General features: G+C 41.4%; 4 protein-coding genes across 5 annotated transcripts; 3 read left to right on the top strand and 1 right to left on the bottom strand.

The window, feature by feature from the left end:
* Positions 1–18627: 18627 nt before the first annotated feature.
* Positions 18628–30033, bottom strand: FBXO45 (F-box protein 45). The gene is made up of 3 exons (XM_089509342.1): positions 29553–30033; positions 19943–20299; positions 18628–19441 (listed from the first exon to the last, which is right to left on the bottom strand). Exons 1-3 carry the CDS (start codon positions 29895–29897, stop codon positions 19256–19258), a joined length of 888 nt encoding a protein of 295 aa, XP_089365468.1. The 5' UTR covers positions 29898–30033; the 3' UTR covers positions 18628–19255.
* On the top strand, positions 29372–35105 carry WDR53 (WD repeat domain 53). The gene is made up of 3 exons (XM_089509341.1): positions 29372–30424; positions 30898–31391; positions 34377–35105. Exons 2-3 carry the CDS (start codon positions 30912–30914, stop codon positions 34947–34949), a joined length of 1053 nt encoding a protein of 350 aa, XP_089365467.1. The 5' UTR covers positions 29372–30424; positions 30898–30911; the 3' UTR covers positions 34950–35105.
* A 2367-nt stretch (positions 35106–37472) lies between these two features.
* On the top strand, positions 37473–42797 carry SMCO1 (single-pass membrane protein with coiled-coil domains 1). The gene is made up of 3 exons (XM_089509340.1): positions 37473–37721; positions 40501–40650; positions 42084–42797. The coding sequence occupies exons 1-3, from the start codon at positions 37672–37674 to the stop codon at positions 42466–42468; spliced, it is 585 nt and encodes a 194-aa protein (XP_089365466.1). The 5' UTR covers positions 37473–37671; the 3' UTR covers positions 42469–42797.
* On the top strand, positions 40565–59998 carry RNF168 (ring finger protein 168). Of its 2 annotated transcripts, none has more exons than XM_089509339.1 (7): positions 40565–40650; positions 49741–50049; positions 50664–50740; positions 50983–51159; positions 52285–52391; positions 57356–57440; positions 58336–59998. In XM_089509339.1, the coding sequence occupies exons 2-7, from the start codon at positions 49749–49751 to the stop codon at positions 59392–59394; spliced, it is 1806 nt and encodes a 601-aa protein (XP_089365465.1). In that variant the 5' UTR covers positions 40565–40650; positions 49741–49748; the 3' UTR covers positions 59395–59998. The 2 variants fall into 2 exon arrangements, with proteins under 2 accessions (XP_089365465.1, XP_089365464.1); XM_089509338.1 differs by lacking the exon at positions 40565–40650 and adding an exon at positions 49136–49381.
* The last annotated feature ends 803 nt before the right edge of the window (positions 59999–60801 follow it).

Here is a 60801-nt window from a genome sequence, read left to right as displayed (position 1 = left end):
CCAGTTCTCTAGTCTATCAAGGTCATTCTGAATTCTAACCCTGTTCTCTAAATAATCTTCAAACTCATACATTCTATTCCCCACTTGCTGCATTCCTGGTTTGCAAGCAAACCATCGTTTGCTGTTATATCTAAATAGAGAAACTATGGTTTAGTCTCCCTGTACAAATGGATTGTGATGCAGGAATTGCACTTCTAATTTGTTTTAGTTAGGGATGCCATAACCCGGCGCCCCCCGTGACAATCACGCTTTTGGGGGGCCCCTCACGGTCACGGCCCGGTTTGGGGGCCCCCCACGCCTTGTTCCCGGTTCGGGGTCCGCTCCTCCTGCGGCCATAGCCGCTGCCGCTAATGCGGCTGGCTGCTGCGCCAACCCACCTCCTCCTCCTCCTCCTCTTCGTGGTGGGCTGGGCAGCGCCAACCCACCTCCGGCTCCGCCTTCCTCCTCCTCCTTGGCGGCAGAAGTGCCGCCGTCACCTCGTCAGGGCTTGCCCGCGCGCGCACACGGGGCTCCAAAACAGGAGCTCATCCCTTGCTTTGGCCAACCAGCCATTGGCCAGCTGGCCAAAGAGGATGGGCTCCTCGGCGCGCGCCGCCCAGGCCTCAGCAGGGACCAGCGGCAGCGCGCGCGCCTGCCCAGCTTCCCTCCCCCCGCGCGCGCGCCAGCCATCCTAAGGAGGAGGAGGAGGGGAGGAGAGGAGGAGGAGGAAGGAGCCGGAGGAAGGGTGCCTTGAAGGAGCCAGGGCAGAATTGGGGCGAAGGAGGAGGAGGAGGAAGGAGCCAGGGGAAGGAAGGGTGCCTTGAAGGGGCCAGGGCAGAATTGGGGCGAAGGAGGAGGAGGAAAGCTGAGTCAGTGGCCATTAGGTCTGCCTTGGTTTTTTGGGGTTTTTAAATTATTTTTAAAAATATAAAATGCTTATTTTATTTCATTAATTTTTATTATTGCTTGTTTTTATTTCATTAATTTTTATTATTGCTTGTTTTTATTTCATTAATTTTTATTATTGCTTGTTTTATTTCATTTCATTAATTTTTATTATTGCTTGTTTTATTTTATTTCATTAATTTTTATTATTGCTTGTTTTATTTTATTACATTAATTTTTTATGAAATATATACACCCCTGCCTTGTTTTTTATTTTTTCCCCATTATTTTTTATTATTAAATATATGCAAGTGCATTTTCTGTGTATTTATGGTGATTTGAATGCTAACAAGTCTGCCTTTCTTGGACAATTATAGTGATGATGATGATGATGATGGTGGTGATATTGATATCAACAAGCCTCTGAGGCACGGCCAATGTAACTTGCTGTGATTTTTACAAACTCATGCGCAGTGAAGAAAAACCACCATCCCTTGACCAAGTACACACTTCTGAGAAGTACAATTGAACCCGAGGGCAAATACATTTCTGCCATCTGTCTAGGAATAATGCCAAAATGTCCTCCATTTTGATCATGCTTTAAAAACATGCATTTATATTAACATTTTTAAAAAATCCTCAATTTTTTTGCACGTCCTCCATTAAAAAAATGTGTCCTACATTTGAAAATGTTGCCCTACATTTGTCCTACATTTGTCCCGGTTTGGAGCTCCTGACTTATGGCAACCCTAGTTTTAGTAGAACGAGGGTGAACTGCTGATGCAAAAAACACACACACCCTGACTTCTTAGCTGCACCTATTCTCTTTCTCAGCCATTTCCAGTGGCCGTCAGAACTAAGAACGGAGAAACAGAATAGTTCCCAATCAGCAATGGGGTCAGGCAAGGCTGAATACTATCATCCTATCTACCCAACTTGTATGCAGAAAACACTATTTAGGCCAAGTTTAGATTCAGAGGAAGGAGTGAAGATTGGAAGAACATTAAAGACCTAAGGTATGCAGATAACACAATACCACTGGCATCACTAGGGGCTGCAAGAGGTATGGACCGCACCAGGTGACATTTTAAGGGGGGTGACACCACTGCTCCTCAAACACCTACTTTTGGCTGAAACAGGCTGTGGCATTCATCTACTTCCCTTTAAAATGCTTTAAGAGATGGTGGGCGTGGGCTGAAGCTCAATGAGAGGGAAAAGGAGAGGCCCCAGAATTTTTTTAAATTAAAATTTCCAATTTCAAATATTTTAAATTTTATTTCCAGGAATGCCTAGATGCCCCAGAAAAGAAGAAAAAGAAACACTGGTAGGGTAGAGAAAATCTTAGGGTGATAGAGGAAGCAGCAGATTGAGGAAGGACTTTTGGTTTTTTGCCTATGTGGCGCACATTAAATGTTTTGCTTTGGTGTGATATGTGTATGAGTAAGGGTGCAGTATAGTTGAGTGGCTTGCTTGCATATCTGTATATGCGCACATTTGCATGTATATTTATATTTCTTTTGAGCATTATAAGTTCGTTTTTTTATGAACTAGGCATTTTACTATGCTCTTGGGTGGCAAATACATTATTTGACATTTCCTACTTGGGTCCTGGTTCTGTTTCTATGCAGTTTCTTGACTACCTTACATCCTTTCGAGTTAATTCCATTGGCCTTCTATGAAATGATTACCTTAACACAGAACCTTCTGTGTTGTACTTAATTTCTTGGGTCTGTTAAGTTCTTCTATTTTCACATTATTTCCCTTCCAGGAAATGGGTGTTTTGTGACTAGCCATGTCCACATGGGAGACATTTTGTGAACAGACAATCTCCCATCAACAGAGCTATTCTGAAAGTTTGTTGACAACATGCTCTTAACATTTCAAAATGTGCCCACTATTCCTAAAATATTGGGGATCTTTTCATAGGCTTTCATAGAAGATTCTGTATGTATATGCACAAAACCAGTGTGCTCAACTGAAAATTAGCCTAGAACTCTGCTCCTCATCATACATGTAGGAATGGAGTACAATCCAACAATAGATGCACTGTGAAAATCTTACAGAGCTTGGCCCTAAAGACTGTGAACAGGGGAGGAGACAAATGGTAATGTGTCCTCCTTCAGCAGTTAATACATATATTACTGGTAACAGCAATCTCATGTAATTCCAGTGCACAAATCGTCTCCTCCCTAAATTGCTTAGCAATGTCTTTCTCCACAACAGTTCTCTTCAACCACTTTTTCCATAGTAGGGGTTGGAAAGGGAAGTAAAACAAAACAAAGATGTACAGTATCTGTGCATTTGACTAGGACCCACACTGGCTAGTTTTAGAACAGGACACATCCATACCAAAAAGGTTTTTTCTCTATCCTGTTTCTGAACATAATTGACAATCCAGTGATATAAGCAGGGCAAAACATATAGCAGCTGCACATACATCTGAATCATCCACCTATACTCCTACACGTAACTTAACTTTAGAAAATTAGCTCAGCTAAGATTAGCAGAAGTGAAAATATATGAATAGCCCCACAGACCCAGCTGCATTCCAGCGAAGCCACATTCTCTGCCCAAGATGACCAATCATGTGTTATATGGTGTATACCCAGCCTTTCACAATGGGTGCCCTGCCTCCAGATATTTTGGACTTCAGCTGCAATCATCCCCAGCCTATTATCAGGAATCATCAGGAATCAGGGGAGCTGTAGTCAAAAATACCTGGATGGTATTAGATTGGATAAGGATGGTGTATACTAACTTTGAGCAGTAACCTATTCTAAACCTAGTGTGTGCAAGATGAAGCAAGGTGCTGCCTCTGCCCCCACACCAACAGGGGGAAAATGGCAAAAAGTAAAACTTTCAAGAGCAGCCATTTACATTTTAAATAGGTTGCAGGGTCTCCTTGCACTGCTTTACACTTTTAAACACTTTTCTAAACTGCAATCCCAGCGCATAAATCATCTGCTCCCTAAATTGCTTAGCAATGCCTTTCTCCTCAACAGTATTTCTGTTCGTCTGGTTTATTTTTTTTAGTTTTTGCATAAGAGGTGTTTCATGTTTCCCATATTCTTGGACCTTTTCCCCAGATCTCTGACTTTGTCCTACAACTTATATTTTCCATCTACTAAAAAGTCTGCATGTTTAAGGAAGGAGATTGTTCTGAGTAAAATGGAGCCCATGTTTTTTGGTCTATTTCTTCTTCCTAGAGACTCTTTGGAGTCTCCAGTGGAACTTAAAACCATCTTGAGATACATTACATAAAGCCTAATTTAAATGACTGCAGCCTCCTAACATTTCCCATCTCCACCTAAATGTAGAGTCTATAGCTTGAAAATCACCCCCACATAAGAAAAAAAGATGGAAGTAATGGTAGGAGAAACAAAGGTGGGCTATCAATGGAGGGAAACATCATGAAAATAAGGCACTTAAGACACTCCAAAGCTGCTTTGGCAGTCAGGTCAACCCATTCTGCCAGTTAGCACCATTGTGTTTGTAGAGGGAACCTTATCCAGTTAAAATCCACATGTATGCATGACACGATAGTTTCATATGGTAACACTACAGAATGCAAAAGTATTAACAGTCTGGAATGGCAATTGCCATCTTGTATGCTCAGATAAGCTCATACCTGAAAGTTGGCCCAAGTCTTATGATGTTTCTTTCACTTCTGCCACCCTCACAACCTCATTCAGTGAGGACATGAGAGAGAGCTTTTTCACTGGCAGCTTGTAGGCTATGGAACGACATCCTGAGGGAGGGTTGGTGAGCCCCCTCTCTGCTCTCTTTTTTGGCAGGCACAATCCTCATTTGAAGAAATCTTCTCAATTTTTAACTAGTTCGGCAGAAGGATGGCCAATTAGTATGCTGCATTTTATAATATATATTCTATTATGCTGAATATTTCTTTAATTGTCTTAAATTAATGTTTTAATTGGTTACTTCATGCTTTGTTAATGTTTGTACTACAAATTGTTTTAGCTGTTTTCTTTTAACTTACATTGTAAACTGTGGAAGGAAGAAAAAGAAAGAGAAAACAAGCAATCATTTTCAGGCCACTGCTTTAGGTGAAGCACTTGGGCCAATCTTCATCATCATTCAGTCACCCTGTTCCTGTAAGGAAGGACACAAGATAACAAAATTAAAAACAAAAATAAACAAAACCAAAAAAGTTAGAAGTGCCACATGAAGGCTGCACAAATAATATGGGTGGTGCATACCGCATGCAGAGGCTTTCATCAATAACAGAGGTAGGCAAAATGGTGCTTAGTGGCAGCAAACAGCTCCCTAAAACTGATGGTCCTTGACCCATCCCACAACTCACCAAGGTACACTTTTCCTGGTCAAAATGGAATTAATTGCCTAACCTAAAAGCTTCTGGTGCCTTCAAGTCGTCTGTCAACCTATGGCAACCACATGAATTTCATTGGGTTTTCTTAGGCAAGGAATACTCAGATGTTTTGCCAATTCCTTTATCTGAAATATAGCCTATAGCATCTGGTATTCATTGGCAGTCTCCCATCCAAGCACAAAACAGGAATGACCCTACTTAGCTTTAGTATATTTAGTGCCTTTAGGGTACTTAGGCATCCATGCTAATCTATTTGTTGGTCTTAGAAGTAACAAAGGAAATGGACTCAAAGAAGAAAGGCAAAGACATGGCATGAATTTCAGGAACCCTGTGCAGTTGCTACGAAGTGCCATGTGCTTTGAACACTGGAAGTTCCATGAGACTAGGCACACCTCTACCTCTTAGAGCACACACAGAGCAGTATCTGCAACCACATGTTTAATACCTTATAGCATTCATCAACATTAATTGAATTTGCAGAGATTCCAAATCTCCTATTTCCTAAAACATGTGATGACGGCTATAGTGCAAGGACTGTAGGATTCATGGACCTGGTTTAGCTGACATGACGAGCCAGGAAACCACTGGAATTCTGGCTTCTTGTACATTAACAGTGTAAAAAACAGAGAATTAAATTTTCAGTTTGTTGGGAGACAATCAAACCAGAGAGGAAACTGTACTTGCATTTAGACAGCATGAACAAATCAAGGCACAGAGCTGCAAGCAGAAGCAATCAGCTATCAGGTATTGCTTGTACATAAGCCAGCGTTCCTGATGTTCTCTGGCTTGCTGTGCTGTCAAAACCTGTCTACTGTCAGTCTGATCAAACACCACAAGTACCTATAATCACTTCTGTGTTTGTCAGTAAGAACAACAATGCGGGCTTAATTTGTTGCCGTCTCTGCTGGATACCTCCTATAGCAGTTGTCTAGCAAAGTTATTTTGTATGTTCTCTTCTCCTTCTTTTTATTATTATTGTTAGAATTAATAGTGCTATAGTGCACCAGCGAGATAGCACTTTTGCACTACCATTATTACTCTAAATTTAAAAAACAAACAGAGCTTAAAATTTGCCCTTCCAATCATAGCACCACCTCAGCACACCACATCCTGGGTTTGTGTTTTTAAACCTTTAGAAGAGCCTTAGTGTAGATCCAAGAAATTGCTAGAGTACCAAAAAAAATGCAAGAATTGATATGAAGGCAATAACAATCAGCAAAACCCAAGGAGCTCTACTGGGAAAATACACACTTCTTTAGAGCAGTCTGGTTGAATCTTAGGCGGGATACAAACCGCCGCTTTGCGGCGCTTCCCCGCCGCCGCCGTTTGCTCCCCGCGGGAGCTGCAGCAGTCAAACCGCGCGGCTCCCGCGCGGAGCAAAAAAGAAGCTCCATTTCGGAGCTTCTTCTTGCGGCGCCTCTATGACGTCGCGAGGCGCCTGGCGCGGACTCACGACGTCATAGGCGCCGCGACACGTCTGGACGCTATGCGTCCAGTACGTAAAGATGGCGGCGCTCATGTAGAAGGGGCGCCGCCATCTTGTACGTATAGGATACGTACTAGGGTTAGGGGGGTGCGGAAGCACCGCCCCTTCCTAACCCTAGTACATATCCTATACGTACTATATGGCGGTTTGTATCCCGCCATAGAATCATAGAATCGTAGAGTTGGAAGAGACCACAAGGGTCATCCAGTCCAACCCCCTGCCATGCAGGAAATCACAATCAAAGCATCCCCGACAGATGGCCATCCAACCTCTGTTTGAAGACCTCTAAGGAAGGAGACTCCACTACACTTCGAGGGAGTGTGTTCCACTGTCGGACAGCCCTTACTGTCAGGAAGTTCCTCCTAATGTTGAGCTGGAATCTCTTTTCCTGCCGCTTGCATCCATTGCTCCAGGTCCTAGTCTCTAGAGCAGCAGAAAACAAGCCTGCTCCCTCCTCAATATGACAACCCTTCAAATATTTACAGGGCTATCATATCACCTCTCAACCTTCTCTTCTCCAGGCTAAACATCCCCAGCTCCCTAAGTCGTTCCTCATAGGGCATGGTTTCCAGACCCTTCACCATTTTTGTCGCCCTCCTTTGGACACGTTCCAGTTTCTCAATGTCCTTTTTGAATTGTGGTGCCCAGAACTGGACACAATATTCCAGGTGGGGCCTGACCAGAGCAGAATAGAGTGGCACTATGACTTCCCTTGATCTAGACACTGTACTTCTATTGATGCAGCCTAAAATCGCATTGGCCTTGTTAGCTGCCACATCACACTGTTGACTCGTGTTCAACTTGTGGTCTACTTGGACTCCTAGATACCTTTGGTATAATTATGGTCTCCTCCTTTGCCAGCTCTATGGACTGGGAGTTGCGGATACAGCTGTACAGCAGTTCCCTCCATACTTACAGGACTGAGCACAGAATGTAGCACTAAGTGATTGTACCACAAACCCTTGGCTATCTAGAGAGAAATTGGCAGGTGATCAGGAAGAAAAAGAGATCCAGAGGGCACATTTGGCTACACCTTGCAATAAATTTTACAGTACAGAGTCTTGTAACTTTCTGTAATGTTATATTTTAGCATACTCTACTGCTTTGTTATATCAAAGGTGGACAGCACCTTTGACAAGATCAAGCCACCTATGCATTTTGTACTTTCTTTTTATTCCTATGGATCAACATGAGCTCATTCTTTTTTTTTTTTTTTAATATGCTCTTTTATAACTAATTCTAAACTTCTTCAAACTTTTAAAGTGGGAAAGAGAATGTGTATATGCATATATGTTAAATAAATACATTGATTTTCTTTACTCAAGATTTATTTATGGCTCCAAAAGCAAAATTAGTACATTTTGCTTTGTTTTCCCTTTGCAATAAGACATCCCATAAAAGGGTGTAGAGAGCTGTAACAGGCAGTGCATGCCAAAAGGGAGATTATTTAAGGGGTTACTTCACTACCACTTATTTTCAGATTCCCATTCTAAATGTGTTTATTAAGTCGTATTGAAAACTTCAGGCAGCACATTCTAACCAGAGCTTGGATGTAACAATTTACAAGAAATGTAGTTACTTGCAATTATTATTACAATTATTATTCATGCTTATTTATAAAGCACCATAAATCTACATGGCGCTTTACAGACATCATAATGATTTACTTTTTTCGTTAGCAAGCTTATAATGAAGTAGCAATTCAAAAGTGCTTTAAAAATACTTAAAAGTGCTTAAACAAGGCATTCTAATGGAATTTTTCTATACCATACTTTTATCAATTTTATGATTCTTCCCTTAGGAAATAAGTAAAGAAAGAAACAAGCAATGGAGCAAGTAACATAAGTTACTTGGAAAGAGTTTAACAAATAACAGCAATGAGCCATTCTAACACAATAAGTACTGGAACAAAATATATTTTAGCATATTTTATTTAAATATATTTTAAAATTTCCAGACTCTAATTCTAATGTTAGAATCATGAACGGGTGCACAAAACATATGAAATTCTAAGCTTGATACCTATAACCATTTTTGTTTTTTCAAACATGTAATCACTGTGTATTAGAAATGTGATATCAGCTAATTCTATTAGGCTGTCTCTGATAAACTGCTGTCCCCTGCTGTTAGAAAAATAAATGGTTCTCCCACTTCCCTAATTCACAGATGAAAAACAACAAACTGTTAGACAGATAACTTGCCTGTAATCCTTTTTTAAAAATGATCATTTATTCAAAAAGACATATGGTTTGATTCAGAACCTTCCAAATTAGAGACATTTGTTGGCAAACCCTGCCACTTTTCCGGAATGTGCATGTTTGGGTGCATGTTGGTTCAGTATAGGCCATCACAAATTAGTGAGAAAAACAACATATACTGATATGCTGATGAAGAAGGCTGATTTTGTGAATATACTGATTATTCCCCTGAAGAACAACCATTTGTGACACGAAACCCTGATTTAGAAGACCTAGTGTTCAGGTAAGTAATCAGTTGACTCATGGGTGATGCCAACAACAACCCCATGTTTATATAAAGGAAAATCATTAACTTCACATCACCGTGGGTTTTTTAAAAATTTTATTGATAAAGACAAACATAACACATAACATAACACCTACAAAACATCCATCTAGGCTTCGTATCTATTATCCAAAATGACAAAATTACATTATATACATTAAAAACATAACTAAAATTATTCCATATATTTTTCCTAATATGCTTTTGAATCTTCCCTTTTCAAGCGAGTTCACCTTTTCTTATTACTTATAACATTTAATTCTATTTTCCTTTATCTTTGCTCCTGTTCATAAAGTATAGTTCCCATATTTTCTACTTGCTCTTACTGTATTACCAAAATCGAAAGGGCTATATGTATTTTCCCAAATATCACATTACCATGTTGACAAACTTCTGCTATCAGTGCTAGCATACATTTAATAAATACAATGACTACTGTGGATAAATTAAAGAGCAACACTCCAAACTGAAGAACTCTCTAATAGGGAGGATGAATGCTAACATGAAATTAAGAATATTTCAGAGTGATAGTTGGAAATAAATCTTTTTTTCCCCCAAGAAGTGAGAGGATATTGACTAGTGTAACTATTTTAAAATGACTTCGCAGAACTAATTTACATTCCTTAAATCCAGAATGGGTTGTAAGCCATTGTCACTCTTGGAAGGGTATGAAGTACCATCAATAACCCCCAAATATACTGAAGGTGGGAAATACTCCATTACTGCAGCTTTGAAAAAAAGCTTATCGATATTGTCCAAGCGAAGTTGTACATTGTAACACATCTCGGTTCTAACACATCTCAGCAATAAGAGAAGAGCTGGTAGAAACTACAAACAGTGGGGTTTGCCCACTCTGTGGTACTATCAATTTTGGAGGGAACTTCAGAAACTGAGTGCTCAAAAGAAATGTTTGTTGAGAAGTGGCTTGACAGAAATGTCAAAGTAAGTGAGGCTGAAGCTAGAGGGTGGTAGACGTCAGGGAGCAGACACAAGTCATTCAGTGCAAACTGTGAAACTGCAGTTGTTTGTGCTGCAAAGATAACTCAGTATTAAGGAAGACATCCAAACAAACCTGAAGGACAGAGAAAATACTGTTGGTGTCCATGAAGTCAGTATTGTGGCTATTGGTTGTAAAGTAAAAGCTACTTCCACTGCAGTTGATATTATCTCCAGTGTAAGTTTCTTTGGGCCTCTATAGACAGGACAAAATAAAGCTGCTTCAGGTTACTTTGGACATATGCTGTTTAAATGATGCATGCATCCTAAGAGTCTGGAAGCCATGCCAAAGCCATGCTCCAGTTCTAAGGACTGGAATGTGGCTTTGGTGTGGCTTCCGGACTCTTAGGATGCATGCATCATTTAAACAGCATATGTCCAAAGTGACTCAAAGCAGCTTTATTTTGGCCTGTCTGTATGGGGCCAATGACACTATAAATGTTGACTAAGTTGAGACACAGGAAGAAAGGCTGAATAAATCACAGAAGATTATCCAAGGAAATTATTCCAGTGGACCTCTATGGGCAATTTGAATAGGCCAGGGGAAACTGGCTGTGTAGAGTAGGTATGGGTTATTTCTGTGCGCATAAAGTCATTGTGGGTGCAAGAAGTCTGGCCAACAATGGAAATATGGAAAGTAACAATAATACAAAGGATTACAGAATCTTCAGTATCAGTCATAATGTGCAAGTAATTATGATACATTTGTGAACTATGATCAAAACTATGTGATGGATTATAAACCTCCCCTCTAGAAAAATTAAGTCAATTTGAAGTGAGATTGGCAGTCTTGATATAATACATTCCACTCCTTTCTGAATCCTTTGAAGAACAGGAAGATGATATTAGCCTCAGATGGCAAAGAGGTCACCTAATGCAGCCCAAACCCAGACGCAAAAGGAGCGGGTTCTTACTATTTCTTTTCACGGCCTGATCAGGACCGCGACATCTGGTTCCCTTGGGATCACAACATCCCACAGCAATTGGGGCAGGCATTTAGCCACTCGTTCCGCCCTGTCTACTTCACACCATCGTCTTTCATGATCTCTGTTGATATTCATATCGCATGAATATTTGATTTCTAATTCCTAATGGAGCTGTAAATCTGACATAAAGCTGTTCTCAGACTGGTGGCCTGTAGTAAACTCCTGTTGTTGGTTTATGTTCAATTGAATTTCTTTTATATAATGTTACTCCTCCTCCTTTTCTTCCCTGTCTATTCATTTTGAACAGATTATATCCTGCCATTGTTTCCTACTTTATAAAATTGTGCTGGCATAACATTATGCCATGCCAGCTCTCAACAGGATCATAGCCACAATCATGACTAATATGTTCCACTGGTTTCAGACAATAGTGTATTATTAGTTAAAAGATTAATATTCTCCATGTAGTTTTTTGCATTCCTCAATTTAAAAGCTCTAAAAACAGCCTTTATTGTTTGATTTTCTTTCATAAGAGAGATCACTGGAGCATTTTGATATTTTTATAACATTCATTTTATTTATAAATATGTAACTTGTAAATGTCTGGAACTAAGCAAGCACTCCTATAAGCAAAACAACCTGATCATTAAAGCCAAAGTGCTCAACCTGAAACAAAGGCGGGTTACACACCGCCAAAAAGTACGTGCTCAGCATGTACTAGGGTTAGGAAGGGGCGTTGCACGTACAAAATGGCGGTGCCCATTCTACATGGGCGCCGCCATTTTGACGTATCGGATGCTTAGCGTCTGCACGTCGCAGTGTGGAAATGATGCCGCAAGTGTGCCATTGGCGCCTTGCAGCATCATTTCCGCACTGCAAAAAGAACCCGCTTTTTGCAGGTTCTTTTTGCTGCGCCGGGGAACTGCGCGGTTTGTCCGCTGCGGTTCCCTGGAGCAGCAAACACGGGGGCCGGCAGAGCACCGTTTTTGGGCACTCTGTAAAGCACCAAAGTTTTTTTTTTCACCCAGCTCACAGTTCTCTGGTTCTCTCAAGTGAAAATGCTTCAAAGTGTTTCTCACGCTCCTCTCACTAATTGGAGGGTAACAAAGGGCAGGGTATTACATTGCAGGAGGAGGAAACATTCCAAAAGAAGAGTATTACATCCCAAAAACAAGAAAAATATCTCCAGTCATAAGTTCACATTAATGCAACACATATTGATTACCTAAGACAGTAGCTGGAGAAAGGATATTCACTCTGTACCTGTAATAATAAATCAGTGAGTCAGATATTAAAAGGCAATAAAAAGGATTCATACATAGACATAAGACAGCCTTTTAGCACTCACATCAAAGTGTATTTTCTCTTGTACTGATGGTAAAGAGGAATGGCAAAAAATTATATCCAATGCCTGCTCACATTTCTGTTGGTAGAAAAGATAAGCTCCATAGGAACAAGGACTTTCCGCTATGGATGTGAACTGTGTCCCAAAAGGAGGGTTATAAAGAATAGAATGGAACAAAACAGATCAGAAAAGTGATAGTAATCCTGAACTAGTTCCTCCTGTTATTTTCTTGTTTTCTTGCTCCTCTATATAGCTATTCTGTAAGGTATAAGACAAATTAAATGGACTTGAGCAGTCATTAACCTCAAGTTGATAAAGCAGAATCCTTTGAATTTACCCATTTCAGTAGGCATGGTTGAAACCCAGACCCAATGCCTGCTGACATTCTCTGCTTAAAGACACAGAGCAGTTACAATTATTTTCCCAAGGGCTGGCTCCCAATCTCCTCTGGATTTCACACTCACCTCAGTAAAACGCAACCTGCAAGTCTCTGGGTGGTTTTATGGAAGCAAGACTTTGTATTAGTTCATATCAGATTGTTTTGCATTCCAGATATGGCAAAACACAGACATTATTGTTTTGGGCCAATTCTTAACTACTTGTAAAGAAGTCTCAACTTATAATTGCCATACATATCACAACACGTGTTGGAGTTAAAGCTTTCTTTACTGCTCTTTTCATTATTGTGACCACCTACACCCACCTGGAAATGAGAACCACCTGAAATATGCAACTGTGTTAAGAAAACAATACAAATTATCTGTAAAAGGGGGATATTCATGAGTCTTCCACTGAATGGAAAAGGCTGTATCAAAATTTTATGAACACAGATAGCAGGCTGGAGTTGTGCATCTTCATATTATAACATAAAAAGGTTTAAAAGAAGAGTGATGTTAATATTTCTCCAATCTGGTTAACATATATTTTCAGATATTTTTATAAGAGCAAGAGTCCAGGTTTCTTACTGGCGCATCAGTAAAGAGGCATATGCCATTGCCGATAATGAAAGGGGAGAGTCCAGCAGCTATAAATATAAATATAATAGATAGATGCAACTGTAACTGCCTTATGCTCTTATAATTGCATCACAAGAAAGCTTGTTAAAATTAAATACAAGCACGTCCTTTCAACCGGAGCCATTCCCTAGCTTTTATATTAATATCGTGCAATAACATCTCTTATTTTCACCCACCGTTTTGTAGCCTCAATCAGTGTTCTCTTCAGGGATTCTCCTGATCCACTCTCCTCCTCTAGTAGATAGTATTCAGATTGCTGTCCTAAAGTAATTCATTTCAGAAGTGTCAAGAACAGCAGTTTGCTTTTGATTCCCAGGCTCATGCCACTATCAGGACCATTGTGCTTCAAAAAAAATATGGGTTGGCCTTGAAGCATCTGAGTCTTCAAGGATGACTTTTCATATTATGCTTTCTAGACACATTGCTAGGATACGTGTATTTACCTATGTAAAAATTTAACATATGATTGCATTTGATATTCAAGTACTGTTTGTCCAGTTGTACACAATACATAAGAATACAGACATGCAAATATAGTTGCTGCTGCCAGTAGGTATTTCCTGAATGGTTTTAGCAAACTACAGCTTGTTTTTTTGTAATATGTGAAATGCCCCTTCTTATAAGTCTATGTGCCATTTCTGAATTCTAATGATGCAAAGGTGAACCTGTCACCGGGTTTTCTTGACAAGATTTTTCAGATGGTGTTTGCCCTTACCCTCCTTGAAAACCATAACTTGCTCAAGGACACCCAGTCAGTTTCCAGGGCCCTCTGTTCTGGTAGTCAAGGTTTGCTGTCTCAGCCCAGGATTTTCTCTGCCCCGTCCTTGATTCGTCCCTTTTCACTTGCTGCCCCTCACTCCTGGAACCTCCTTCCCCCACGAACATGGCTCATCAGTTCTTTAACTAGTTTCAAAACTGAGTTGAAGACCATCCTGTTCAGAGAAGAGTTCCCAGGCTTTGCATTACTATTATTTGCTATTCTATGTTTTTAATTTGTTGCCTGTTTTATTGAACCCTTTCCTGTATTGCTATTATTTATATGTATTGTGCTATTATTTCTTAGACTGTACGCCACGGGCAGGTTTACTCTTATCTATTTTATTGTTTCTGTGTACCGCACTGTGCAAATCTACAGCACTATATAAATAAGGCATAATAATAATAATAATAATAATAGTAACAATAATAATGTAGGAACTTGAAACCTAGTCTCTCAGAATCCTAGTCCAATACTTAAACGACTGTACCACACTGGTTCTTGAAATGGCCTTGAACACATATAAATAATACCTTAGACTTCATAATTGAGAGAAAGCAAGCTTTGATCCCACATATCAGGCAGAGGAGTTGGACTACTGGCTTATGCATATCTGAATTACTATTTGTTCTTCCTTGAGAATTATTTCCCTAAAAGGTAGGTAAAAATCTTCTAATGAACTCATAAATGCTTAAAAATGTATATTCAGCAAGTATTATTAACTAATAAATATAATTCCAGATCTTCCTATACACACATACACTTTTAGATCGAGAACATACTAAGTATATTCTCAACCTACTTTGAGAATAAGAACAAACATCCTGTGCTGACATAAATTTTAGTTTATATGTATGATGGAGTAAGACACACCACTATGGATTTTTACCACACACAACTGTAGTAAGCAAATGTTATTTATACACTTGTCCCTCCCTTTTCGCAAACCTGGAGCCCGCAGTCTTGCTCTTTGTGGGAGGGACAAGTGGGGAGGGATAAAATGGCAACGCACACCAATGCACAGCCTCTGCATGCGCACCACTGCTTTCAATGGGACTCAAATGTTCGCTGGGGGGGGGGGGTCCAGAATGGATCGCCTGAAAATTGGGAGGGGCTACTATATAATCTCTTAGTGCTTTTCTCAAACTGACATTTTATCTTAATGTAAGTAAATGGTGAACAACCTACAGGACAGCAGAGTCAAGGTTTTGCATTATACACAAATTTGCAGTTGATATCAGCTAGTCATAGGAATACTGTAAAAATTCTATGTGCTTAATTTAAACAAAAATTGTGACAAAGCTCATAGCCCAAACCATCCAATGCCATTCACACTTACTCTCTCTATAAAAACACAATATTACAAAGTTATATTTTTATATCTGAGCAATTTATTTCTTATTTTTACAGCTTGCAGTTGGTCTTCAGGTAATAAGTTATAAGAGCCTTATATACATAAATCTGTCCCTTGTGCCCCAAAGGATCATGGACAAATTGGCAAAACCAGAACGCTGTGCCACATAGATAAGGAAAGAAGACATCCCATTTAAATGGAAGTAAAGACTAAATGGAACCAAAGAATTCCCTGGTGTAGCCTTTAGGACTAGCTCTCGCTACATAAAAAACTGTAGAAGCTATCTAGCCAAGGCTGTGCAGGGAGACTAGATTAATCTAACAAAATTTGTTTCTTTACTTTTTTCAGTTCATGCCATAAGATTCATAGTAGTGATATATGTTATATTATACTGTATAGCTGAATATTATTTCTGGAAATCATAAATCTTTCCCAGTTCACTCACTACTTCTTAGTACCATATGTTGAAAGGCATTTATTTGTTTCATTCTGACTTTTTTTTAGAAACAGACCAAGGATGAAAATGTTCTGTTGAGCAATATGCTTCACACAGAACATATATTTTAAAACTTCAGTTCACACATGCAACCCTCAGATACAGTTCTGCAGTATCTGAGTACAGAAGAAAACTAAAGTGATCAAGAGTAAAGCCTGAATGGCTGAGTACATACAAACTCTTAGTAAAGCCACTCCTCTTATTTTCAGTAGCTCTGAAGAAAGTCACTGTTTACAAAATCTGATGCTCCACAGCTATCAGCGCCATGGAGCAAATGTTTGTTGGCAGAAGTTGGCAGATTCAAAGCCTCAACCCAGCAGTCAATCATAGCTTCCTTCTTCGGCTATTATAAGGATACAACAGCAAAACTTTGGAAAGATTAAAGCTGGATTTGTTAATGTGCCAAGATGCTACAACAGATGACAAGCTAGTTAAGCCTATAGCAAGGGTGGGCAATGTGCAGCACATGTGTTCTTTTCATTGGTCATTGTCACTAAAGATTCTACTGCCTTAAAAGTTTCCTAGTGATTCTATTTGCAAACAATCCATATGGGGCGTGTGTACTTGTTTTTCAGCAGAATCCTACTTCCAACAGACTGCTGGGAATATATTTCTGCTAGGAAACAAGATGCATGTTTGTCACACATCATGCTTCCCAGCGCACTCACTGAATCTTTTGCAGCAGCAGTTGTTCTTACTAGCAGCAGCAGAGACTGGCATCCCCCCTGAGTTCTAGAAATGCCCCCCAATCCGAGGAAGTTGTCCATTTTGCCATTTAATAGGAGGGCTAAGGTTGCTGGGAAGAGCACCGCATAATCGCTGTAATTGTTTACTGAAGATCAGTGGCATTACCAAAAATTCTGGCTTAAAAATTCTCATCTTAAAGCTTTCATTCAGTTAAAAGTGTACTCCCCAGTTGTAGGCTAAACAACTATTATGAAAAAAAAATACAGACCTATTTAGCAGCATCCACAAAACTAAGCCACCCTTCTACAGCTTAAACGAGAATGAAAATAATTAGAAAATTGTTCCCCTTTAGGCATTTTTATACTTGTTGAAGGAGTTATCAGATAACTTGCAGAACTGCAAAACTTTACTATGTAGCAAAGAATGTAAACAACATCACCTTTTCTCCCAAAGCCACAATCCTATATATACTTCTTTGGGAGTAAGCCCCACTAACAGCAGTGGAAATTGCTTCAAAAGAAATATGCATAGGGTTGCCCTGAAAGTGTTTTACTACTCGCTCTCAAATAAATATATTTATACGGTAGAACAAAATAACACTTTAGTACCAAAAGCTGGCATTTGGACTTAACAAGGATAAGACATACAAGCTATACAGGATATTGGTGCCAGAGAATGACAGAGATATAAAACAAGACAAGGAAAAACTGCCTTGGGAAAAGGTAGTTGCTTCATCAGATTCAAGTCCTTCCACTTTATACCATTTATTGGCCACATATCACAATAAACCTGAAGTTTAAAGAATTCTGGCTTATTGTGAATAAGCCAATGTTCTTGGATATGCTGCTTCAATGTTCCTGCTTGGCTCGTCTGGCAACTGAGAGCAGCTAAACATACTGAGGGTCTTAAACAGTTTATTAATTTATAAAGTACAAACTGTTTCTTCTCTAACAAGCCAGAGTCTAATAAAAAAAAAACCCATGACCTATGACTGTCAAAAAGAGGCATACTAGAACTCTTGATTCATACACAACACTGAATAAACCACAATCAGAATAGCCACGGTTTGTTTATCACTGGAAGTAAGTAGGCAACAAACAAGGGGCTTGTAAATGAAAAAGCAAGGTTCCCTTGGAACTCAGACTTACCATTTCCTCTGAACTGGCCCATTACCTTTGCAGGAAGCCTTTTCAGCCTCTAGACTAACTTTTAATACTTGTGAAATAGACCATGGGCTTAAAATTTGAGTGTAATTTAAATTTCAAATTATTGAAACTAATGGTTTAAATATTTTGTAATAATTTTGTAAGAAATTATTCAGAAAATAATTTTCCTAAAATATCCTAAACAGATATTTTGGTAGCAATTTGCAAACCTAATTTTTAAAACCCTCACAGTTAGAATGGACTTTCCCTTTACACATATGAACACACACACTGTTCTAGCTATCAAATCTTAGCCATTTAACAATAGTCATATTGTCACAAGAGATGTACAACAAAACAAAAGAATTGCACTTATATATGTTATCCATCTCTTCAACAAAAGATGATATTTGCCGTGTAGTGGTCTTTGCTTTCAAGAAATTAAGACCTGTTACAGACAGCCAAAATAAAGCTGCTTCGAGTCACAGTGGAGGTATGGTGTTTCAATGATGCATGCGTCCTAAGAGTCCAGAAGCCACACCAAAGCCACGCTCCAGTCCTTAGGGCTGGAGCATGGCTTTGGTGCGACTTCTGGACTCTTAGGAAGCATGCATCATTGAAACACCATACCTCCACTGTGACTCGAAGCAGCTTTATTTTGGCTGTCTGTAACAGGCCTATATCTCATTTAGAGCAAAAGCAACTTGGTTTTGCAACAATTGTTAAAGTGTTCTGTATAAACAGTCTTTAAAATACACATCAGTGTAGCTGGCAGCTGCACAATATTTAGACCTGGAGAAGTGTAGCCCAAAGACCACATTTCTAAAGTACATTTCAAATATATTAAATAAAACCTAACCCATTACCTTTGGTAAAACACACCAAATCAAAGGCAGGAAGAAACAAATACTGGTAGTTCTAAAATTGAAACCTTTTCCACAACACACAATACTTACACATCTTGGGTAACAGCCTCAACCACACCTATTAAACATTTCCTTAAATATATATGGGATTCCACATTGCTGCCTTGGCAGCAACATTTTATGCAGCATGCATGCAGTTAACTGCCCATTCATCCCATTGCAACTCCCTGAGGAATTTTCTGGTCTGGCAGAAAAAGGAAACGTTTATGCACTCTTGTTCCATGAAGCTGGTCTTCTAGACGACACATTCTGGATCTCGTGGATGTTTCTTGGACATATATCCAAACATTTCATTCATGCTTCCTTATTAACCAATGTGTAAGTTTCTCCATACTGTCAACTTGATTTTCATGTCCCAGTTTAAAAAACACAAACAAACAAGAATATCATCCATCTAAGGGTTTTCCCAAATAAACTAACGTCACCTCAGTATTTCCATACACAGCAGACACTGCTGGATACAGACATGTCTTTGGCAGTCCTCGGAATGCAACTCCTAAGAACTCATACCCTCGTTCAAAAGCCAGTGTTTTATCTTCCATATCGAGGATGACACGAATTCTCTCACCTATCTATAAGCAAAATCAGAAAAGGTTGGGGGAAATGGACAAGACAAAGATGGAAATTTATGTTAGAGACAAAGCAATTCATGGAGAATTGTTTCAATTCAAAAGGTGGTTTGCTAGTCAAAACAATTCAAATACTATTTGCACAAGGGATTTGAAATACCTACAGTCTTAACTTCAGATAGATTTCAGACTTATGCACATTTACCTAGGAGTATGTCCTACTGATCACAGAGGAATATTTCCAAGTAAATCTGCATATAATGAAGCCTGAAATAAAACATACTGGCCTAAATCCAATTTGTAGTCTCTGCAAGAGTAGATTCAATGAAGAAAGTACTGAATAATTAAGTTCAAATTTATGTAAATCCTGTTGATTCAATGAGTCAACTCTAACTGGGACTTGCAACTGGATCATACCCATCATAACCTGCTAGGTAAAATTATTAAAGACACAAGTGTTCACAACTCTAGCAGAACTTTGGAAATACACCAAGATGAACTCACCTGATATTTTGGGGCATTGTTGCACTGTGGAAAGCTACCATTTACTTCACCATTATGCAACAAGTTATTGTCCACCAAATTCCAGCCCCAGCTCTGGTCATCACTGCCCAGGAGGGCCACATAGCCTTGACACTGCATGGGAGCTCGTTTTGTTGCAATTCCAATTACTGCCACTGTACCAAGGGGACCTTCCCACCAGACTTCCCAGGCATGACGACCTTCACTGAAGCCAATCTTGGTCCTTGCTCCATCTGTACTTTGAGCGATGGGATTCCGGTGCAAAGTAAATCCATTCTTCTTAATGTAGACATTCCTAGAACAATCATTGGTGCTGAAAGCATGCTGAAAGGCACGTACCTTGGGTTGGGAGAGGGGAGGAATTGAAAAAAAGTAAAGAACTTGAGATAAAATTGTCAACCTACGCAAAGCCTATAAGTAATGCTAATGTTTAAATTTATTCTCTTCATAGTTAGTACAATTTCCTCCTTTAAATCTTAAAACATAATCTGTTTACTTCCCAGTCTACCTGAGCAATACCTCCTTCTCATTCTCTCTTTTGGCAGCATTACAGTTAAAACTAAGACCTTAAGCCTAAAGATTTGAGGTACAAGTAAGATATAGCAAAAAGAAAAAAGAATCAACCTTAAAGTGATCAAATTGAGATGGAAAATGAAGAAATGGGACTATGTGTGCAACACCACCACAAAGAATAGGTATGTTAGGGAAAATATTCTCTTCTTGTTAACAACAGCTCATGTGGTGTTGATGACATGTCATACTAGCCTAGACAACTTGAGAGATACAAACAGCCCTCCTAAAAGGGCATCTTAAACATCATGCAGTTTTGAAATACAAGAAAGCTGGCAGGTTAACTTGAGGGAAAATAGTATATAGAAAGATTTTGTAACACCTTTGAGATTAACTGAAACAAAGAAATTGGCAGCATGAATTTTTGTAGACTTCAGTCTACTTCCTCAGATGCATTAGTAAGTGAAAACTCATCAACACCAGGTCTAAATGTAAAATATTTTGAATGAGACATGGACAATTAAAAAACGTGTTTTATTTTGTGAGCAGTCAAGTTATGTGAAAAGAACACCAGTTGAAAATATCAGAAACAAAGAACCACAGACTTCATCATTGGCAGAATGGGATCAGTAGTGCCAATGACCCAAGACATAAGTCTGCCAAGCCCTTCCAGAAAAACAGAAACTTTTCAGACCAACGAAGCGCTTTTAAATGAGCTCTTTCTCAAGCCTGCTGGGAAGAAGGAACCTCCATTTGAGTCCAGTTTCTTAAATTATTTTATTTTCAATTGTGTTTGCTTATTTAATTCATTCAAAGCAGTTCTACAGTGCTTTTCTGCATAAAAACTTCCCAGAGTGGCTAATAATTTTTTAAATAGTACAGTAGTCCTTGTATTCAGTCTTATAATATAAGGGACAGCACACAAAAGGAGGAAAAATGAACGTTGGGTACTTACCGTGACACGTTCATTTCCTGCAGAGAAGGATCCTGGCATCCTGTAATCTGGGTTTAGCTCCTCCTATTTGCTCCTGTAGGCAGGGACAATAAACAAAAGACCGGCCCCTATATAGGGAGGAGCTAGCCCCCCTGAGCCTCAGTGAATAACAAGCCAAGCGACTAGTAAGGTAATCAAGGAACTGAACTTTAGTAACATCAGCTAAGGGTTAACTAGAACACCTTAGAAAAAACTAGTCCAAGAACAAACAAGAACTCAGAAAAACCAATCCAGCAACAAGAAGAAGAACAAGGCAGGTCCACCAACAGGCAGGCAGGCAGGGTCGGAGGCCGCAGGCAGCACCCGGGTGGGCAGGATGCCAGGATCCTTCTCTGCAGGAAATGAACGTGTCACGGTAAGTACCCAACGTTCCTTTTCCCAGCAGAGAGGGTCCTGTCCTCCTGTAATCTGGGATTTACAAAAGCCCTCTCGAACTGGGAGGGAGGTGCTGCTAGGAGACTGTGGCCCCCGACACAATCTGTTGGAGGAACCTCCTTTCAAATGACGCCTCTGCGGACTGAGACACGTCCAGTTTGTAATGTCTTATGAAAGTCGAAGGCGACTTCCATGTGGCCACCTTGCAAATATCTGACAGGGAGGCGCTAGTGGTCAAGGCCGCAGAGGTAGATGCACTCCTGGTTGAGTGCACCATCAACCCCTCGGGTGGAGTGAGATCAAGAGTTCAGTAGCTCTTTTGAATACAAGACCTGATTCACCTACTCAGAGTCGAGACTGGTACCTTGCACCCCAAAGAGCCCAGGCGAAAGGAAAAGAACATCTCAGATGACCTTAAGGTTGAAGTGCTCTTGATGTAGATTTTGAGGGCTCTGCACACATCCAATGTGTGCCAGGTCTTTTCCAAGTCCTTCTTAGGATCAGGGCAGAATGAAGGCAGGAGAATGTCCTGTGACACCTGAAAGGCTGAGTTGACCCTAGGCACGAAGGTAGGGTCTGGACGAAGGCACACTGAGACTGGCCTAAAAATATACAAGTCTTTATATACCGACAGGGCCCCAGCTCTGACACCCATCTGGCGGAAGGAATGGCCGTGAGGAAGATGACCTAGAGGGAGAGGTGTTTGAGGAAGGCCTCCCAAAGGGACTTGATCGGTCCAACCGTCAGAGCCTTTAAGACCGTGTTCACATCCCAAGATGGAAAACGATGTCTGGTGGGCAGGCCCTGATGGAAACTCCCCTCAACAGCCTCTTAATGTGAGGGTGGCTGCCATTCTAGATGCTCTCGTATGGAGCAGAAACGACGTGATGGCAGACACCTGCCTTATAACCATGTTGGGTCAAGTCCCTTCTTAATGTCAACTTGGATGGACTATAGCAGGTCAGCCACTGAAAACCTGAAGCAGTTGATGAGAACTTGCCTAAGCAGTGGATTATGTGATCAATCAGAATAGAACCTTGCAAACATCTGTGAACCTGTGTAAAATAAGACTAATCCCATGGTTAGGCAAAGAAGACACTGGATTAACCTTTATCTCGCAGACATTGGTGAGTCCATGCAGAAGCATAGATGCACTGTGTTAACAGGGCATGTGGTCAGAATTAAGTCTGATTTCTTTTGAGGATGAACTTGTCTAGAGACTTCAAAAATCACCCCAACTCCATGTAGCAGACTATCATCAACCTGTATGAAGGCTGAGGGGTCTCGCGGCTAAATGAACTGCTGATTAAGGAGTCATGAAATGGGAACAGGGGGCTTGGCAAGGATAGCCCCCTGGTATCTAATTTCGAGGAGAGAATTTTCTCCACAAAAGGGATCTGTCAAAGGAACACAAACCTAAATTTAAAATAGTATAGTGGGCCCTCAATATGGAGTTGGATTTAGGACTTTGCATGGATACCAAATCCATGGAAGCTCAAGGCACATAAAATATAATCGCATAGTAAAATGGAGTCTCCTATATAAAATAGTAAAATCATAGTTTGCTGTGTTGTATTTTTGTTTTTTGGAATATATATATATATATAAGCTGTGGGTATATAGGTGGCTGGTGTAAGTCTGTATATGGAGCTGTATGGTATATTAAATCTGAGCATTTTTGCTAGCAGAAAACAAGGCATAGGCACTAGGAAGTCCGTTTTTCTAGCCCCAAAAGGTAGTAAACAATGATGTTGTTTGGACCAGACCATGCCATGAAAACCCAATCAGGGATAAGACACTCACCCACACAGCAGCTAACCTTATAACCATAAAATCATAGAATCATGGAGTTGGATGAGACCACAAGGGCCATCAAGTCCAACCCCTGCCATGCAGGAAATCACAATCAAAGCATGCCCAATAATATTCAAAGGAATCTTGTAGCACCCTGAGACCACTAAAGAAAAGAGATTAGCAGCATGAACCTTCATGGCCTTGAGCCCAATTCATCATATGTATGATAGATCCTGTTACAATAGGCTTTCCAAGCCAGGCAGCAGTTGAATGGCAAGCCCATCAGCAGGCATTCTTACTTAAAATTTAACAATCTAGACAAGGTAAGAGGTAATTGTGATTTTTGTGGCAGACCCCTCAGGGCTCTGTAGGATGTCTGAATGGGATTTGAAGCAACCCCTTAGTAGAGAAACCTGATTATATTGTTTTAAAACACTCATGGAGGAAGGGGAGTTTCTCCCCCCATGGAGAAGAGTCTGTCTGTTTTTGATAAGAATTTTTCTTAACCCCCTGTATTAGTGAGAACCATCTCATGGAAGAAACTGTGTTGTTGTTGTTGTTTTTTAGTTTCTTCCCTTTAACAGACATCTCTCCAAGAAAGAAGGGAAGGCAAGGGGAGCCACATCTTTTGAGGCTAGCTGACTGAGGTCCACTGTGTTTTATAACAGGAACATAATCCTTTTGCCACTAAAATGGAGTTTGGTTGGTCACTTTAATCCAATATATCTATTACCTCATATGAGATGTTTTTACCAAAGATCTTCAATGTATGTAAGCATTAGAGGTCTGCTGAGTCCAGTCCAACCCCATTCTGCCATGCAGGAACTCTCAATCAAAGCATTCCCGATAGATGGCCCTACAGCCTCTGTTTAGAAGTGGGTGGCAGAGGCCATGCTCTCTCTGGGGTGGACATGAAGCCATTTTATGCTTTTTTGTGGGATGATCTGTGGCAGCCAAAAAAGACCATTTTAGAGTTGGAAGCTTCAGCTCCTGCTGAGCCAAGTCCAGCTTCCTTTACAGCCATGTGTCTGTGCAACACAGAGGAGGAATCCTCTGCCTCCTTACACACCATCTCATTATAAGAATTCAAAAGGAATGTGCAGGAGCCCTGGCAACACCACCATGTGTTTCCCAGTCTGCAAATGGATCCCCCACACCTGTTAGGGTCCTGGGTGTCATTGGGGCCAGAGATGGGAAGGAAGGGGGAGACCAAGGGTTAATGCCCCCATCTGCCCTCCTGGCAGAGTCCCAAACCTTCTGCTAGGCATAGTGCCTGCAATGGCCATGGCAGAGGCCTCATGGCAATGCCTGCCCTAGATCTGGCAAAGGTTCTTTGGTGGCTAGAGAGAGAGGGCCCCTGGTACTCACCGTTCTCCTGTGACTTCTGGCTGGCTTGCCTCTCTGACCTTGGCCATTTCAGGCTGGGCAGAGGTGATGCAGAGAAATCCTTTGCCATGGCTTTTGGCTGGCCTGTCCTCTGAACTCTGGCCCCAAATGGGCTGAGCAGGGAAGTTTCCATGACTTCTGGCCAGTTTCCTCACTGATCCCTGGCCTTAAACAGGCTGGGCAGAGGTGATGTAGAGAAACAGAGACATGGAGGGGATACCCCTCACCATCTCTTCCCACGGCTCCCATGTGCTGCAATGCTGTTTGTAGAAATCTCCTGTGCTCCCACCATGAAAGGGGGCAGCTTTGGAGGAGAGGGAGAGTCATTGGCAAAGCCAAGACCTTTCTCCAATCCTGGGAGCCCTTGCCATTTAAAGTCTTCTTCATGCTTCCAAGGCTGTAGTAAAGAAGCTGCAGAGCAACAGCAAACACATCCCAATGGGTCTCCCTCTGAAGCCAGCTCCCTCTGTTGAGCTGGCAGACCCTGAGCTAGGGAAGCCTGGGTTAAGGATGGCCCTTCACCCATGCTCTCAGGGTCCTCAGCCATAGCCACCACCAAGGAAGGGGGGAAAGGCAGGAGAGAGGAGAAGAAGGGAAGGCCAAGAAAACTCTCAAACCACTTTCGTAGAAAGGAAAAACTTTGCTGGCTCGAAGAGAACATCCTGCTAGGAGCTTAGGCAGGAACAAGACTGAGGCTCAGGGGGGCTAGCTCCTCCCTATATAGGGGCCGGTCTTTTGTTTATTGTCCCTGCCTACAGGAGCAAATAGGAGGAGCTAAACCCAGATTACAGGAGGACAGGACCCTCTCTGCTGGGAAAGGGAAACTGGGGAGGCACTAATTCATAATATTGTAAAAGCCTTCTGACAGCCAGCTGGGATGGAAACAGTTTTTGGGTGAGGGGTAAAAGAAACTGATCTCTTATCAGGGCTGATGAAAGACCCTCTCCTGAACCTCAGTGCAATGGCTGCAACCATTTAGCAATATACCTGTAGAGGTTTAGCATCACAAATCCTAACATAAAAGGCATCTAGATCCCCACCGTCAGCTGAGCAGAGGTGTCACATCTATGGAGCATGTGTTCAAGGAGTGTTTCCATACTACTGATATGCAGTTGGCCTTCCACATTTGCAGATTTGACTTTTGCAGATTTGACTATCTGTGGTTTCGATTAACTCTGCCAGATGCTGACCATAGAGTTGTGCTGGTGAACCAAGAAGTTCCTAGAGAAAACACCTCTCTAGACATTTGCAGGTCCTCCAGTATGATTCTATGGTCAACTTCTGGCAGATGTTGACTACAAAGTTGCACTGGAGGACCTGGAAAATCCTAGAGTGATGTTCTCCACAGTAAGAAGAATAGTGCTTTTTTTATTGGCTGTTTTTCCACATTCGTGGGGGTCCTTCACCCTTACCCCTGGCAAATGTGGAGGGACCACTGTACATGTGCACCATTAAGGGTGGACTTCATCTAGACCACAGACCAGCCCTCAAATCTTTTTTTTTTTTTTTTTGTGTCTGGTGGGATTTGCCTTAGAAGGAATCAATAAGCAGACCGTGCATCTGAGCATGTGCAGCAGTCATTCATTCATTCATACCATACACAGGCGAGTGAAGCAGGGGTGTCACCAGGAGCATAACTAGGGGGCTGTGAACCTTATCAGGTGACACCCAAAGTGGAGGTGACACTACTGCTCCCCAAACATCTGCCTGCAGCTGTTGCATTGAGGTTCAGGAGTTGGGTGGGTTAAAAAATCTGGGGCCTGTCCATTTGCCCCATTCTCCTACCACAGAGCCTCACCCCTCTCACCCCATCTCTTCAGCATTTTAAAGGGATGCAGGGGAATGCCTGAGCCTGACAAAAGGTGGATGTTTGGGGAGCAGTGTTGTCACCCCTCCTGATGGTGAATCCTGGTAAGGTCTGCGCCCCCAGCACCCTCCTTTTGACATCTGCCCCTTCTCCACTTTTCTGGGCTCTGAAGGGGAAGAGGGTTTGTGGGGAGGGGCTCCCTGCCTCCCTGGTTACATCCACACTGCAGATATAATCCAGTTTGATGCCACTTTAACTCAGTGCTAGGGAATTCTGGGACTTGTAGTTTGTTGTTGCACCAGAACTCTCTGGCAAAGAAGGCTAAATGTCTCACGTTGATAGGTTTTTATACAGTAAAGTGGGTTAGGATGATTTAGTTTAGGGACAATGTCAGAATGAGATGTTACACAGTGGACCCTTGTTATCCGCTGGGGTTTGGTTCCAGGATCCTCCAGGGATAACAAAATCTGTGGATGCTCAAGTCCCATTAAATATAATGGCAGAGCAAAATGATGTCCTTTTTATAAAATGGCAAAATCAAGGTTTGCTATTTGGAATTTACACTTTCCAAAATGTTTTCAAGCTGTGGATGCCTGAATCTGTGGATTAAAAAACCCAGTGGCTGAGGAGGGCCAATGTATAAGAAGGTAAATGAACTGAATGAGGCACATGAATATGTATGTTATAAATGTGTTTGTTTGTGTTATTAGAACTATGTTATAATTATAATTGTGTTATATTATGTTTGTTTATGTCTAAGTTTGTATGCATAAGTCAATAAAAATCAGGTAAAACAAGAGAAGGCTAAATAGCCTTTTGGCTGAAGAGAGGGGTATAACTAGTATAAATAGATAAACCTCTCCCTAAACTACACTTCCCAGCATCCCTTGCCTTGAGCCAGGGCCGCCAAAGCGCTGTGGAAGTGGGGTGGCCGTGCCTGGGAGCAGGCCCGTAGCTAGGGCTTTAGGGGCCCTGGGGCAGAAAGTACATTTGGGGCCCCTATACCTTTTTTATATCCTGAGTCCTACCGTGAGCCATGGGCGCCATCTTGGCACACCGCTATTTACATGGGGCGCGTGTCAATGACATGGCTCATGCGCCATGTCCAAATGGTGCAGCGCACGAGGGACGTCACAGCGCCTCTCCAGAGTGCTTGTGCTGCCTCTGTTGCAGTGGATAAAGGAGCCGCATGTCATGGCTTGGTTGTCATAATTTTCTACCACCAAACCGGGACAAAATGTAGAAAAAATGTAGTATAAAATTTACCCCAAAATGTAGGACAAGACTTACCCCAAAATATAGGACATTAAAAAAATGGAGGACATAACCAACTAAAAGCCAAAAACATCATTAATTTCTAAAATAAACATTAATATTAATGCTTACATTATAGAAATCTTGTTGCACCTCTGAGAGTAAATGCATCTGAGGAAGCAGACTTTAGGAAAGCTCATGCTGCCAACTTCTTTCTTTCAGATAATAATAATAATAATAATAATAATAATAATAGAATTCAAAGACATAGAGATTTTGGAGCACCTCTGAGACTAAATGTATCTGAGGAAGTGTGGCAGGAAGGAGCAGTGGAGGAGAACAGAGATTTGATCCCTTCTTTGGGCATAAAAAAACCCAATGGGCTTGTCACAACCTTAAAAGAAAGTGAAGGCAAATCCCCTCTGAACAAATCTTCCAAGAAAACCTTGGGGCAAGTCATACACTCTCAGCCTCAGAGGATGGCAAAGTCAAACCCTCTCTGAACCAGCCTCCCAAGAAAACCTCTTGAAGGCACACATACATACACTCAGACACAGCCAAGTCACCAAAGGCAACATCTCTGAACAAACCAAGAAAACCCACTAGGCATGTAAGTCACACACTCTCAGCCTCAAGGAAAGACTGGCAAAGGCAAGCTCTGAACAAACCAGGATGTTTTGAAATTCCTCCTGGGCAGAAATGTAGGATGTGTCCTGGATAAAGGAGGACGTCTGGTCACCCTGGTAAAATGGAAGACGTTTTGACATTGCTCCTGGGCAGGGCTGAAATGTAGGCCGTGTCCTGGATAAAGGAGGACATGTGGTCATCCTACCAAAAATGAAAGACATTTTGACATTCCTCCTGGCTAGAAGGTTGAAACATAGGACACATCCTAGAAAAGGAGGACATCTGGTCATCTTACAAAAAATGAGGACATTTTGAAATTCCTTCTGGGTAGAAATCTGAAATGTAGGACGTGTCCTATAAAAAGAGGCCAGAAAAGAGTTCAGCCTTGAGCTCTGGGCCCCACAACTTACTCTAACTCCCAGAATTCCATAGCCTTGAGCCAGAAAACCAGTTAAGCCTTGATATCTGGGCCCCACAGCATGCTCCACCTCCCAGAGTTCCATAGTGGTGAGCCAGGGAAAGAGTGACAGCGCTGCCAAGCCCGGCTCTTTCTCCAGTGAGGATGCAGCCTCTCGTCCTTCCCTCGCTCTCCTCCAGAGGCAGAGCTGCCTTTGCCAGCCTGGCGCCTCCCCCTCAGGCCCCACATGGCCGCGGCTGGAGTCTTCCTGACTTCCCTGTTGTTGGCAGGGAGAGGCTGGGCGAGCCACGCAGGGAAGACAGCGAGAGACCGGCGAGGCGAGGCGAGGGAGGGCGCTGCGGGGCCCCTTTGAGCCCCGGGGGCCCAGGGCCTGGCCCCGCCTGCCCTGCCCTAGCTAAGCCCTCTCTGGGGCGCCGGCGCTGCTGACCTTTCCCTTGTAGGTGGGGACGTTGCAGAGGACGTCGGTGCGGAGGGCCTCCTCGGCCAGGCAGCGGGCGGCCAGGCTCCTCCAGACCTCGCTGTTCTCGTCTCCGTGGAGGACGCGGTGCCAGAGCTTGCAGACCAAGGCGCAGCTCCTCAGCTCCCGCAGCTCCAGGTAGGAGAACACGAACTCCAGCACCCGACCGGGAAGACGCCAGCCGCCGCCCCCGCTCCCTCCGCAACACGAACCGGCAGCAGCCGAGGACGACGACGAAGAAGAGCCGGCAGCAGCGGCGGCGGCGGCGGCGTTTGTGGCCGAGTTCGACGGAGCCGCAGCCGCCGCGGCAGCCATCGCCTCAGGCGACCCTCGGCCGAAGCCCAGCTCCAGGCCCCACAGCTACGGGCCAATCCGGCTCGCGCCCTTCTTCCTCCAGGCGCGCAGGCGCGGCGCCGCCCTCACGGAACCTGACGCCACCGACTAAGGGCGGAAGTGACACTTCTCAAGCTAGCGCTCTTATTCGAACCTTACCCATTAACCTTCCGCGAAGACAGTCTGTTCCTTATTACTCTCCTCCCACGCTGCGCGGATGTGGCTTCTTTTAAGGTTTAATTTTATAGTTTCTTTTTCGCCCCGCCTCCCAAGAAACTAGGCCTTGAAGGTGAGGCGGCCATGTTAGGTAAGGGAAAAATGTTGAGAAACGGGGGCGGGGCTTCTCCACGCACGCGCAAGAGTTACTCCTGTCAGTGTGGAGGAGGCCCGGTAGGTGACGTCATATTCCCTCGCCGGAAGAGAAGGGGTGTCTGTCAGAGGCGGCGCCAGTCCTGGAGGTTTTCCCGAGAGGCGAGCAGTGCTGCTCCAAAGGCGGTGGCTTCCTGGAGGTAAGCATCAGTACCTTCAGCGTTTTGAGGTCTTTGAACGTTTCTTGTTGTCGGCCGCCTTGCAGCTGACTTGGACCCATGGCGCCTTGTCAAAACTGCAGCGCCCTCAACTTGTGCAGTTGCTCCTTGCAGCCTTAACCCTTTGCCTTGCGTCAAAAGAGAACCGCACTGCTGGCACTTCGAGCTTCTTTAAAAGGAGATCTGAACTCTTCATTTTAAAGCAGAGGGGTTTTTGGGGGGAAGACATGTTTTGGAGCGATGTGTCTCTGGGAGGCTGCAGCCCCAAAGGGCTCCAGGGAGGAAGCTCCCAGAGAGGCTCATGTCGAAGTTACAGTTCTGGAGCCAAAGACATTAGCACCAGCCGAAGCCCTCGGGCAGAAAAGGGGTTATCTAGGAGTTGCAGCTGATTGCTATTGTGAGTGTTTTGAAACAGGGAAGGATGGCTGTACTAATCGCCTTCTGTCTGTTTTCAGTCTCCTCAACTACTATGGCAGAGAAGTGGACCGGTGGACACTCTTCTTCAGTATTATGTCTGAACGTGAGCAAAGATGGCCTCTTGGCTTCAGGAGCAGAAGGAGGAGAGCTTACAATCTGGAATGAGGAAGGATGTCCATTGGAGCATCTGCAGCTCCAGAAAACAGAGGATGTCACTAGCGTTGTCTTTTCTCCCGTCTGTCCTGGGAGACTTTATGCTTCTCATGGGGAGACTATTAGCATTCTTGATGCCAGATGCCTCAAGGAACCGGTTGAACATTTCCATGTAAATGAGGATGAGATCGATTGTCTTTCGGTAAATGAAACAGACAGTTTCTTAGCTGCTGCCGACGATTCTGGGGCAATAAAGATAATTGACTTGGAAAGCAAGAAGTTAAGCCGCTGCCTGAGAAGACACTCAAATATTTGTTCATCTGCTGTGTTTCGACCTCAGAGACCTCAAAGCCTTCTTTCATGTGGCCTGGATATGAAGGTGATCAGCGGCAAATGGAAGCGTGATGTATTCTGCCTACTGGCCAGATGCGGGCAGGAAGTTATTAGATGGGTCTTAGCTTCTCTCCTATTTTACGTTAATTAGTTTGAGAGTCCTAGGAGTCACTAGATATAATTGAACTATACATTCATTGCTGGGGGGGGAGACATTATCTTCAAATGAGTAGTATGAGTGTTACCTAAGTTAAAACAAGCAGGCAACAGAAAAACAAATAGTTCTTGAAAAACAGGTTACTAGGATGCTACTGCATCAACTACATAGCCAGATCAAATACTGAAGGAGTTTAATACAGTTGCTCATCTGTATCCACTGATTCTTTGTCCTTTGATTCAATCATCCACCACTTCAACATATTTTAAAAAATTTATAAATTCCAAAATGCAAAGCTTGATTTTTCTATTTGATATAAGGGACACAATATTCCTACGTCATTGTATATAATACCATTTAATTATCTTGGCTTTCAGGGATAGTTCAGGCTTGATCTGTTCAAGGACCTCTTTTTTTGGTCGTCTTTGATGTTCTTGGTATTCTCAGCACTCTTCTTCAGCCCAAATGAGTGGGTTTTGTTTTTATCCGCTTTCCTCACTGCCCAGCTCTCATATCCATACATGGATACAATGGACTGGACAGTTCTAACCTTAGTGCTCAGTTGTATATCTTTACTCTTTAGGATCTTGTCTAGTTCTTTCAAAGTTTCCCTTCCTATTCCTAGTCTTTTTCTTATTTCTTGACTGCAGTCTCCTTTCTGATCAGTGTTTGATCCAAGGTACAGCAATTCTTTAATTATTTCAATTTCCTCATTATCTAGGTGGAATTTATGTAGATCCTCCTCCATGGTCATTATTTTTGCTTTCTTTATGTTCAGCAACAAGCATGTTTTTACACTTTCTTAGTTGACCTTCCTTAGTAATTGTTCCAAGTCCATGGTGTTTTCAGCCTCATATCTTAGATTGTTGATGTTTCTTCCTCCTGTCTTTACTTCACCTTCTTCTAAGTCTAAGCCTGCTCTTCATATAATATTTTCTGCATACAGGTTGAACAAGTAGGGTAATAATATGCAGCCTTGCCTGACCGGTTTCCCAATTTGGAACCATTATGCTTCTCTGTATTCTGTTCTAACAGCTGCCTTTTGTCTTAGATTTCTCATAAGGACTATCAAATGGCACCCCATGTTTTTAAGAGTGGGTCTTTTTTTTTGGGAGGGGGGTATATGCTGTCAAAGGCTTTGCTATCGTCTGTAAAGTGCATGCTGATTTTCTTTTGCAAACACCTCTCTAAAAGCTTCTGTATCTACACAGGCATTCCAGGTTTTAATCTCCCTTGAGCATTGTTAAATCTGAACAGCAACTGTTAACAGGTATATCTGTTTTTAGCCAAGCCTTACCAGCACCAGCATGTTTGGGCAGCATTTCTGGGCAGTTATTCGTCTATTAGTTTATCAGAAACAGCATAGCTGTTATCAACTAGCTGTCTTCATTTGTTGGATACATGCTAGACAAGCGATCTACATTTTGAGCCCTGTCTTAACTCCTTTTATTCTCTCTTTTCCCCACTCCACTAATCTGTTGTCCAAAGGTGTTTACTATCTCAGTGGCATTGCTAATGTTGGTGTGGGGGGCTGCCTTGCCCTCCCTCCCGCCTTCTCCCCCCCCCGACTGCTGCTGAGACAGCTGCACCCCCATAAAAGCCTTCAGGGTCTTGCACAGCTGCAGCCACACCAGACCCTGAAAACAGCTAAACCCCCCCCCCCCCACAGCAGCCACCGTTACTGAGGGGGGCAGCACTGCAGCCTCCAGAGGGCCTGTTTAGGGTCTGGTGTGGCTGCTGGGAAAGCACCCTTTTTTGTTTGCCTAGTAGTTATGCCAATCTCTCCAGGTGTACTACTGGGTGATACGCGCCTCTGGGGTGTCACCCTCTGCACCCCTTAGTGATGCCGCTGCACTACCTCTTGCTTATCTCTATCCAATTAAAATAATTATATTCTCCGTAACTTTATCTGGGATCCAGTAGATGTTGTAACCATCTTACTTGCCTCAGCTAGTGTACCTACAAGGAGGTCTATTCCTGGTAGATAGCGGATGTGTTTCTTTCTTATTTACATTACAATGGTCTCACATTTTTCCCAGACTGGAGCCGAAACCAGTTCCTTATTGATTCCAAATGATACAGACATGAACACTGACAGATTGAACTATTCATATTAGTTCTTTTACTATATATTTATAGTAAAGGTAGGTTACAAAACTGGCAGCTGAATAATCTGGCCTGCAACAGGGATATTCTTGGACTCAACTGTCTCCAAAAAAACAAGTGACTGTAGTACAAACAGGAATCCATCCTGTTTCCAAAGTTCAGAAATAGCAGTGGGGATTCTTTTGCAAGTTCAAGAGAATCCTGCAGTTATCTCTCTTGAAATTACCAGCAATTGCACTCACAAGGGGTTGGGGCTTCTGAGGGGATGATTCCCTGCCGTAATGGGATGAGTTATGCTGTCAGGTAGGAAGCAAGTTTCGGAATATACAGAGTAATTTTCACTTTGTAGTCATAGCCCAGGTCACTCAGTGATTAGTAGGCACGACCTCTGCTCTGAGTTCATAGCTTTTATGCTGCAGTGAACCTTGGTAATTCATAAGATATTTTGTTCAGCTTTGAAGAACGTTATAATGAATGCCATAAAAGCATTATAAAGATATTTTTGAATAATTTCTTTTTAAACTTCATTTTCTATGCTTAGCAATGAAATCAGAGCCTTTTAATATTGTATGTGTTGCTGTCAATAGTGTCTTTCCCTTGATTTATAGAGTAGAGAAGAATATCCCTTGTGAGATGTATCTCAGATGCTAATTCTGGGAATGGCAACATAAGGGGAACTCTAAATTTTATACATACACTTGTCTAATATGTGTTAGTATTTTCTGTGTTCTGTGAATCAATTCTGGATTTTGTTCTTGTTTTTTTAAGGTTATGATGTGGAATTTGCAGAAAGCTCGCCCACTGTGGATTGTGAACTTGCAAGAAGAGGAAGCAGATGAGCAGTCAGCTGGCCAGCTCTTTAACCCACCCCTGGTCTATTCTTTGTCTGTTTCTGTCTGCGGCAGTGTTTTTGGTTGTGGAGCTGAAGATGGTAAAATCAGGATCTTCCGGGTAGTAGGTTCCAAGTTTGAACAGGAGGTAGCATTTAAGGGTCACTCCTTAGGAGTGTCACAAGTTTTATTTTTACCAGAACCCTACCAGTTCATTTCAGGAGGAAATGATGGCAAAGTATTGTTATGGGATGTCAGCAATGAAGTAGGGAAACTGAAGAGTCCAGTCAGGCCCATTCATAGAAGGAAGACCAAGATGTCCAATGCCAAGAAAGTTGACAAAACAAACACAGAGCCTACAAGTGGATGTGTACCCTTTTCACCAAAACTGACTATTGAGCATGGAGAGAAAGTGAACTGGATTTCATACATAGAGATTAAGGGTTCTAGGAGAGTACTGGTTGCCGATCAGTCTAGTAGTATATCTGTCTATCCTATTGATGAACCTTAAACATATCTCAATAAGTAACTTGATTCCTTGATGTACTGGGTCTACCTGTTTGGGACTTTTTCTTCTTCTTTTTTGAAGCACCATCTTTATTACCTCAAATAAATTAAATCAACTGCACACATTCTGCATATCGATAAATAAATAAATAAATAAATATAATGAAGTTGATAAACCTAACTCATTGTATCAGTAATGGGATTTCTTGGGCTAAATCTGGTATGATCTTACTGATGAACTAGCAGTCAAAACTGTTGGTTGTAAATATATGTAATATGTTTGTAAATATATGTAAATATAACATCTCTGCCTTGTAAAAAAAGGAAAATAAAGAAATCCTTGCACTATTTAAAATTAAAAATACATTTTTTTCAAAACCATTAGTGGATTTCTGGAAACTACCAGTCCCCCCCCCCCCCTAGTTTTTGGAAGTCTGTGCCATCCCTGGAAGGTTCCAGAGACAGAAAATTGGTTTTGGGCTTTCCATAGTTTGCCTATCCCAACCCAAAATACATTATTTATTCATGTGTTGTTTTTAGAGCTAGAGCTAGCCAGCACAAATGAAATCTAATTACTATTTTTAATTATTACATTTTCAGATTCATAAATAAGCCTGTCCCTTTATTTCCATTTAATTTCCTTTATGTTGTACACTCAAGAAGCAGTAATTCAGACTATGCAAAAATACAGATGTTCTCAGTGCATATAGTAAAGATTTCTGTTGAAACATACAAAGATAAGAATCAACATCCTCCTTAACAAGCTCTGAACAAATTAATTATGGCCTGTTACAGACTGCCAAAATAAAGCTGCTTCGGGTCTCTTTGGAGGTATGCTATTTAAATGATGCATGCATCCTAAGAATCCAGAAGCTGCACCAAAGCTGCACTCCAGTGCTTAGGAATGGAGTGTGGCTTTGGCGCAACCTCCGAACTCTTAGGACCCATGCATCATTTAAATAGCATACCTCCAAAGAGACCCGAAGCAGCTTTATTTTGGCAGTCTGTAACAGGCCAATGTATCAGAAAGGTACCTCAGAAAGTCCTAAAGGTAGTCTTAAATTCTCCCTTAAAAGAAAAATAATGACATTCAAAGGCCTGCAGAGATACATTCTACTGGAACTTTGAGCAAATTGCTGTTATGCTGTGGCTGCTGTCTGAATGGAGGATAATGCACCAAGAATGCTACACACCTGTGTCTCAGGATATTCTGGCTTTAGCCTCAGAATACAGATGCTTATGTTTGTATTCTGGTATCAGGATGAGAATAAGATGTATTAGATACAAAAGATATGGATTTATAGATGGCTATTTTTCCTCCTCAAAATAGATAGGTACCTCTCCCATGTTGTTAATGCATATTTTAAAGATGGGGAAGACTACTCACGCATGCATTCTTGGTATCTAATGTCTCTTTCATTTTGTTACAGGTGAACACTGACAGAAAAAAGCAATTTATAAAGGCCTAAATCCAATTCCTAGTTTCAATTAAGTGATAGTATACTATAGCTGATTCATTTGCTCTACTCTGGCTGGGACTACCAATTGGATTTAGGCCAAGGGGTCTAAATGAGAAGAAATTTATTTAGCATTATTATTATTATTATTATTATTATTATGCTTTATTTATTTATGGTATTTATACCCCGCCCTTCAGCCCTAAAGGCTCTCAGAGTGGCTTATAATATTATTTTTAATTAGACGGTTCCCTGCCCTCAGGCTTACAATCTAAAAGACATGACACAAAAGGAGAAGGGAATGGTGGTGGGAAAGGGGATGAGGTCCAATGGTTATTCTCTCCCTCTGAGGCCTGGACCAAGGCAGATGGATGGAGGAAGGGTTCTTCTTCTTAGTCGAGGCCAGACCTGATGGAGTTGGGCCTGCCTTTTCACTCTTTCCAGGCCAGGTGATGACAGTTGGCATGGAGGGAGGGCTCTTCTTCTTCAGGCTAGCCTGTTTGGCAACAACAACAGAAGGGTGTAAGCTACATTACAGAAAGCTGTAATCTATTGTGGTGCTGCACAAAGTGGTGGTTCCTGGACCAGTGCCAGTCCCTGAGCCACTGGCAGCCAGTCCCTGGCAGGTTTCCAAGAAAAGAAACAGAGGTATCCAATGGACATACATTTAGTGCTGGTCCCTGGCACACTGGTAGTGGTGGTGGTGGGGAATTGTTGGTCCCCTACATCAGATAGCTTGAGAATCACTGATCTACTAGACTTCCCACAGGCAACATAATACGAACTTAACATACATTAATAAAACACTAGCAAACAGCTACAGCATGATGCTAAATTCTTTTTTAGATCTAGGTTCTGCTGAGTTCAATACAGCTTGATCTTTGATAGGTAGGTTCACAACGTAAAACATGTTAATAGTACAAGCTAGAACAGACCCATTGAATGAGTCAACATTTACAGTATGTAAATGCTATTAATTTAGTTGGATCTCATAACAGAATTCAAGCCATGGTGATTTTTGGATGAAGGTAATTCATATTTTCTTCTTACGTTGCGATAGAAATCTGTGATAGCTGACCTATTACAGTCCAGTAAATAATGTGCTTGTGGGCATGTGTTAATAAGCTATACTTGGATGTCCTGACTATAAAAAGCTTTAAGTGAAAACTGACCTTCAGCTGAAGTTGGATCCCCTGTGTGTATGGTTACTGTCTGCTAGAAAAAGAGAAGCCAGCCAGCATTCAGATACACCTTTTCCTCTCTCTGAAGATGACTAGAGAAGCTATATCTCTGAGTGCTCTGAACAAGACATTAAACAGGTCAAAAAAGGGGAAACTGCAGAAGGACCTGCTTTGTTGGGGAAGGATTCTGTGAGGGAGCTAATTCCATCTGGGTTGACTATATCTTATATGTTAGACATTTATTTAAAGCAGTTATATCCTGGCCAATTTAGATTAACTGTAAAGTAACATATAATATTTACAATTATTATGAATTGTTAAATATTGATTTTCAATTATTGATGTGTATAATTATTAGGCATTTTTTTCTTTCTATATAGACAATAAAATTAGCATATTAATCAAACAGAGTTAATATTTCAAATATTTTCCTTGTTTATTCTTTAGAGTGTAATTTGGGGTGAGGAGAATGACCTGTACATTTGTTTATAAGAGCACTTCTTGTACTGTAGGAAATCTTCATGAGATGTAGTTTCTCAAGTCCACAAGCAGACTTTTTGGGTAAATATGTTAACACCTTAAGTGGTCAATTTTGCAAGGTTACTTAACTGTATCCATATTACTTGTTGAGGGTAACTGGTGTGGCAGAAGTGATCAGCTTGCCTGTGATCAAGGTTGAAACTTAACCTGATTCCTTAGGATCACACCCAGTTGGGCCACACTGGTATACTATTTTACACATACCTGATGAGCTGCATCATTATTGCATCATGAGAAATCGGACTCAAGGCCTCCAGATATTGTTGAACTACATATTCCAGCAGCCTTAGCCAGCATGGTCAATGGTGAGGGATTATGGCAGTTGCAGTTGAACAACATCCGGAGGGTAATATAATTCTCACAGCTGATCAAAATGCTACTAGTCAATCTTTGGTGGAAACACATTAGTAGCCCCAACTAGAGAAGACCCATTTAAACTGGGGAGCATAAGTCAACCTTAACATTAAAGCTTTAACATTTAAAACCTTTATATGCTGTAATAAATGCCTTGATGTAAAACGGGTTTTTCTCTCTTTTTAGTTTATCAAGGACTGGAGTATGCCTCATGTTTGAGGTGGGCTTTGGTTCCAGGAAATCCCCCACCCCCCAGGATAACAAAATATGTGGATGCTCAAGTCCCATTATATTAAATGGCATAGTAAAATGATGTCCCTTATATACAATAGCAAAATCAAGGTTTTGCTTTTGGATTTTTTAAAATAATATTTTCAAGCCATGGATGATTGAATCCATAGATGCAGAATTATTTTTAATAGTCGCAGCTAGAACAGAACCATGGAATGAGTCAACATTTATATAAATCCCAATAATTTAGTTAGAACTCATAATAGAATTCAAGCCATAGTGCTGACAGTATGACAAAGGCCCCACACAGACTGCCAAAATAAAGCTGCTTATGGTCGCTTTGGAGGTATGCTGTTGAAACGAAGCACGCGTCCTAAGAGTCCAAAAGCTGTGCCAAAGTTGTGCTCCAGTCCTTAGGACTAGATCGTAACTTTGGTGCAGCTTCCGGACTTTTAGAACGCATGCAACATTTAAACAGCACACCTCCAAAGTGACCCAAAGCAGCTTTATTTTGGCCTGTCTGTATGGAGCCAAAGATACCTTTAAAGTTATCTGAACATAACATTTAACAACTGCTATGTGTACTTTAATGATTGTGCACTTCCTTAATCAAGTATTTATTATAGCAGTTGAGGAAAAAACTTCTCAGAGCTTTATACAATTAACATGATATATTTTTACTTTAAATATTTAGTCATTTTATTTTAAAATCTTAGGCGGGTTATAGACCGCCCATTTCGGGCGGTCTGGACCCGCCCCTTTCCCCGGAGTATCGGGGCTTCAATGGCTATGCCAGCAGCCGCTGAGGCCCCGATCCGCCGCTTTTTGGGCTGCGGGGAAGCAGCAAAACACCGCTTCCCCGCAGCCTGAAAAGGGGTGTCCCTGGGGCTTCAAGCCCCAAGAACATCCCCGCGGCGGTGGGGAGAAGAGAAGGGGGCCACTTGGCCCCTTTCTCTTTTAGTCCTCTGGGCGCAGCCGTCTGAAGGCTGCGCCCAGCGGACTAAACCAGGAAGGAGCTCCGAAACGGAGCTCCTTCCTGCTCCGTGTTCAGGGCGCACTAAGCGCCCTGGCGCAGAGCAAGGATGTCACGTCCACGCCGCCCCGTCTAGAGGCGGCGCGGCCATGACATCCTCACGGCGGCGGCCGTATGGAAGGGCCGCCGCCGTTTAGTGTGTGACGAGCACGCACTAGAGTTAGGGCGGTGCGGAAGCACCGCCCTTTTGTAACCCTAGTGCGTGCTCGTCACGCACTAAACTGCTGGTCTGTAACCGGCCACAGTTTTATTTAATAAGTGTAAGTCAAATAACATGCTAAACTTGGTCTCTTTTGGTTTAGGGCAACAGAAGTCATTCCTAATACATCACCAGTATAATTTGCCTTCAGTATATTTATAGTATCAGATAAAACATTAAAATAAATCTTGTTGAAGTATTTTTGCAGCTCTCAAAGCTTAAAAATGTGAGGAGCTTGTTATTTTTTGGTGTACATAATTTAAAAAAATGTTTTCCAAAATACATAGGAAAGTCCAGAAAAGCGTGATGGTTTCCACACTGGCAAAACACTTCAAGAATTATGGAGTAATACCAAATAACCAATAGTCACACAGCACAAAGGAACTAAAAGTAATTAGTAAAGTAATACATCAATTCAATTCATAAGTAATTACAATCCACTTGTGGATATCAGGATTTTAAAGACAAAACTGGGGGAGGGGGAGGGATAATGAAATGCATATGTGTTATAAAAAGGGAGGTACATGGTCTAACTAGTCCTGGTTTTTAAATTTTAACAGAGTGGAGAACAAACTGCAGACTGTAGAGGCTCAATTCACTGTACTAGATTCTAGCATTCAGAAGTTATCAGAGAAGTTTGAATTTTGGAGCAATGCCTTGGACCATCAGATTGACCAGAATGAAATGTGGACATCTCTGCTAGAAGACAGGTGAGAAACTAGATAAGAGCTAGAAATTACTGTCCTAAATCCAGTTACTAGTAATAATAATAATAAGTTTTATTTTTATCCTGCCTCTCCATAGGATCGAGGTGGGTTACAACAATAAAAATACATAAAGAAAAATACATAATTACATACATAAGTAAAATTAAATAATCTCCTTATCCCCCTTCCTTAAAACTAAACTACATACCTTGTAATTAGAACAGCAACATTATAAAATACAATTTAAATTATTTAAAATAGCAATAAAGTAGACCAATTAAAACAATAGCTAACTGGCAAGTCAATATTTAGTGTAAATCCCATTAATTCAATCACCTTAGTCAAATTGGGGGTGTAGGCTGAAATTTTGTATGGGAGATACAGTACATCTTTGTATGTGGACTTATGTACGTGGGAATTAGATTTGGGCAGGTTTACAATGTCCATATCCAGTAGATGGTTGCTGTTACAGTACTATGTAACAGAGCCAGCAGAGTATGATTGATGCGCAACAAGACTCAACATGTATCAGTCCCAATGCACAATGATTCCTAATGTGCATCGGGACACTGTCCAGAGAATGCTGATGCACTTTGAGCTCTACTGATGCCTTTCAGCATGCCCTCGCTGGTGTCTCATTACACAGTTTCACAATTCACTAACAGGGGTTCTTACCATGTCTACTACATTGTTAAATATCTGTAAAGTTATATAACTGAGACCATGATATAGGATTCTGGATATCCATTAGATTTAGGCACCATTTTTGCTACGTGGATAGTGAGTCATACTAGAATAACAGGAAATGGTTAGCAATTATCACCATCTTTGTGTACACAAAAATGGATTGTATGTATCATTTGAGAAGTGTAATTTACCACTAAAGGATTAACATATGATGGTTTTAGGTATGCTGAATTTAACATTTTAAGGGGAGGGGGCTTCTCTTTTTAACATTATTGATTGCCAGAGAAACTTTATATATGTCTACTCAGAATTAATACCCATACTCCTATATAAATGTAAACAGTATTGCAGCCTTAATGTTGGAAGACCCAGCACAGTCTAGTGGTTTGAGTATTGGATTACGACTCTGGAGATCAGGGTTCTTGGCCATGAAACCCACTGGGTGACCTTGGGCAGGTGTCACTCTCTCAGACTCCGAGGACGGGAATAATCACAAACATGGTTATGCTAGGCTTGTTTTAAATTCCACTGATATAACAGAATGTCTGCGTGATCAGAATTCAAGGTTTAGGTTGTAAACTTGGAGACAATTCACTGGAAATAAGTTGCATTGAACTAATGGGACTTACTTCTGAACAGACATACATAGAATTGTGCTATTAGAAACTCAACATACTCTCATATCTTAGCTGGATTTGGAATAAACCTTGGGCCAAAGAAGCAGATGATATTTCCATGTCTTTTGACAGATTCACATCTGTGGAGGTAAACCTTTTCTACAGCTACATCTGTGAAACTATTAATTGTTTACATTCTCAAGTACTAAGAAGGCTACCAGATCTGGCAAGAGGCCTTCCTACTCTGTCCTCTGTTCTGAGACGAAAAGGGAAAAACCCAAGAATTAGGCTGGCACTGGAGGCAGCACTGGAGAAGCTGGGACTACATGAACAAGATGTTAAAATCCTCTGTGCGTTTTTCATTACACATAGCCATGATGCATGCTACTATCCTGCTAGTCAAAGGCAGGGTTATACCAAAGATGTTTGCTCCATGATCAACAGTGTGGTACAGAACCAGCTCCTTCAGCAAAGCCTGTTGTATGCTGTTCATGTGGTGGAAAATAGCAAAGTTTGAAGATGTTACCACAAATCTCCCAAATGTATTCTTAAAAGCATTATTGAACTTATAATTAAGAAATCTTTGCTTCAAATATGGCTGTGACTGGAGAACGTAGCACAATCCTATCATACACACCTGTTGCACAGATGAAGAAGAAAATGTATATGATGCACTTTAGACACTGAAGCACAACACCAATAACTAGGCTATTCCCATTTTCCCTGCATCTTTTCAAATCCCTTCATAAATTGCTACTATAGACAAATGTACAGAAATCACACTAAATCTTTTGCTTAATGGTGTTTCACTTATGTTATATTCTTAAATTAAAAGCATTATTCTCTGTGTGTGTGTGTGTTAAATACAGCATGACACAAACACACACACACACACAAACATTACATAACCTCTTGCACTGATGTAAGTGCAAGAGATGGAGTTCATAGTGTTAGCTTATCTTACCCTGTAGGTCAGATCGTTTCCTACTTGGCTGAGGTGGTTTTGGAAATAGCAGACTGTGCTGCGGGATTTCAACCATTCATGCCAAGCCCTCAACATAAGCGGCAATTAACTATTTCATGAGTTCCCTGACAGCAGCAGGCCTGTCTCTGGTTGTGCACATATTGCAAAACCATTCTGGATTTTACCATTTGAAGGCAGAAAGACAGTGATTTTAAGATTCAGGAATTCAAAATAGGGCCATCATCACAGATCACTACCTAATAAGAGTTTAGATTTACTGGTGTCTCTAATCTCTTCAGTGATGGGTGACCTATCCTTAAGACTAAGGGCCCCTATAAGATTCCTGGATGTTTGGGAAGAATTTTCTGCTAGAGCTCAGATTGATCTCTAGAATGAGAAAATGTTTTGGACATAGGTCCAAAACACACTGCAGAAATAATTGTGTTTGAGACGACCTTAACTGCCCTGGCTCAATGCTAGGGAATTCTGGGAATGGTAGTTTTATGAGACTTTCAGCCTTCTCTTTCAGAGAGTTCTGATATCACAATAAACTACACTTCCTGGAATTTCCTAGCACAGAGCCAAGGCAGTTAAAGTGGCATCCAACTGGATTATTTTTGCCGTGTGTTTTGGAACAGCACCACACTGCAGTAGTAGAATCTGGCATGCAGTAATGAGCTGTATGTGAGTGAGAAATAATCCAGAGAAGGCTGATATATTGATGGTTAGATCTTGTCTGCATCTTGAAGGATTGTGTCTGCATTTTGGGATGCTCCTCAATATGCCATTGCACTGGGATAGCCAGGTGGTTGCTATGGTTTGGAGTGCCCTTAGCAAGCTTCAGCAGTTCTGCCTCTTCCTTAAGTTTTGGTAGGGTAAACATCATAGTAACACTTGTGTAGTGTAACTCGCTCTCCATGACTACCATTAAAGTGTGCCCAGAAATAACAATTATTGCAAAATGGAGAAACTAGAATACTTTATTGTGGTCCCCATTTGGATATTAGACCAATAGTGTTCAGTATGCATTGGCTTTTTGTTTTCAAGCTCAATTCAACATGCTGTAATTGCCTCTAAAATCCCAAACGGCTTGGGGCAACATGTCTGAAGGATCATCTTCTCTCAAATAAAGCTGCCCATCAATTGCAGATTTTCCCTGAAGCCCTGGTCCATATTCTGGATCCATGGAAGGTGTGTCTGGAAAATGACGTGACAGAGAGCTATTTTTTAAGTGGCAGCATCCCAGTTGTGGAACTGTGTCCCAAGAACAGCTCAACTGACTGTCTTCAATGATTTTTTAGGCAAGTAGCCAAAAGATGTGATAATTATTTCTTTTGAAGCATCCACAAACCATGAAATACCTATACATAAGGCATTTGTTTTTAAATGTATAGGATGTACATGTGACGCCTGATGAGCAAAAAGAACCTATTGGTATATGTGTACTATAACTACTGTCTGGTGTTAACTGGGCTAATATCTGGCATGGATGTACTATTAGTATAGCAGTGCAACTCTGAAACTGGGTAGTCCCCCTTGACATGCTGTACAGGCAAGCTCTTCCAGTCCTCTTCATGGCGGGCCTTGGTCCAAAGCAGTAGAAAAAGTAGTGAACAGAATTTTGGTATCAAAACTGGGAAAAATCACATTCAGAGAGCTTTTCAATGGAGTGGCATGTCCAGATCCACAAACAGATGTTCTAAGCTAATATAAATTATTTCAACTGTCAAATTTCCTCTTTGATAACACTGTTAATCCTTTTAATCCATACAATGCTTAGTACAGTTTAGACATTTTAGAAATGAACCAGAATAAGAGAACACTATAAGTAAGTTTACCACCTAGAGGTTGAGCATTCATGCATACATATATGTGATAGCTGAAGGAATTCAGTTTCATAATACCCCAGTATCAATCTCTATAGTTACATAAACATGCGGGCGACAGAAGACAAAGGAGTAAATCAGGCCTTGTTGAAAGCTAGTGCCATCCAACTTTTTCTCTCCTACATAATCTAGGAGTGATTCCACCAGGCTGAGCAACCACATAACAATTAGTTCTTGTTTTCGTTTCCCCACCCCATCCACATTCATTTTGTGTAATTCATTTTTGTTGTTAAACCTGACAGAGATATTTTGGCTTTCCCCCCTCCAGATGAGATGTTAAGTCACTCTGAAAACCATTCCTGCACTAAAGCAAGGTGTAAATGCTATAAAATACCATATATACTCAACTATAAGTTGACCTCATGTATAAATTGAGGGCAGGTTTTGGAGCCAAAATTAGGGATTTTGATATGACCCATGGATAAATCAAGAGTAAAACTAGGGGCATGTAACAAAGGATGAAGCAAAGGAAAACAATGTTAAAGTTAAAGACCATACAAAATTCCAGCAGACATTGTTTGTGCTTATACTAAAGGGTTGGACTGATGAGAGAATAGAAAGGGGTCAGTGCTTCCAGGACAGATTATGCTCTTGCCTTTCACCAGGGAATGGTTCTTTTTTAAAACAAATGAACTCTATGATTCTATAAAGTACAGTACTTACATTAACCTTTGGATAAGTCAACACAGGTTTTTGGAGTCAATTTTTTAACCTAAAATTTCTAGATTTATACATGAGTATATACAGTAACCCACAGGAATATCAATGACAACTATTACATATTTGCAATAACAGCAACTGTTTACCAAACACTGCTTCTCCACAGTAAACACATAATGTTATTTAAAATGATCAACAAGCGATCCCTCCCGCATCAGTGTACTCTACAGTCTAATCGCTGAATACTTCCTCTCTTGTCATTCCTTCTCAAGACGTAGACTTGGGAGTCCCGAAAAGTTTGTGGTAGAAATTTTTGCTTCTTCTCACTTAAATCTCAAAGGTGTACAGGAATCATTTGTATTTTTTTTTAATACTGAAACAGCGGTAACACAGCTATGTCTTTGAATGCCCTGTGGCAGCCACCAAAAAAAAAGAACCAAAAAGCATATAATTATTGCTTTCTCCAGCTCTATAAACAAAGGGGCGTCTTCTGTCCAGATGGAGTAAGAGGAATGCACCTATTTCCCTCCTGAGCTGCATCTGTACTCCTGAATTAATGTCGTTTGACACCGCTTTAACTGCCTGCCATGGCTCCATGCTATGGAATTCCAGTATTTGTAGTTTTGAGAGATACTTATCCTTCTCTGTCAGGGAGCTCTGCTACCACAACAAACTACAAATCCCAGGATTCCATAGGATGGAGCCTTGACAGTTAAACTGCATTCTGCAGTGTGGCAACAGGTAAAACCATCACCTCTCTAGCTGATTCTTCGAGCCTGCAGCCTTCATTTTGGGCCTTAAGTCTAACCACAGATCTTATGTCTTTTGGGATCTTCCTTTCCTCCTTCCTTTTTCCTTGTTCTGTTACGCTCAGCCTAACTGAGGTCCAAAACACACTGCAAAAATGATGCAGTTTGAGACCACTTTAACTGCCCTGGCCCAATGGTTAGGGAATCCTGGCTATTGTGGTTACCAGAGCTCTCTAACAGAGGCTAGTTTTGTCTCACAAAACTACATTTCACAGAATTCCCTGACACTGAGCCGGGGCAGTTAAAGTGGTCTCAAACTGGATTACTTTTACATGGGGGGGGGGGGGGGTAGAGTCCTGTGGAACTCAAAAGCATGTCTGTTTTAAGGAGCCAATTTGAAAGATACTTTATTGTGTTAAATACAACAAAATCTTAAATCCACAAAACAGAAATGCCTTTATTGGGGCACCTAAAAAGTGGAAAATACACCACGTATGCTTTCAAAGATTCACTGACTTCTGCATAAGGTAAAGATGTTTAAAATACAATACAGAAGAAGAGAATTGACAATGTGAGAGTCACAGGCCTACATTTTGTCCCAGATGTCACTTCTATGGTCATTTGGCCAAGTCTAGAGGGATATCAATGCAGGCAGAGGCCACTGCCCTAGTTCTGGACCATGTGGGGAAGTGAAAGGGCAGTAAAAACCGTCTAACTCAGGGGTAGGCAACCTGCGGCCCGGCAAGGCCTTGGGACCGGCCCCAGCCTGGTCCTGTTGCCGATTGCCGCTGGGGCCTTTGGCCTCTCGTGCACAGGGGCGGGGGGGGCAATTGTCTATAGAAGCCTCAGAAACATGCATTTATATTAACATTTTTAAAAAAAATCAGCAAATTTTTTCACGTGTCCTCCACTTTTTTTAAAAAAGTGTCCACCATTTGAAAATTTTGTCCTACATTTGTCCCGGTTTATTTATTTATTTAAATTTTTTAAAAATTATTTCATTATTTATTTTTTGGCTTTGGCCCCCCAGTTGTCTGAGGGACAACAACCCGGCCCCCGGCTCAAAAATGTCGCCTACCCCTGGTCTAACTAAAAGATTGTATGTACAGCGCTGTGTAAATTTACAGCGCTATATAAATAAAGGTTAATAATAATAATAATAATAATAATAATAATAGCCGGGCAATAAAGACTTCAATTCCATTAGCAACAGAAAAGTAACTTCCTTTGAGAGCCAGGCTGACTCTGGTCTCATCTGGGCTGCAGATATAATGCAATTTAACACCTCTTTCACTGTTGTTTATTTATTCATTTATTTCAGGTCTATGCTGCCTTTCTCCCAGAAAGGGACACACAAATAAAACCATCCAAAACCTTGACATTAAAAAATTAAAAGACAATTAAAATCAACTAGTTAAAAACATTATAAAATTGCATACATTTACACAAGTTAAAATCGTAGCTAAAACACAGGCCCTGTATAAAAGCATCCCCCACATGATAATATATTAAAGTCAGGGCTCCAGGTCATGGAATCCTGGGATCTGTAGTTTGTTGTGGCACCAGAGGGCTCTGTCAGTTTATGTTGTGGTGTGCCTTCAAATCATCTCTGTCTTCTGGTGACCCTAAGGAGAACCCAACAATGTGTTTTCTTGACAGGTTTCTCCAGAGTGGGTTTGCCATTGCCATCCTCTGAGGCTGAGAGAGTGTGCCTTGCCCAGGGTCACTAGTGGGTTTACATGGTCAAGCCAGGATTCAAGCCCTGATCTCCAGAGTCCAACGTTCAAACCATTACACTACATTGGCTCTTACTCTGACAGAGAAGGCTGAGGCCCAAAACACCCTGCAGAAAGCATCCATTTTGAGATTGATTTACCTGCTCTGGCTCAGAGTTAGGGAATCCCGGGAATTGTAGTTTATGTGGCATCAGAGCTCTCTGACAGAGAAGGCTAAATATCTCACAAAACTACAGTTCCCAGAATTCCCCAGCATTGAACCAAGGCAGTTAAAGCGGTCTCAAACCGGATTGTTTCTGCAGTGTGTTTTGGACCAGCCACACACACACACACACACACACACATGCTAATAGAATTAAAGCACTAAACTAGTGTCTCCAAACTTTAGTCCTCCAGATATTTTGGACTTCAGCTCCCAGAATTCCGCACCGTTGTCCAAAACATCTGAAGGACCAAAGTTTATAAAGCACTGCCTTTAGGGATAGCGATTTCCAAACTTTGGTCCTTCAGGGGTCCTCAAACTCCGGCTTTCCAGACTTCAGCTCCCAGAGTCCCAGATCATTGGCCAAGCTGTCAGGGAGGGCATTATGAGTAGAAAGGAAATTTGCATGTGGATGGTGATTGGCTGAGGGACACAGAGGAAGGAGGAGCCTTTGTGGGGACTGGAAATCTATTCAGATTGACAGTAGAATCCTGAGGTAGGAAGGAAATTTGTTTGTGTGCAGTGTTTGGCTGAGGCTTCTGGGAGATGAAGTCCAAAACACCTGGAGGGCCGGAGTTTGAGGACCCCTGCTCTAGAGGTTTGGGACTTCCAACTCCCACTGGTTTCCCCAAACTATGCCCTTTAAGAGATTTTTTGGACTTCATCTCCCAGAAGCCTCAGCCACGTTGGCCAATAACCAGGCATTGTGGGAGCTGAAGTTCAAAAAAAATCCCCTTAGCAACCACTGCGCCATCAGGACGAAGCTCCTTTGAGCGGAGGAAAAAAGTGGGCGGGGCCTGCTGTTGTTCTGCGCTAGGATTGGCGGAAGCCTGGTCTCGCGCGTCTGTGGGGCGTGGTTGAGGAAGAGGCCGTTGGTCTCGCGCGCATTGAGGTATTCTTGGCTGTGCTGAGGGGCGGGGCGTTTACGTTGCGTGATTCGCGTCGCTCTTCTTTTGGCGCTTTTGGCAGCAGCTTTTCCAGCTAGGTTCTTTCGCGCGCATGCGCAGTGGGGGGCGGAGCGACTCCTCTGTGGAGAATCCTGAGGCGATTTTGCTTCTGGGGTCGCTCTATGGAGGATGAGGAGAAGGAGAAGGAGCAGCCTCGGCTTCCTTCCTGTGGAGAGCGTCGCTTCCGTGGCTCAAAATTTCCCCACAGGTCTCCCGCCCAGGAAGGCGCCTGAGAGGAAGAACCGACTCTCTCCCGCGTTTATTCTCAGTGCAGACAGGATTTGTTGTAAGGGCCTTTTGGAACTCCTCCAAACTCAGGGCGAACAGGCGCCCTCCATTCTCCCAGCACCTGTCCTCCATTTCCAGCACCTGTCCTACATTTCAGGCTGTTTATGTTAAATGTTTTTACCTCAGGGTGATCAGGTGTCCTCCATTTCACTTTAACTCTTTGTCTGGCTGTTTGCTATGGAATTCTGGGAGTTGGAGTTTGTTGTGTTCCAAAAGGCTCTGGGCCCCACAACAAACTCCAACTCCCAGAATTCCATAGCAAACAGCCAGACAAAGAGTTAGGCTTCTGAGAGGTTTGTGACACCTGTGTCCTATTTGCAGATGCTGGTGATGCTCTAAGGCTTGCTCTCCTTACAGGACTCAAGATGTCAGAAGAACCAGAGGCCCCCCTCTCTCTCTCCGACTGCCATTGTAACATCTGCATGGACATTTTCCTGGAACCGGTGACATTGCCGTGCCTCCACACTCTCTGCAATGCCTGCTTCCAGTTCACGGTGGAGAAGGCCAGCTTGTGTTGCCCCTTCTGCCGCCGGAGAGTGTCTTCTTGGGCTCGGTATAACGCCCGCAAGAACACCCTGGTTAATTCAGAATTGTGGGCAAAGATTCAGAAATACTTCCCAGAGGAATGCCAGCGCAGGATTAGTGGGCAGGACGTAGTAGAAGACGGTGAGTAACAGCATATTTAGTATTAGGCATATAAATATGGGTTGACACTTGTGTTTTAGTGTATGCCAGCCCACTGGAAGGTATATATTTGCACAACAGGCCAGGGATCCACAGGACTATTCTGTTGTTGCGTTGTGTGCATGCATCCTTTATGTTCTTTACACAGTTGACTGTCCTACTGGTTTGTTTTAAACCTTGCTTCTATTTTAATAGTAGGCAAACCTTTGGGTTAAGAGAAGGAGTTGTGTGATGGCGGGGATGGATATGTCCCAATAATTTGTCTATTATTGACAGTGTTGCATCAGAAAGTGAGAATCCGCTCACAGGGTTAAACAAAAAGTTCCAGTTTCTTCTGAAAAAGATTTGAAGTCCTTTGGCATACTGGACTTTTAGTTTAAGCCTTTAGCGCAAAAGAAGTAAGAAGCCACTTAACTGATGAGAGGCAATAAATATTTACAAGTGATTAACTATATCACAACACAACTTGAGTGCACTCTCTCATATAATATTTAGATTAATTTGCATCTTGTTTCTACATAGCAATACTGCAGTCTCAAAATAATTGATTTAAAATAACAATTTGCTTTTCCTCCCTTATTCTTTCTTTGCCTTAGCTTGCTTGCCTCTACCAGTTCGCTGTTTAAGTGAGCCTGGAGAATTAAGGCAGGAATATGAAGCTGAGATAACTAAGGTAAATCTGGAAAGCAGAATGGGGCCCACTTGTTGTTTTAAAAAGATCTCATAGACCTGCACCCACACCTGGCTCCAAGGAAAGCAAGGGTTATTGGCAGCCATTTAACACTGCCTAATATGTCAAGCTAAAATATGTGAACTCCTCCATGAATATTAATAAAAAATGAAGACACCTATAAAATGTAAGATGTGTCCAAGTCCAAGAGCAAGTTAGGAATAATGGGAAACTGTTTGATTTAGGCAGAAGCAGAACGACAAGCTCACGAACAAGAAGAGAGAAAAGCCAGTGAAGAGTATATTCAGAAACTGTTAGAAGAAGAGGAAAAAGAGCAGAGGTTAGCAGAAGAAAGAAAAAAGCAGATGGAAGAACAGTTATTACAAGATGAAATGTTGGCACGTGAGCTCAGTTTTAGTTTGGTAAGTTGATCAAGGTGAGACTTAAAAGTCATTTCTTGAAGTGCGTTTAAATACCTTAGTGCAGTTAAATCAGGGCTGAGGAACTGGCCTGCAATCTAGATTCAGTTTGTTGTGTAATGCACCACTGTTTGAAAAAGGAGTGGCAGTGAAAGTAGGTAGGTGAATTGGGGAATGAAGTCAGATCAGACTGTTCCTTGGCAAGTGCTTCTTAAGTCCAAAGCTAAGACTGCTTGCAGTCCACTTGCACCTTTTTCAGTTAGGAAAAAAAGCAGAATTAGTGAAGCAATATACAAATAATCTGGCACCTGGAAGGGTTCTCACTCTTTGGGTTCTCTGTAGGCATTCTGTCTTTGCAGAGAGAGGCACAAAGCTCCACAGTGGAAGGGATGATGTGGGGATTTAGAGGAAAGTGTTTCCCCTGACATCATGTTGTCTTCTGGATTGGCCCCTGGGGATAATTGGCCTCAGGAACAGTTCTGTTCCCTACCTCTGAGTTTTAAATCCTCTGTTTTATTAAGTATTTTGTTAACTGTTAAAATTGAAGGAGAACACTTGAGAACTAATTTAAATAATGGGATGCATTTTATTATGGTTTAGAAGTTGAGTTCTATACATGAAAACATCTACTTAATTATGTCTGCTGCTTTTATGGTGTCTCTGTGTAGCATTTTTCTAAGCTTAGAAAGCTCTGCTGCTTCAGAACAAGCTAGAATTTTATTTAAAATAGAGTAATAGAAAACCATGTCAAAATGTATAGCTTAATTTGAGAATGTACATAAGTTTGGGGAGATTTTAAATTTTTGAAATTACTATAACATATACATTCTTATTACAGATGCAATAAATTACTATCCACTACTTTGCAAATGACTTAGAAGGCTTAATTTTTTGATGGTTTGTTGTAGTTTTTATTCTGCCAGCTAAGAAGCTGATGTTTATTATGAATGCATTCCTAGTTTGAAGCTGTAAGTGTGTCTGGCTATATTGGCATTTGCATTAAACTCAAAGGTTGATCTTTGTGGGGTTGGTTGGGTGCTGATACTTACGCAAATTATCATGGCAGTAACTTTTAACAATGAATGTAATATAATCTAGCCAATTTCATTTGTGTTTTTGACATTAAAGAATAACCTTACTAAGGAGCATGTGCTCAAGGATCTGTCTCCTGGCCTATCTCCTGATCTCCGCAGAACATCAACAAACAAATCAAGCAATTCTGGGGACATTAAAAAGTAAGTCAAATCCTAGGAGTGGTTTCATATTGGTTGCTACCAAGATGCATAACTATATAATGTATGTGCTGCTGAGTGAGAGGTTTCTTAGTCTGATTATAGTTTTGCAGCATCCCTGATTTTGATAGTTTGCCACTGAAATATCTGTTGTTTTCATGACAGTTATCCATAAAAATTTTCAGGGATCAGCATTTAAAAAACAATACTCAAACTATAATCACTACTCATGCACAAACCTCTGCACCAATTCATTTGAAACCTGTCAGGCTTGTTCCCTTCAGAAAGGACAACTATAGTTGCAAAGTGAATCCAATTCTGCCAAGAAGTAAAAAGTATTGGCAGTTTCCTGTTAAAATCAATATAAACTGCTTACATTTGTCTGGAATTTAGCATGGATACCTGTTTCTGGTGCTAAAAGCTTGATGGGTTGGTTTCAGATTGAAGTAACAAGCTTTTGGTTGGAGTTTGGTGACATGCTGCTTCTTTCTCCTTTTGCACCTTGCCTTAAAAAAAATATAACTCAGCCTGTATACTTGCAATATACACTTATACACATATATACTCAACTAAATTCAACCTCATGTGTAAATTGAGGGCAGATTTTGGGCCAGAATTACGGATTTTTAGATGACCCACGGATAAGTTGCAGGTATGACTTAGGGGCATGTAACAAAGGAAGTAAAGGGTGAAGTAAAGCTGTGTCAAAGAACTTAACAAAGTTCTGGCAGGAATAACTTTTTGTACTCATACTAAAGCCTGGATTGATGAGAATGTACAGGGGATGGTTCCTCTTTAAATAAGAGTTGAAGTATGGTATTTGTATTGACCTGTGGATAGGACTACTTAGCTTTTTGGGGTCAATTTTTGACTAACATTTCTAGATTTATACATGTATATAATGAAGGCAGGTTTTGTGGCCAAAATTAGTGGTTGTGATATGACATCTGGATATGTCAAGGGTAAAACTTATTGCCCTCCTCATGCCAAAGAATTTATAAAATTCCAGCAGGCATAACTGTTTGTGCTCACTCTAAAGGCTGGATAGATGGAGTGGGAATTATGGTAAACGGATTCGCCCCTTTTCACTTGCTGCCCCTCACTCCTGGAACCTTCTTCCCCCACAAGCAAGAGCCATCACTTCTTTAACCAGCTTCAAAACGGAGTTGAAAACCATCCTGTTCAGAGTAGCCTTCCCAGGCATTGCATAATTGTCGCTTACTACTTGATGTTCTTTTGGTGCCTGTTTATCAAACCATTTCCTGTATTGCTATGTACTGTATATGCATTATCCTACTTGAGAGTATGTATTTTCCCTGGAAAATGATGAACCATCCATTATGAAGCCAAGCCCTCCCTCCAGTCCATCTGCCTTGGTCCAGGCCTCGGAGGTAGAGAGGAACTACTGGACCTCTTACCCTTTCCCTCCGCCACTCCCTTCTCCTTCTGTGTCATGTCTTTTTAGATTGTAAGCCCGAGGGCAGGGATCCGTCTAACTAAAAAGTTTGCATGTACAGCGTTGTGTAAATTTACAGCGCTTCATAAATAAAGGTTAATAATAATAATAATAATATGTGGGGGAGATGACCAGGTATGGGCAGGGCTAAAAAAATGTGCATGTGCCAAAAAGGATATGAAGACAAAGCAAAGCAAATGGTTACTATGTTAGCAGTGATTGGCGCCTTAAACTTTAATGTGATAACTTTGCCTGATTTTAACCCAGAAAAACTAACAAACATACAGAAATGCCCATTCAAATCCTGATTCCTCATTGATGGAAAAACTGAATAATCAATGAAACTGTTTTTCAATAATATTATTGGCATAAACGTCTGCAGTGTTGCAGTCCATTAAATCATATCTTGATTTATCTTTGATGCTGATTCATCTTTGTCTTCGTAGATGGTGTTGTCTTCTGTGCCATTCATAGCATTGCTAATGCCACCTTTCAAGAATGATCTCTTCCCTATTTCTGTGTAATTGGATCCTTTACCCATTTTGCTCCCAAATTAAAAACTGGTTTCATTGGGCTCCCTTCTTGTGTTAACTTTGCTTCACCAAAATACATTCATTGTTACCACATATTATACCAGCTGATCCTTGAAAGGCTTGTTGAGACATCCAGTGGCTGCAGCATTGATATTAGGCTAACTGGAATCACTACTGATAGGATCACCATTTCCTTTGCTTCATCCTTGACATCCTGTGACATGCACATGGAAAATACCCACACTGATAGCAATGGGCATAATCTTTGTCCCACACCTGATCACCTACTCCATATATTTTACAGCCACCATTTAGTGCCCTTCTCATCCATCCAGACTTTAGAGTGAACACGAATTGTTAACACATGCTGAAATTTTAAAGTTCCCTGGCGTTGTTTTTTCTTTCTTTCTCTTTTAAAGGTGAGATACAAAGCAAGCTGAGTGGGGGGGGGGGGGAGGCATCTTCCTGCTTCTCTCAATTAGTAATTGTTTTGGGGTGCTTCTGAAATTGTGGACAGATACATGTGCACTTCAAACGGGGGCACTTGCTAGGTTGCTTTTTGATTATTTGTTCCCTTGAGCCTCCATCCTGGCAGCCTGATCTGGGGAGATAGCCCTAGTCTAGATAGTTCTGAGGGAACTTCCAATGTGATCACCCCAGCTTGGGCTGCTTGCGAAGGGCATGGATCACTGAAAAGCAATTCAGCAAACTCTTCCCAGCTTGAGGCACACTCCAGGGCCTTTTTGGGAGCCTCGGTTTTCCTCATTCCTTCTCCCCCGAACTAGGCAGGTCAGCCTTGACCCCTATAAAACCAGCATTGACCCATGGATAAGTTAACCCAGGTTTTTAAGGTTAAATTGACTAAAATTTCTTGACTTACAGAGTATATACAATACCTATTTAGCTAACCATCTCATGAGTGTGGTATAGTGGACAGTTATTGTACAATAAATTCATCAGTACGCTTAAAGTGCTGCATTGCTCTTCAGTACTTCAGAAATTTCTCATTGAGAATTCTGGGAGCTGTGGTAAAAAAACCTTTTCTGAGATATTTGTCACTATTTATTAAAACAGATTAGATTGGCTGCCCCCCTTGTCTTTAGCTTGAACTGGTGTATATTTATCTTGGTAAATAAAATCCAATAATTCATTCCTGTGTTAGGTTTTGGAAATAGTGGCCTAATTCACGTGAACTTTGTGTGTGCAAGCTTTGGGTTCATCAGTGCCAGCCTTTTCTTCTGATACTGCTTTAAGAGGAAGCATTTTCTTCAATTTACAATTGAATGTAACTTAATATAATATCTTGCTGTTGTTGTTGTGTGTCTTGAAGTCCTTTTCAATTTATGGCAATCCTACTGAGGGTTTTTTTTTGGGGGGGGGGGTTGTTTTAGTTTTGGGCAAGATTAGTTCAAGGAGATAGACTGCCATTGCCTTTGCCCCCCTCTGAGGATGAGAAAGAGAGACTTGCCTAAGGTCTCTCAGTGGGTTTCTATGGTGAAGCAGACCCTGGTCTTCAGAGTCCTAGTCCATTAGATGCAAACCCTAAATGATGGTTCATCTAACCTGTTCAGTTGAAACAAACTAGTCTTATAAATTTGGTTACTTTCCACTAACTGTAGATAAGAACTACCGGTAATCAGAGTTATTCTGAATTTAAACATACAGTGGGCCCTTGGTAACCACTGGGATTTGGTTCCAGGGCCCCTGTAGAAACCAAATTCCATGGATGCTCAAGTCTATTCAATACAATGGCACAGTGAAAGGGTGTTGCTTATATGAAATAGCAAAATCAATGTTTGATTTTTAAAATTTATATCTTTCTGGGTGGTTAAAGGCCATAGATATAGAGGACTGACTGTGTTGCTATACTAGAGTTAACGACAAGCAAAAGCCTCTGGACTCTTTTTCACAGCTGTGCTAAAGTGTTGCTTAGACGATTTTAGGGAGACATTGACATTGCAGTACTCTCCCTGCTTACTCAGAAGTAAGGCCCATTGAGTTCAGTGGTGCTTTGTTGTTCTTCAACTTCGACTTATGACAACCCTATGAATGAGAGATCTCCAAGGCAACCTTTCATCAACAGCTCTGCTCAGGTCTTGCAGACTTACAGCCTTGGCTTCCTTGATAAAATCTATCCATCTGGAATGCTAGGAATGCTATCTTCTTGTTCTCCTACTGCCTTCTGCCTTACCAAGCAGTTTGGACACTATCCCATTACAGTGTTATAATGCTGTTATTCCACTTGAACTGCTGTGGCTGTCTCCTGTGCCATTCCGGGATATGTAGTTTAGGGAGGGGCAATTTTGAATTCTTAGCCAGAGAGTTAAACTACAAACTCCAAAATGCCACAGGAAGCAGCCATAGCAATTACAATGGAATAATAGCACTATAACAATATTGTCCATTGTCTTTTCTAGTAAGTAATTTCTTCTCATGGTATGCCCAAAGTACAACAGTCTCAGTTTTGTCATCTTGGCTTCTAGGGAGAGTTACAGCTTGATTTGCTCTAGACCCCATTTATTTGTCTTTTTAGCAGTTCATGGTCTCCGTTGAATTCTTCTCCAGTAACCACATTTCAAATGAGTTCATCAGCTTTCTTCACTGTCCAACTTTCACAACCATACATAAAAATGGGAAATACAATGATATAACTTTATATTTCGATATATTGTCTAGTCCCTTCATAGCTATCCTTCCAAGGCATCTTCTGATTTCTTGACTGCAGTCTCCATTCTGATTAATGACTAGAAAATTTTCAACTATTTCAATGTGGTCATCATCTGTAAGTGGTACTTACTCTCATGTAAATGTATATAAGATTCAGTTTTAGTCTTCATCTACCCATGGTAAAAGCTGCATATTATAGCATCTAGCCATACATTGCACTGAAACAAGAAAATGTGGTTGCCTTGTCCAAATGTACATCCTAAAGATTTGCTTGTTACAGACAGTAAAACTATATTTTTGTCCCCTTTAAGGTATTTGTCTCCAAAGTCCTGCGATTCCTTACCTCCTAAATTGCTCTTCAGAAAATTAGAGGAAGAAAACATTGGCTTTTCTGGGGTAATGTATACAGCTCTGATGCATATCCAGTGTAAATGCAGAAAATTTCTTACCTTTTTGTGGAATGTGTATGGTACTACTTATTACTAGAACAAATTTGCAAAACTGTACAGTGAGCCCATGGTATCTGCTGGAGTTCTGTTCCAGGACACACACACACACACACACACACACACACACACACACACACAGGCGGGATACATACCGCCATATAGTACGTCTTCTATACGTACTAGGGTTAGGAAGGGGCGGTGCTTCCTCACCCCCCTAACCCTAGTACGTATAGAATACGTACAAGATGGCGGCGCCCCTTCCACATGGGCGCCGCCATCTTTACGTACTGGACGCATAGCGTCCAGACGTGTCGCGGCGCCTATGACGTCGCGAGTCCGCGCCAGGCGCCTCGCGACGTCATAAAGGCGCCGCAAGAAGAAGCTCCATTTTGGAGCTTCTTTTTTGCTCCGCGCGGGAGCCGCGCGGTTTGACTGCTGCGGCTCCCTCGCGGAGCAAATGGTGCCGGCGGGAGACCTCCGCAAAGCGGTGGTCTGTATCCCGCCACACACACACCCCACACACTTCATGGATACTAAAATTCATATAGTAGTATAGCAATATAGTGTCCCTTATATAAAATGGAAAAATCTAGGTTTGCTTTTTGGAAATTGTAAATAAATATTCTCAAGATGTGGGTGGTTGAATCTGTGGATGCAAAATCCATGGAAACAGAGGGCCAACTAATTCTAAGCTGTGCATATGTACCATCTAGTTTTTAATGTTGCATACCGTTGTGAGTCATAGATTCCTGGTATGTTTTTTTGTTTTTTTATGAGTGGATGCAGAAGCTTGTAAGGAGAGTAAACTGTTTGACAGTTTTCATTTGTGCTGTTTTTTCCAGGAAAGTAGCAAAAATAGCTTTACATTAGGGGAGGAAGAAGAAATGGATGAAATGCCCACACTGTCTCCAAAAACTATGATCAGTGAGGCAAGAAATACTAAGGAGTCTTATACAGAGCCAGCCATGCTTGACTCGGGTACATGTACCTCAACCAAATCCAGCCTTTATGGAATTGATCTGTCATTTATTTCTCTTCGCAAGATAGATGGACCTTCCAGTGGCACACATAGGGAAGACTATATGTGTCTTTTCTCAAAGAGAGTTACAGCTGGCTATGATGTAAAAAATGACATTTTTACTGGATTGACAAGCCATACAACATCTGATAACCAACAGGACAGTAACACTGCAATCTTTAACCAAGCAAATATGGAACACAGTCCATCTGAAAATCAAAATCAGCCACTTAAACTGCTTACTGCAGAAATTCCTAAGAGAAAATCTCAAGAGTCACCCTCTGAAGCAGCAGCAGATTCATCCTTGAATGATAAAAGGAGAAAAACCTCTATACAAATTGATGAAGAAGAAGATATTAATGATATTCAAAAGCAAATGCATTTGGAGCATGATAAAAGGAGCACCTCTACACAAATTGATGATGAAGAGGATATGAATGATATGCAAAATCAAATGTATTTGGAGCAGAAACTTTATGAAAAGTTAAAGCAAGAAGAGGAAGACAGACGTCTAGCTCTGCAGCTACAGAGGGAAATAGACAAAGAGCAGAAAACACTAAATCGCAAAAAAGGTTCTCCAGATGAGTACCATTTACGCCCCAAAACATCTCAGCCAGCAAAAGAATCTCCAGTGGCCAGAAAAAATAGCAAGATCTCAAAGAACTTGAAGTTCCCAAATAGCCAGACTGAAAGAGAGCTACGAAGGCTACGTAGAAGCTCCCACAATGAGAACTGGGGGCTTGCTAACAAACTTCAGACAAAGTCCCCTGCAAAAGAAGGGACTGTTTTGAACTGTGTCCTTAATAGTTCAAAGAATGCAGAATTATTGCCAAGCAAACAAAAGACAATCCTTCAAATGTTTAAGAGGCCTGCTACAAACTAGATGATCAACAGCACCAGTGAAGACTTGCATCGTAGATATAAATTAAGCATTGGTCATTCTCCTGAAAAGTTGGCTGAGTTAAATGTTTTTGAGAGATCAGCTGCTTTCATTCACAGTTTGTGTCCCTTGGTTGAAAACGAATAGTGCCTGCTTTGGGCCTGTTAGATTTGACTTCCTTTTCCTTCTTATGAATGATATCAGTTCTGAATGCCAAGAGAAATATTTGTTTAAATCCAACATGCTCATGTTTTATGTCAGAAGGTGTTATCAAACCATTATACCCCCTCCCCTTGCCTGTTTCCACCACCCTATTTCCTCCACTACTGCACCAAGTAAATGAGTAAGAAAAGAGCAAATGACTTTTGACTTAGACTGTAACATAATTTATGATGTCTTGATATAACTACAGTACTGTTCCCCATGTTAGTTACAGTTTAGGTATAAAATGTTCCAGAAGCCTTTCTTCATACCTCATTCATTGTATGTTTGCGAAAGGTTAGGTCTTCCCAAGTGAACTAATTTTTTATTTCAACAAATTATAAATCTGTTTATAATTTGTTTAAAATATAATCTATTAAAATGACTTTCAAGTCTAATGATATTACCTACATATTGTCAGTGGACTTCTTCTGAATTTCTCTAGGAAATTTAAATTTGATGAATTTTGAAATATTATCTATAGAAATGAATAGATGACAGAAGCTATCTGTATCTTCATTTTTTTACTAGTGCAAGTAGTGTTATGCATATTTTCCAGAAAAAAACATGTGACCATAAAAAACCCTTGTACTTCAGTGTATTTATGCAGTTAGTGCACTTTATCACCTAAAATGTTACAAATTTCTTAATTACTGTATATAGTTGACTATAAGTCAAGAAATTTATGCCTGAAAATTGACCCCAAAAAACCTTGGTTGACTTATACATGGGGCAGTATGGTAATAGGCTTACCCCTCGAGCCTCTTCCGCAGCCAGGCTCTCTCCCAAAGAGAGAGCTGGAGTGAGGAAAGGCTTGAGAGGCAAACGTTTGCTTCCCCCTCCTCTTCCTCAGCCTGGGTGACCTCCGAGGGGTCATCTGGGCTGTGGAGGGAGCAGAAGGGATACCCTCGATGTATCCACAGGTCTTATCAAAATCCCTAATTTTGGCCCCCAAACTTGCTTCAATTTACACAAAACATTGACTTATAGTCAAATAGATACGGTACCTCCTGAGCAATATTTTTATGTAACATCTGCTAATATAATTCCAAGTGAACTAGTGGTTCCGATTAGTATAGTGGGTTGAGTGGAACTCGAGGAGACCTGTGATTGAATCCCCACTTCCTCATGGGAACCTGCATGGTGACCTTGGCAAAATCACACTCTCTCAGCCTCAGACGAAGGAAATGCCAAGCTTCTTTGGTATAA

The sequence above is a fragment of the Sceloporus occidentalis genome, unplaced genomic scaffold (assembly GCF_023333645.1).
Source record: "Sceloporus occidentalis isolate IW3139 unplaced genomic scaffold, rSceOcc1.0.p SCAF_2, whole genome shotgun sequence".
Taxonomy (NCBI): Eukaryota; Metazoa; Chordata; class Lepidosauria; order Squamata; family Phrynosomatidae; genus Sceloporus; species Sceloporus occidentalis.
Note: the sequence above shows the minus strand (reverse complement) of the source record. Positions and strands in the feature narration are given on the sequence as shown.

Coding starts and splice junctions, on each gene's coding strand:
- FBXO45 (XM_089509342.1), bottom strand. CDS start 29,897: ATGGCTGCCGCGGCGGCTGCGGCTCCGTCGAACTCGGCCACAAACGCC. Junction 20,300..29,552: donor TCCCCACCTACAAGGGAAAG/GTCAGCAGCGCC, acceptor TCCCAACCCAAG/GTACGTGCCTTTCAGCATGC. Junction 19,442..19,942: donor ACAATGCCCCAAAATATCAG/GTGAGTTCATCT, acceptor TTTTGCTTATAG/ATAGGTGAGAGAATTCGTGT.
- WDR53 (XM_089509341.1), top strand. CDS start 30,912: ATGGCAGAGAAGTGGACCGGTGGACACTCTTCTTCAGTATTATGTCTG. Junction 31,392..34,376: donor CATGTGGCCTGGATATGAAG/GTGATCAGCGGC, acceptor TGTTTTTTTAAG/GTTATGATGTGGAATTTGCA.
- SMCO1 (XM_089509340.1), top strand. CDS start 37,672: ATGACTAGAGAAGCTATATCTCTGAGTGCTCTGAACAAGACATTAAAC. Junction 37,722..40,500: donor CTGAACAAGACATTAAACAG/GTCAAAAAAGGG, acceptor AAATTTTAACAG/AGTGGAGAACAAACTGCAGA. Junction 40,651..42,083: donor ACATCTCTGCTAGAAGACAG/GTGAGAAACTAG, acceptor GTCTTTTGACAG/ATTCACATCTGTGGAGGTAA.
- RNF168 (XM_089509339.1), top strand. CDS start 49,749: ATGTCAGAAGAACCAGAGGCCCCCCTCTCTCTCTCCGACTGCCATTGT. Junction 50,741..50,982: donor ATGAAGCTGAGATAACTAAG/GTAAATCTGGAA, acceptor TGTTTGATTTAG/GCAGAAGCAGAACGACAAGC. Junction 52,392..57,355: donor AATTCTGGGGACATTAAAAA/GTAAGTCAAATC, acceptor GTCCCCTTTAAG/GTATTTGTCTCCAAAGTCCT.